We start from the raw sequence: 57756 nt of genomic DNA, 5'->3' as shown, positions 1-57756 counted from the left end.
ACAGGTCGGGTTCGGGTCAAAAAGTCGGGATTTCGCGTTTTAAGTTATATTTAAGCTTGGGGTAAGTTATATTTAAGCTTGGGGTTTATTTCCCTAACACTCCTAGTCACGAAAAATTACCCTAAAGTCAGGAAGAACAAGTCCCAAGCCTCAAGAACCCTACAAGGTAAGTTTTATCATGATTCTAGGTTGAATTCAAGTCCCTAATCTCTTTCTAACTTAAGTAAACCCTTCTAATCATTCCAAGTCAATTCTAATATATATATATATATATATATATCTTGTAATCTAAGCAAGAAATCATTGTTCATAAACTAGGGATTTCAAGAAAACCCATCTCAAGGTTCAAGAATTCAAGATTTTGGAAATCTTCTTCAAAGCTCCAGTCTTTAATTCAAGTTTTGGAGCGACTAAGGTATGTAGAGTTACTAAGTACGTGTGGGAACATCATTGTTCTTCCCCACGCCTCCTAATCCATAAAGTATGAAACTTTACAAAACTAGGGTTTCTATTCTATACTATGCTCATGATAACCCTAGGTCTATGTCCATGATTATATTATGTATGAATTGTTATAGTTCCATCATTGAGTTCTTAATATTTCTTTATGATTATTAAGAATCTATCTGTAATCTATGAAAAACCCATATATCTCATTCCATGGGTTCATGCATACTAGTTTATGATATATTATGCTATTTTCAAGAAAATACTATACATGTTTTACAAGTTCATGCAAGCAAGCTATAATTCATGATATCTATGTACAAGCAAGTTATATTCATGAAAAACATGGGCAGCAAGTGCCACTTATTTTACATGTTCAAGTTTTTTGGAGTTGCTTTAATTACCGAGGAAGGCTTCAGATAGCCTGAAACTACGTAGCCACGGTAGGATGAGGATCGATCTACCCATGTTCCGGACGATCTCTCATAATGACTGGATCCTTTCATATTTTATTAAATCTCATATTCCCTGGCAAGGACTGAGTGTTCTGCTGGCGGGACGCAAGCACCAGACCATGGATCGATTATAAGTTATTGCTCTCCCTACTTATGATATTTTTATCATGTTTTATATATATATATATATGTATGTATTCATGTTCATGACCAAGTTTCAGTTCTTATCATGTTATTCCATGTCCCATGTTATTTCTTTCAGTTGCTTTACATACCAGTACATTCAATGTGCTGACGTCCCCTTTCTCTTGCTCGGGGGCCTGGATTTCACGATGCAGGTACTGATATACAGGACGACACATCTGCTCAGTAGGACAGCATTCGTATCAGCTTATTGGTGAGCCCCATCTCATTCGGGGTTTAGTCAACTTTTGTTTTATGATTAGTTATGCATCTAAGGTATGCTGGAGGCCTTGTCCCAGTAAGTATGTTTTCCAGTCAGACTCATGATAGAGGTTTCATAGACTAGACAAGTCAGTTATGTTATGTCAGACATTCGGAGTAGTATAGCCATTTTGGCTCATTCATGTTATTTCCGCACTCATGTTTAAACAAGTATTTTTATTAAGTATTATGACTTACTACGTTTTATAAAGGCTCATCATGCATGCACGTTATATTCCGCTCATGTTATGTCTCATGATGATTCAGCAAGCTATGTGGTTCGCTCGGTCACATGCAGTAAGGCACCGAGTGCTGTGTTTCGCCCAGGCCATGGTTCGGGGCGTACAGCATCCCAAAAATTGTAATTCATATCATCTCTTCATATTAATATCGTAATTTGCAACTTTTTTCTTGTCTTAAATACTTTAAACATGAAATTTTTGTGCACATCAGGTAAAATAATAATAATAATATTAATAATAATAATAATAAATTGAATTTCTTAATATATTAGATTTTCAGACAATCCCATGTCATATATATTAATACAAACTGTTTAATTTCACATCAAAGAGTTCCCAATTTTCATTTTTTTTAAAAAAAAAAAAAAACTAAAACCACCTTAGTGATTGGTGGGATTATTAAAAGCAAAAAGAGTCTTACAGTTAGGAAAATACAGCAACACCAAGCAGAACTAAAAGCAGAAAACTAAAACATGCAGTTTAAGCTAAAAAAAAAACCTCATTTTTTTTGCACGGATTGGCCTTCAAAGGCGTTGGTCTTTAATTTTTGCCCCTCAAATTGCTGGTCTTTAATTTTTTTCTCTTCGCTTTAAAAAGTAGCCTAAAATACCCCGAGGTTCTGGGTTCGAACCCCCGGTCAATTAAAAAAAAATTGTAAGGCAAGGCTTCGCGAAAATTCTGCCTGATAAGGCTTTTAAGACAGAATTTTTATTAAGGCAAAAGTTTATCTTGCGAAATTTTGTAAGACAACTTTTTTTTTTCACTCTGCTGGAATAAGGCCTGACTTTTGCCCAAATAAACCTAATTTTACTACGAAATTCTGCCTTGTGATTTTTTTTCTTTGATTGAACTGTGATTCGAACCCAGATCCTCGGGATGTTTTAGGTGAAGGGCAAAAATTAAAGACTAACAATTTGAGGGGCAAAAAAATAAAGACCACCCCCGAATAGGACAATCGTGCAGATTGCCCAAAAATCCCAATGTCTTGAATTGCTTCCATCTTTCACACCTCCAAGCTCTCACCAGAACAGGTGGTATGGAACAAAGGCAGTTGAATTTCCTTCAGGCTTCCAGGATTGCAGCATCAGCTCAGTTTAATTTTTAGCTCCAGTTTCCGATTTTCATTTCATTTTACTGCAAACAGCAAATAAGTAAGCTTGCAATACTGCATTAATTTCATTAAAATTACAACTATTTCCATGTACATTAAGCAAAAATAATTTCAAATGATGAAATATATTTTTAAAATTTACAGCATTATATGTTGTACTCATTGTCTATTTTCACATGATGATTGACAGAAATGAGATGGCCATGAAACTTTACTGTGTTTAACATGTGATCTTTTTTTGTTAATTGAACTAAGTAGGCGTTTGGCCATCAATTTTGAAATCATGGTTTCAAACCAGCGTTTGGCTATCAATTTTTAGTCGTGGTTTGAAACCTGGTTTGAAATGATGGTTTGAACCCAAATCATCCAAAAAAAATGGTTTGAGTTTGAAACCATGGTTTCAACTTTTTTAAATACAAAATTTAATCCATAAGTTAATATTTTGTAAAAAAAAAACCATAAGTTAGTAAATACTTTTAACAATTACCCCCATCAATCATTTACCAATCTCATTAACTTCCACCAACTTTTATTTATGTCTATCAATCTTTAATTTATGTAAGAAGATTATATTAAATAGTAGTTAAATTACTATTCATGTTAAATTTTCGATTTTATTAAAGTAAAGTTTGATTAATTGATGTTGCATTTTTTAGAAAAGCCTTCTAGTAGTGTACTAATTTTGTTATAAACTATGATTTGCTCATTTGGTAAGATTATATAAGAATTGAGAATGTTTCGATAGTTTTCACAATTTGTGGGGTTTTTATGTCTATAAGAGAAAATACAACTTAAAATATTCAAATTGTATGTCCAGACATGGTTTGAAACCAGGTTTCAAACGGGGCCTAACTAAAGGTCACAAAAATCGCATTTCAGAGACAAGAATTCTCATGACTTGATTTTCCTCCACCCACCCCACAAACAGAGGTGGATGGAGTACATATTGGGAAACTAACACTGTATGTCAATTAGGATAAAATAATTACCCATTTTAGTCCATAATTTTTTTATTACCCGAGCTAGCCCCCTATCAAACTGCTAGATGCTCCTATTTTCCCGTTCTCCTTCCAATTTTGCATGTTTATATGATATGAATTTTCTACCTATTTGTTCCTTGTATGTGGTTAATTGTAACTAACACAGGTAATGTATTTTTTTTGACGTTGCTTCTTTATTTTTTCAGTTTCCTCTTTTTTTGTTTACACTTTTATATGGTATGGTACAACACAATAACAACATACCTAGTGAAATCCCATAATGTGGGGTCTGGGGAGGGTAAAGTGTATGCAGACCTTACCCCTATCTCGAAAGATAGGGAGATTGTTTTCGGAAGACCCTCGACTCAAGAGAAAATATAAGAAAAGGTCAAATAAGCACAAGCAGTTCAAAGCAAAATGAAAATGAAACTAAAGAAAGCAAACAAGTCATGATAGAGCAGTCTGAGAAAAGGAAGCAGTAGCTACCACAGATAAATAAGATAATTGAAGTACAAGAAACAACACATAATAGCAAGTATCAAACGACAATAGACTATATATCCAAACTGCGACTACCTACTAGCTTTCTACCTTAATCTGAGTCCTCCATAACCTCCTATCTAAGGTCATGTCCTCGGTAAGTTGGAACTGCGCCATGTCCTGTCTAAGCATCTCTCTCCAATACTTCTTCGGCCTACCTCTACCTCTTCTAAAACCATCCATAGCTAACTTCTCACACCTCCGCACTGGGGCATATGTGTCTCTCCTCCTCACATGCCCAAACCATCTCAGTCTCGCTTCCCGCGTCTTGTCCTCCACTGATGCCATTCCCACCTTATCTCGGATATCTTTATACGGTATAGTATAGAAGTGTATATAAAAACCTCTTATACATTATGTATAAGTCCCTCTTATGTATAAACACCTCTTGTATAAGTTCGTATAATATTATATACTAGTGTAAAAGTAAAAATAAATACCTCTTATATACTTTATACAAGGTTTATACATTGTCTACAGTAAGTGTATAAAGTTGTATATTGTTATATAATGTTGTATATCGTCAAAAAGTGGCTATGCGGGTTGTAATTTAAAAATATGGCTACACAAATGTAATTTTGTATGCTGGATTGTACATTATTGAAATTTCCCATATAAATATTGGATTCAGCTGAATTCAATATTTTCGAAGATTGAATCAATCAAATTTTAATGTATTTTGAATCTGCCTCTGCTCCCAAATATATATTTTGCCAAAGATTTGCGTTTTTCTTTACTTATATTTGAGGATGAATGACAATACGCCAAAAAAAAAGGGGAAGAAACTCCCCAAATATTTATTTATCTAATAAGAGTTTAAGTTTTATACATTGTTAATATAAGAATTATTTTATTATTGGTTCACTTTTATCTACTGTTGCAAAGTAAACGTGTTTTATTTTCAAACTTATAAATTATCCATTTTCAGGTTATACAACTGATATTTACAGTAAACCTTCTTAAAACGTGAATTTGAAAATATTATAAAACATGTTACCTATTACAATAAGTAAAGATAGCAGGATAGTGTAAAACTAACTTACACTAACCGTATATAAATACTTAAACTTAATTGACAATATCTTAAAAACCAAATGAATTTTCTTGGTTGATTCTGATTGATTTACAAGCATCGTACTAAATGATATTTTAAAGCAAAGATTCCGCTCTTGCTCAATTAAACAGAACATAGATATACAATTGAAGCAACACTCTTACTTTTGAACCTTTTTATCAAAATCTTTTCAGAAAACTAATATTATATTTTTCTTGTTTAAACAACCTGTTTAATCTTTATATTTTATCCACCAAAGAAGAATTCACTTTGAGTCAATAGGATACCCACTAGCCTAGTTTGATATTCCGCCAAAGGTTGGATCAAAGCGAACAATATCAAAAAATTAATTATAAAAATTTGTCTCAATACACAATATTATAAAGAAATACTCCATCTATTTCATTTTGTGTAGGAATTTTTTCTTAGCCCTTTCTTCAATGATATAAGGTTTTTCTATTTTTAAAATTCTTTAACTTTAAGCTTTTTACTTTTTAAAATAACATACTTTCATAATCACAGAAAATCATAATATATTTAAAATTATAACTATAAAAGCATTTTCTTAAAATTTCATAAAAGATAGGAAAGGAGTGATTTCGGAAACAACCTCCCTACTCCATAAAGGTAAGGGTAAGGCATGTGTATATCAGTGTTCATGAGTCAGTTGGAGTCAGTTTTGGGGTAAAACAAAAATCAAATCAATCTAGTCGGTTTTAAAATTATAAAAATCAAACCAAAAATAACGGAAAAGGGTCAAATATGCCCCTGTACTATCAGAAAAGGGTTAAATATACCCCTCGTTATACTTTGGGTCCAAATATACCCTTCCCGTTATATTTTGGGTTCAAATATACCCTTCTTTTATACTTCGAGTTCAAATATACCCTTCCTTCGTTAAAATTGTCTAAAGTGGACATGAGATATGACATGACACTGACAACTCGGTGAGGTGGACATCACGTGGCATGCCACCTCACCACCTCAACCCATTTACCCTCTTTTTCCCTTCTTCTTCCACTACTACCATCTCCTTCCCTCCCGGGGCGGAGCTAGCCCTTTGGGTGTGGGTTCGGCCGAACCCAGTAGCTTTTGTCCGAAACATATATTTGTATTAAAACTTTTGTCAAATATGTACAAATTATTAATTAAGAACCCAGTAACTTTAAAGAATTAGAACCCCGAACCCACAAGCTTCGAATCCTGGCTCCGTCTCTGCTTCCCTCCACACCCTTTACAACCATTAGCACCATCACACCACCACTTTTTAAGGTCCTAATTAGGAGAACCGTTAAAACGTGATGAGCTTTGCCCTGTGATATGTTAACCAAACATTAAAGCCTAATCTTGTGAACAAAAGATTGCCTTGTTCTCTGCTTCTTTCTATTTGCTTCTTTTTTCCCTTTTTATTTTTGACTTAAATCTGCAAAAGTTTATATAGCCAATTCATGGGGCTATTTTATTTATTTCCATACTAGTCAAAAGTTTTACTGAGAAAATCCATTTGACAGCTTGGTGCAAAGAGAAAATTCACTTGTAATGATGCAGCGAATTATCTCCTACCATCAATAAAATTCTTAAGACAAAAAATTTATTTTGAAAAAAGGACAAGTAAAAGGTAGAAGTTCTGTTAATTTTTAAATCATTGAATATGTTAGTAGATTAAACCAAAAAAGTTAAATTCAGAGATTGAGACACTGCACGTTGATTACTTTATCTTATTGAGAAAATAATTGTTAATATCAAGCTAATCAAGAGTTTTATCCTCCTCCCCACGTGTAGCAATTCATTGGTGGTTATCAAAATCCCAGAGGAAGTTCATTTAAACTCCCTCCGGAAGTATAATAAAATCATTTCATTGCTAATGGTTGCAAAGGTTGTGGAGGGGAGGAGATAGTAGTGGTGGAAGAAAGGTAAGAGAAGGGTAAATGGGTTGAGGTGGTGAGCTGAAGTTATCAGTGTCACGTCATATCTCATGTCCACTTTGGACAATTTTAACGGAGAAAGGGTATATTTGGACTCGAAGTATAAAATAAGGGTATATTTGAACCCAAAGTATAACGGGAAGGGTATACTTGAACCCAAAGTATAACGAGGGGTATATTTAACCCTTTTCTAATAGTACAGGGGTATATTTGACCCTTTTCCGCAAATATAATTCATATCCATCGGTTTGGTTCGATTTTTAAGAAAACTAACAATATTTAATTTTCAATCCTTTTCTAGATTATAATTCGTTATTAATTACCTTTTTATTGTGATAGCTACAGTTTTTGTGGACTACGAAGAAATTGTCTTAGGATTCTTAAGTGTTAATTAAGTGAATAAAGTTTATAAGAAATACAAAAAATAAATCCAAGTAAATTTCATAGTTATTTTTTTTTTAATAAATGAATTTGAATTTCATGAATGTCTTTTTTAAAATAGACTTAAAAGCATAAAGTTCGTTAGCCTATTAAAGATGGATAAAATTTTGCTTAAAAAGCATGCAAATTAACAGCGTACCAAATGTCCGATTCTCACAGCTCATAATTCGGATCCAGACGCTATCTATGTCTCTTCATGTTTCCAATTGCCACTCTATAAAGGAAAAAAGTACAAATTACTCCCGTTTTTAAACATATCACGTAAAATATTAAAATTAAAGAGTTAGCAAAAAAAATAAAAAAAATAGACATTCTTTTTAGTAGGCGTTTGAACATGTGATTTAAAATCATGGTTTGAAATCATGAGATGATATCAACATTTGGACATGCGATTTCATCTCATGGTTTCATGTCATGAGATGAAATCCCAAATCATCCAAAAAGATATGATTTGGGATTTCAAACCATGATTTCAAATCATATTCAAACGGCTCTTTAAAGGGTTGAAAAGGAAAGTAAGACAAATAAATTGAAATAAAAGAAATATTAATTATTATTCACTTTTAAGGATCAACAACAATCATTGAAGAAACTTTTTGAAGCTTGCCTCAAATTTTTCGGGTATGAGTATGAGTCTTTTCATTAGATATCGTGTAACGATTTGGATCTTAATTAATTAGGGGATAGTTAAAATAGATCAATAAGATCATGACACATGTCCTTCATTAAAATAATTGGTATATCCATTCTAAAAAATAATGGCAAGGGTATATCTAGACTGAATATATAACAAGAGGTGCATTTAAATCGTTTCTCATAGTGCAGGGGTACATTTTGGCCCTTTTATGTTTTGTATTTCTCAATTGTCACCGTCAAATACTTTAATATAAAAAGGGGAAAGTAAGATAAAAAATAAAAAGTAAAAATGATCTCATATGTTTGAGCGTAAGTTAAAAATAGTCCCTTAAGTATGCACTGAACAATTTTGATCCTTTAAGTTTGTCAAAAGTTAATATTTTTAATCTCCATTAACATTTAACAATCTATATTCGTTAGATTTGTCAAAAACATTAGGAAAAAAAAGATGTAACCATAAATACCATAAAAGTCTAATCAAATACTAAAATCAACACAAAAACTCCACTAATCCTCAAAAACTTTAAAAGAAATAGCAGAAATTATACCTCAAAAAGTTATACCAGACTCTAGAAATAAATAAAAAACAACAAAGACTTCAAAATTATACCTCTAAATGTGAGGTGAATCGATTAAATGACCCTCCACAAAATATAACATACCGCCTCTGTATGCATAGGGGTCATATAAGGATCATTTACCTTTATTCATTTTTATCAAATTTCCCTAGTACCCTGTAATTTTCGTCAAATCTAACGGACAGAGTTTGGTAAATATTTAACCGAGAATAATTTTTTTTTTTATCCTTTTCTCAAAATAAAAAACAGGACAAAAAGTTCTCTCTCTATAATAATACCTTTACCTTGTTTATACAACCTCTTATTATTCATTTTTCACACACAGTAAGTAGTATGTGTGATTTGTGATCGTAGAAAATTATGAGTGGAGCTGAGAGTTTAACAGAACCGAAATTGGAAAATTCAATTTCACAAACCCTAGCTTCTACTACTACTACTACTACTACTGATGCGCACCAACTTTCTGGTACTGTTGTTCAATGTCATGTAATTCGTTTTTTTTTTTTTTTTTTTTTTTTTGTGTGTGTGAAAATTGAGTGTGTTTGTTATCTCATGTTTATTGAATGATCAATTGTTATACATTTGAATTATTATTTGCTTGTTTATGAATTTATAAACGTAGAATTTTCACTCTCGTGTGTACAAATTGAGATCAATTGTTATACAGTTAGACTTCTCTATAACATCATCCTTATATATATATAGCAGCACTTCACTATATATAACAGCCATGTTTTTCCAGTCTCTTTGTATTTTTTTTTTTTTTTTTGGGTGAAAATTGAGTGTTCATTAGCTCACGTTTCCTTTTTATGATAAAAAAAATGTCGTATATATATATATATATATATTTTTTTTTTTAAATGAAAAATGAGTGTGTTTTTTGGCTCATGTTTTTTTTATGATCAAGTGTTATACATTTTGAGTACTTATTTCCTTTTTTTATGCGTATATAAACGTAGCTCTAGTGTCGACTCGTTCGTACAAATTGAGAGTGATGAGCGATCAAAATTAGATACTGAATCGTCTGTGTAATTTGTTCTATTTGTTTTTCCAGTTTCGTTGTTTTTTTTTTTTTTTTTGTTGGTGAAAATTGAGTGTGTTTGTTAGCTCATGTTTCATTTTTTTATGATCAATTGTTATACATTTGAATTTGAGTTAGTGGTAAAAAAATATACCTGAACTATTACTTTTTCGCGATCAGTTGTTCCTTTTTTCCTGCCTAAACTATTGCCGTCTATGTATTAAAACACACGTCGAAGCTGATTAGGGTGTAATTGATTCTATTTGTTCTTTTGGTTGTTAAAATTGTGTGTGTTCGTTAGTTGATGTTTCATTTTTATGATCAATTGTTTTGTTCTATTTGTTTTTTTTTTTTGATTTTTTTTTTTTGTGAAAATTGAGTGTGTTCATTAGCTCATGTTTCGTCTTTATGATTAATTGTTATACAGTCAGACCTCTCTATAACAACATCCTTATAGACATGTTTTTGATGGAACCGATCTTTCATGTTATGTTATATTTATATGTTCTCTATAACAGCATTTCGCTATAGCAGCCAAAAAATATTGGAACAAATGACTTTGTTATATAGAGGTTTGACTGTACATTTGAATTTTTATTCCTTTTTTTATGCATATATGAACGTAGAATTTTAACTCTCTTTAGCTTTTTGTTGGTAAAACTGAGTGTGTTCTTCATTAGCTCATGTTTTGTTTTTATGATCAATTTTTGTATGTTTGAATTTCATTTCCTTTTTATGCATATATAAACATAGAATTTTCGCTCTCTTTACTCTTTTTTTTTTCTTTTTTTGGGTGAAACTGAGTGTGTTCATTAGCTCATGTTTCGTTTTTATGATATATTGTTATACGTTTGAATTTTATTTCCTTTTTTATACGTATATAACCATAGAATGTATGTCCTTTTCTTTATGTGTGTGTGTGATTATGAGCATGAGTTGTATATATATGCTTTTTTGTCTATGAGAATTCTTTAATTATTGTGTTGAATAATCTGACAGAAGTACCAGTGGAATATGAACTGCCTCCGTTTGAATTGCCGGAAAAAATCAAGGTATGCAATTTCTCGCCTTTACTTGATATTTAAGTTTGAAATTACAGTTATCCAGAATTTCAAGATGTCCAAGATGTTTGAGTGGATTCGCTGGCATAGCATGTTTTTTTGTTTGAGTGGATTCGCTGGCGTAGCATGTTTTTTTTTAGTTTTTCAGTTATCTTGTTATAATCATAGGTGTGCAGTGTATCTGAATTGTCAATCACTGAGATCTCTTGAGGTTAATGTGGTAAATAATGCATGATCATCGGTTCTACAAGATCCTTTGCACATTCCATGATTGCATATACAGAGAAGCAGAGTAGTTTTGCCTTAAAGATCAAGTTAGGTAGGAATTGAAAACGGAGTAGAGTGGCTACTTTTCTTGATGGTTGATATTGGGAAGTGTTAGTAGGTGATGGGAAGCCAGTAGTCCAAGAAAGTGAATCGGTGGAAAAGTGGAAAAATATAAGTAGGCTGCTCTATCGATCATCCACTCTGTACTTTTCCGTTTCGGGTTGTTATTGTGGTTTTTTCGGGAGTTAATGAAGACTGAGAAAAGTAAGCAAATGTTAATACACTTTAAGCAGGCTAATTACCTCCTCCCGCTTTGAATTTCCCTGTCCATGGCCACAGATCCTCCCTGGCAAAATCACTGCAATCAATCATCTGCCTTTGGAATATATGTTTTGTGAAGAAAAAAATTTAAAATTTGATGCTTTAATGTTGCTTTCGTTGCAAAGGGAGAAACTTTAAATATACAGCGCACGTCCTTTTCTGAATCGTGTGAAGGCTGTAAATCCGAACTAGTTGGAATTGAAAAATAGTTGATTCTTTGATTGTGAATGGTGGGAAGATTATACAAGAAACTGTTGGTCTCAAGACAAAATTCAGAGCTCCATATTTTTATCATTGCCACAGGAAGAGGATGTGTTCCAAGCTACGGTAACACCTTAACTTATGGACCCGAAATGCTTTGACCATGGGCCTTCTGTAGTGCATACATCTTCCCTTGACTTTTGTGAAGGCTTAACCGAAGTAGCAGATGAAGACCAATTGTTTACCTTTAAACCAATAGGAATACTTTAAGCTGATGTGCAGCAGGAGCTTGAGATGTCACAGACACATCGATGGATATTCTAAGTGCAAATTTAGGCAATTTCTCTGAAAGAGCTATATAAGCGTCGGAATGGAAATGTTTGATGCATGGCCAAGGTTGGGTTGTAGCATACATATCTATGATAATTGCCAGTTTTTTCTGAGGCATTCGTCTGAGAGAGCTTGATGGTTTTTAGTCTTCGATGCTTTTGCGTTATGCATATTTATTAAGTATTTTATCTTTACGGTAGTTAACATGTGCTTGATTCAAGAAATTAGGCAATTGTGAACTGTGACTGCTTGTGCTCTCTTGGGAAGTGAATATTGAGAATTTTGAGATGTGACATTTGCTTCTAAATCTCTCTTTTCCTCTCTGTATGCAACATCTGTGTTGAAATGTGTGACTACCTTATTCCAAAGGTTAAGCTATTAGAGAGCTGGCACATTTATTTATTTTAGGTGTACAACACTCCCCTCTTGTGCAGCCTGATCTTTTTCCATGGACCAAGCATGTTGAGCTTCTTTTTCATAGAACTCAAAACATCTGCCTGTTCGGGGGTACAGTGTGAAAACTATGAATATCCAACTTAAAAGCTGAAGGTAATCTGGTAATGAGAGAAATGATAAAACACTTCTGTGAATATACCTTTGGATGTCCACTTAAAAAAGAAGCTTTGGATGTCCTTTAATACTTTATATATCCGATGTGGGATACTATATATTTCAATATCCTCCTGCAAATGTAATCCGATTCTAGGGACTTTAGAGCGGATTTATGAGTAGAGTTGTTCCTTCTTTGATGAAGGTCGGTTTTTACCTAAATAGCCGAATCAAGTCAACTGTGTATATTTTCTAAATATATAATCAAATCAAATCAAACCAAGCATATTACTCAATTTTTTGGTTTCAATTTGACTTTTTTTTGGGGGGGGGGGGGGGGGGGGGGGGTCAGATGAAATGCTAATCAAATGCATCATAAGCTTGTTATGTTTCTTAAACATATGACTTCAACTTACATTTTTCCCTTATTGCAATTTGAGGATGCCTAAGTGAAAAAGGGGAAAAGACAAAAAGAAAATTTAAAAAAAAACATTAAAATAGTTAGAATATCAAGGGAAAAGGCTCAATATGCCACTGAACTTAAGGAAATGGCTCACATATGCCTCTCGTTAATAGTTGGTCTTGAATATGCCCCAGCAGTTACCATCTTGGACTATACGTGCCATTACCCACTAATGAAACCCCACTTGTCTAATTAGTACCATAATTGCCACGTGGCATTATCTAAACCCTCTATTACTTACCACTCCCCTTCCCCACTCATCTCCTTTTACGAGTGGTATATGTGAGCCATTTCATTAAGTTCAGTGACGTATTTGAGATTTTTCCCAAGTCACCACCATGTCCCATCCGTTGTAACACCCCAAATCCCACCATGAACACACCCGATAACATAAGGTAAGAAACCTTAACATGCGTGATATGGTGACTATCACATGGCCTTTGCAGGTGCTTTCGGTTGCATTTGTGATCAGAGATCATAATAGTTTGTTCTTATTTGGTTGTTGACTGTTGGATTTTTCAACTGATTAGAGTAGGGAGTTAATGGTTAAAACAGGTCTTGTGATTGAGACATCCAGTATAATTGCAGTAAAATTATCCAGGATAAGAAAAATTATAAAGTGGGCTTATAATTTGTAGACTTTGTTATAGCTAAGTTGTAAGTTTATCATGATTCAAGCTTGCCTTGTGTGGTGGCTAGGAACGTCAAATAATAAAGGCTGCTTTCTAGTTTTTTGGAACTTGGGCTGGCAATCTAAATTATTTGAATGACCGGGAGCAGATGTACTTGAGAAATTCCAAATCTGACCAACTCAATTCTATTCATAATATCTCAAATTGCAACAGTATTTGTGACATGATGCTATAAATGAGTAATAGTCGGATTACTTTTTTGTAGGTTAATATATTTAGCTTTTCCAGAATATCTGGTTTCTATTTTTCTTTTTATAATGTTATACTTTTTATTGAAAAGTTAATTCTGGCAATTGTTGGAACTGGATATGTATTTTTGTGGGACAGGTTACAACAAATGAGTCATTTCATGCTGTATGCAGGATAGAATCAGTGTTACCAGGCCTGAAACTTTGAATGCTCAAGCAGGGACAGAACATCAGCAACGCGTGCCTGATGAAGCATCCTCATTGGAGCTGTCATCTACATCTGTTGCCCGGTCCATTTCATCAGTACTGAGCCCAACTCTAGCAGAAAGACGATCATCAGCAGTAGTAAAGTGTAGCACAGGAGAAGTGGCTAAGCAGAGTTCCGATGCCAAGGTTCTACCTGTTCTGCCAGTCCTAAAGACACCAACCAGGGATGGGTACAATTGGCGGAAGTACGGTCAAAAGCAAGTTAAAAGTCCTCAAGGTTCTCGAAGCTATTACCGATGTACTTATTCCGAGTGTTGTGCCAAGAAGATTGAGTGCTCTGATCACACTAATAGTGTAATGGAGATTATTTATAGAAGTCAACACAATCATGATCCACCCCCGCGAGTAAATTGCTTAAGGGAAAGCAAGTCTGCAGTATTGCCTGCACCTGCCAATGACAAAAGTATAATAGCTCATCCAAATAGAAATTCTAATGAGACTGTGGCATCCTCTGTAAAAGAAAGTTTACCAATCGCTGAGACAGCAAATCAGGATTCCTGTGGGTCTGACACCGATACTGAAATCACTATTAAAGAGGAGCATGGTGATGAACCTGAAATAAAAAAGAGGCAAGTTCTCTCTTGTATTTAGTTTAGTTATTTAAATTTTTTGCTTTTCATTGTTCAAAACCATTGGATTGATCAAAATCCTCACCTATGATTTCCAGGTCGAGGAAAAGTGACGCAAGTTGTTCTGAATCTGCTTCTAAACCTGGAAAGAAACCCAAACTGGTGGTTCATGCTGCTTGTGATGTAGGAATATCAAGTGATGGCTACAGGTGGCGCAAGTATGGACAAAAAATGGTGAAAGGAAATCCCCATCCAAGGTACTGTATTACTGTAAGCCGTACACTTGAGAATCGGTTGATTGTTCTGCCTGCTTTTGGCTGAAATGCTAAGAGCCACATTAAATGCATTTCTTTACTCATACTGGGGTATTTGCTAATTTCTTCCCATCGTTTCCTTTTGTATGGATTGTGTTGAACTGTTATGGATGAGAGTGTGCTAGTTTCCATGCACCTTCTGTTCTATGAAAGGCTATGGATGAGAGTGCCATTCATCTTACACCCTATTCTGTTTTGTTAGAGTTTTAGGTATTCTTCAGGTAAAAAATTCCTGCAAGTTTTCCGTTTCAAGTTAAATTTTTTTTTTATTTTTTTTGGATTCAACATCAACATGCATGAATGTAAAAGGAAGTGGATGTAAAAGGAAGTGGAAAACTGGAAATGCCAAGCCTGGTGTCAAAATAACTTGTGAAATGACATATTCTAGCTTGAATAGCCTCTCTCCGGGCAGTCAATTAAGGAGATTTCACTTTCATTCATTTGTAAACCTAAAAAGAACAACTGGGCTTATTCCTATATCTAGGTTTGTTCCAATATTTGAAAATTGACAATTGTTTCTCACGTATTACTTGTTGTTATCTGACTTCACATTGAACTCTTTATCTTGGTCAGAAGTATACTTCATTTTGCTGCTTTGATTCTCCTGTTTTATTCTAAGTTGTTTCCTGGATAACCTTTAGGAACTACTATCGATGTACATCAGCTGGATGTCCTGTTCGAAAGCACATTGAGAGGGCTACAGATGGCACAAGTGCACTGACAATAACATATAAGGGAGTACACGATCATGACATGCCCGTACCAAAAAAGCATCATGGTCCACCTAGTGCACCTCTTGTTGCTGCTGCAGCCCCTGCTTCCTTAACCAGTCCGCCCGCTAAGAAACCTGAACTGCTACAGCAACAAAAATTGACCACACAATGGTCCGTGGATAAAGAAGGTGAGTTGACAGGTGAGAAATTGGACCTTGGAGGAGAAAAGACAATGGAATCGGCTCGAACTCTACTGAGTATTGGATTTGAAATAAAGCCTTGCTGAAATTGTTCAGCTGCTATGATTTTTTTCGCCTTAATTTTCTTTCATTTATTTAGTTTTCCTTCATAGAGCTTTCTTGTAGAAATTTAGAAGTGTACCCTTGTCGTACTCCTACAGTTATTACAAGTTTGTGTAAAATGATTGTAGTCGTCCAATAAAGATAGATATAGACTCAGTTATGTACATTATTGCGGATCAAAATAATTAACATAGAACTTAGAGGAACATATTGTGATGTTTGTCAATTTGCTTCTGTTTCTAGCATTTACTAGCAAGTTTTAGGAGAACTTAGGTTGGCAAGCATCTTCTGTGCAATACTTTGGACATGAATTAGTTTAGCATATAAACTGTTGACATACATGTACACAATCAAATCGAATTAGAAGATCAAGCATGAATCTCTGTAAGATTGTGACATATCAGATACCTATAGTTGGTTGAAGAATTTCACTGCCTAGCTGTGATGTGTTCAAACTCAGAAAAGTTGATATAGGTTGAATTTGTATTATCAGATAGACTTGGTATTGGACACACGTCACAGGTTCGAATCCTGTCACAGCCAAGAGCCAAGAATTTAAGTGGGGAAGGGTAGAAAGGCGAACTAATTATTCAGAGTTTTGAACTGCTGTAGTATCATCTGATAAGCGCCTAGAATTTAAGTGGAGAAAAATAGAAGAATGAGCTAATTATCAATGGAGTTTTGAACTGCTTAGTCACAGACCTTACCAATTATCTAAAGAGTTCCTAAACACACACCACTACCTTGGGCGAACTCTCGATTATAAAATAAATAAATAATTAAATAAAGTCAGCATTGAGTTTTCTTTAGACCTTATGCCATTTACTCCTGCAACCAAATACACTGAAGTTGTTCAGTTTTTGGTACTTACATGCAGCAACTAAAAAAGTTGGATCGGTTACGCAGTTGAAACATGGTGCAATGCCATATGAAACATGGTACACAACAGGTGACGCAACAGGTGATGAGGGAATTTTCGCGAACAGTGATACTCCCTCAGTTCCAGTTTAAGTGTCTTATTTTCCATATTTAGTAACTCCTTAATTCCAACATTTCACAGCGCATGTTAAAACCACAAGATTAAAGGAACCCAAAGTGCACAAGCATTTTAAATGATGCAATCGAGTCTGAATAGCTGTTAGATAGCAATCGTTTTATCCACAAAATCTTTTGCATCCGTTCATGAAAGACCAACAGAAAATACACGAGGTTTAAGAAGCCGCAGATGAATACTTCTTCATATCCAGTTGACAAACTCATCATAAGATCCGGAAATTGCATCTGCAGATGACAACAGATTACAAGTTAATGATATTATAAGAACGTTAAGATGATGCAAATGAAGGAAAGAAAATAAAGCAAGAAACAAGGATTCTTCTGCTCATTGACTAAACAAGGAAAAATAAACATACCCTAGCAGGCCGCAGCCCTGCCAAGCTCTTGGAGTCACTTTCACGTTAGTCATAGCACCTTGCCTCATGACCGTCATGGATACCGCACACCCCTGGTTCGACTGTGATTCAGCAGCAAGGCGCTGTAGAATATTCTCACCTGACTGGACATTCCCGAATCTCACAACCTGATCTCCAAGCTGTAAACCGTCCTCTGCTGCCGGAGATGCCTCAGATATTTCATCAATCACCGCAAAGGGTCTGCTGAAAACTACATCCACATCCATGGCACTTGTAGCAGCTGTCGCAATATTGACAGCAGATCCTTGAACACCCAAACCAGCAGCGTCATCTTTGGAAGAAAGGAAAAAAATATATAGTCAGGAGAACTTCCACAAGAAAATGCTCCATCAACTATATACTCCCTTCGTTTCATTTTATACAAAGGTGCTTGATTCTCTGGAGGATAGGAACGAAAGAAAGACTTTGGGCGCATACCTAAAGTACCCTTAGAACTTGTGGTCTTAATCATATGCCATGACATTTCTATACAGCATATCATTAACAGTGAATTTTAAAGTTAAAGAGTTCTGGAATATAAAAAGATGCCGTTCTTTTTAAAGACTAATAGCCTGTTTGGCCAAGCTTTTGGAAGCCAAAAGTACTTATTTTTAGAAAGTTGAGGTGTTTGGCGTAGCTTTTACGGAAAAAACCAAGTGCTTTTGACTAGTAGCAGAAGTTGTTTTGCAGAAACTAAAAAAAGTAGCTTTTCCCCGGAAGCACTTCTGGAACATTGGCCAAGCACAAAGTACTGCTCTAATATTGTCAAGAGTGCTTTTCAAATTGATTAGCCAAAAACAAAATGATACTCCCCAAAATTACTTTTTCGAAAAGCACTTCTAACAAAAAATACTTTTCGAAATAAGCGGATTTTGGAAGCTTGGCCAAACAGGCTATAAAAAGGAAAAAGTGAAACAAAACATGGAACTGATGGAGTAGCATTTTCAGTGAACTTTAGAATAGCTTATACCAATACTGGACAAGAAGATCAATATCCTACATCAACTACAACTTGTAGAAAATGGTTCGAAGTAACCTTATGTGAAGTGATGCGCTTGGCATGCACATGGATTTTTGGTAAGAATTTGGAAGTAGTATACCTTGAGCAAGTAACTTTAAAATAAACCAAATAGCAGAATGAATGAGAATTTACAAGCAACCACAGGATTTGATTGCAGCAGCATACACAAAACGTTTGATGGTTAAGCATGAAACATGCAAAACAGCTGGTGGATCAACACATAAAACCAACTGATGCATAAGGAAAGGTTTACTATTGCACATGCACCGGCCCTCCCACTTCCAGCACGCTAATGTATTACTATTGCGCTGAAAAAGATTTACCGACCTTCTCTAACAAAACTATAGAATCCTTTAAGCAGCAGTATGAAAATGAATTATCAAAACGTTGTTTGTTACGATCCACCAGTGTCACATACCTGAATCTTTGACAGAAGAAGGTGTAGAAGCAAGCCGTGCTGAATGCAGAACTTGAATATTTTGGTCTATCTTTTCTGTCATAATCTTGTGATCGTTACGTAGCTCTGCAGTGTGGAAACACAGTGCAGTTTAGAGATGAGAAGAAAAAATTAGTATTTTGGTGCTGAAACATGAGTAGTTCTGGAACAATTACAACAAAGTATACAACATTACAGAATACGATGTGCAAAACATGGCATGCTATCGAATAATGATTATTAAAAGTAAACAGCAGTGCTTCTTCCTCAATCTATGTGTAAGGATGGTATATAGATGACAAGTAAATACCTCGCACTGAGCAAACATGTTTGAAGGCACAGAACCAAGAATTTAGAAAATAAAATTATGAGTTTATTGAAGGCACAAAACCAAGAATTTAGACAATAAAATTATGAGTTTACAACTTTAGTTTCAATTGTACTTCCTGCACCCAAGGGGCTGGCAACTACAAGCTATTTGCTTGGGCTCTCCAAAAATATTGTCGTACGCGTGTCAAATCCTCCAAAAATGCACTATTCTTAGAGGACCTGACATGCACCATTTGCCATTTTTGAAGATTCTAAGCAAGATAACCCGGGTTGGCTGGTGGACAAAGTTCATCATTCAAAAATTTTGAGGACAAAGTTACCGGATAACTTTTGCTGGTGGACAAAGTTCATCATCCAAATATTTTGAGTACAGAGTTACCGGATACTTTTGCTGGTGGGATATAGAAGGTACAGAATGGAATAGACGAGGTTCATTCAAGCTGGCCCCCGTGACCACAGCTATAAATAAAATTGAAGTTCCTAAAAACACACTACAAGGATATCATTCAGAACTTCCACTAAGTTATGACACTCAAACTCATGTCCAAAACAACTTCACCGACTAAAGCTTCAGTGAAAAAACAGACAGATTATTATAAAACTACAAACCCCAGCAAGTCCAACATGCAGAAACAACTAATAATAAAACAGGCGTTTATGAGCATTACCAGCAAGCCTATGCCGATCAGCACACACAGTTGGAATATCAATATCAGTTCTTGGGAACCCCTGTAATTACCCACATCAAATCACAAAGCCAAAAGAAAAAAAGATCAACAGCTCACATGAAAAAAACCAAATCAATACAGACTTCGGAGTTAGGATTTGAAGCATTTGGGTTTTGAATTCTAACCTTTCTAAGTTATTGGGTTCTAATAGGACCTTTTGGCCATGAAAATTTGAAAAACGGCTTGCAACCTATTTTCCAACTCCATCTTCATAATTCCAAATAAAATGCTCTTTTCTCTCCTTTGCAAAAACTATAAACAAACACAACCCCATCTTCATAAATTCCAAACAAAGTGAAATCTACGGCCAAACGCCTACTAATAATTCATACATATCCAATTGAATTTTTAAAAGAGTTAATAATGGTCAAAAACACAACTGAACTATGGTTTTTTCGTGAGTTTCCTACCTGAACTATCGTTTTTTCATGAGTTTCCTACCTGAACTATGAGGTATGTGAGTTTCCTACCTAAACTATCACCAACTATTTATCAAAACATACCTCAACTATTAGTTAGTTCACTTTTCCTATTATCTCTTTTTCAAAACAAACGGTTTAGCCAAACTCAATAACCATTAACCAACACTATACCTCCGCCCCTGATTATTTATTCAAACAGTTCTTTCAAGATTAACAACACCAACATAAGATCACAAGAAAATCCAAAAATTTAACATAAAATCTAAAAGGATATAAAAAAAAAGACCCATTAAATGGAAAAATAAAAAAGACCTCAGAATCAACAAGAAAATAATTTTAAAAAAAAATCACTTCTTTTTTTTCAAGATAACATTTTCCATCATACCAAACACACCCTTTAACCTAAAATCTAAAAGGGTAAGTAAAAAAAGACCCAATAAATGGAAAAGTAAAAGAATTACCTCGGAATCAACAAGGTTACCTGAAAGTTTGTTTGTCTAAATTATATACAAATGCTTTTCGGACAATGTTTTCTACTTATTTATCAAACACAAGAAAATAAGTAAAAGAAATCATTCTTTTTTTTTTTTTCAAGAAAACATTTTCCATCATACCAAACACACCCTTTAACATAAAATCTAACAGGATAAGTAAAAAAGACTCAAAAAAAAGTAAAAGTAAAAAAGAATTACTACCTCAGAATCAACAAGGTTGCCTGAAAGTCCAGGTCCACCAGGTTGGCTAAGTCTCTGAATAATAACATCCATTTCAGTTTCTTTATTTGCTCTTTCATCCATTAATTTCATTGTTTCTGCTTTCAAATTTGTACCCACCATTTTTGTTACTTGCTTTTTTTTGGTTTCTCTCAAATTTTCTTCACAAATTTCACTAGGGTTTATGGAATTGAATAGGCTGAATTTGCTTGGAAGGAAAAAGAATTGCAGTTAGGGTCCTTGCATTGTTTTAAGAAGTACAATTAGGTCCAGCTATAAATCTTACCAGTACTGTTTAGTATACAACAACAACCCACTGTAATGGATAGAGCTTACAAAGGCTTTACTCCTAACTTGTGAAGGTCGAGAAGTTGTTATTTTTTGTCAGTAAGGGACTAAGGAGTTGTTTTGGTAGAGTATATAAAAATAGTACTGAATAAGGTGTATTAGTAATGATGAGATTAGTAATGCTAAAATTTGTTATGTTGGGTTATAATTCTTATCGACTGTTTGAATTTGGTGTATTAGGGGCAATTCTGTTTTTAATCATGCTTATTCATGTATTAATAACTCTTATATTGCCAATATCAAATTTTTCATGCATAGAATAGTACTAAATAATGCGTATAACTAATAGAACATGTATTAGTCCAGTGCCACTAGGTTGGCAAAGTCGCTGAATTATACTCCCTTCGGATCAAAATGAGTGTCTACTTAACTATTTGTACAGTCCTTAAGAAAATACTAATTCCTACATAAAAATAGGTAATTTGACTAAACTGCCCCTAATTAAATAAGTATTGAATTTGATCATCTAACACTTAATAGGGAAAAATATAGAAAAATAAGATTAATTATTTCTTGATTTGCTAAGTGAATATTCTTTTTGACACAAAAAAAAAATTAAGTGGACACTTTTTTCAACTTCTTTAATTAGCTCTTTCATCCATTAATTTCATAGTTTCTGCTTTCAAATTTGTACCCACCATATTCTTTTTAAATTTGTTTTCTTCATTTTTTTTTTCTTTTTTGGGGTTTCTCTTAAATTTTCTTTTCAATTTCCACTAGGGTTTATGCTGAAATAATAGGATAGTGCAATGGAATAGAATTGGTGAGATTGCTTGGGCAAAGGGTTGTGCTATCCACGTGCCATGTTTGTGAAGGAAGAGCAAATTGCAGGAGGGTCCTTGCATGTTTCAAGAAGTACAATCTAGTCCAGCTGTAAATCTTACCAATGAGCCTGCACGTCTAGCTGAGCGAGCCGGATCAAATTGGATCCGAGTCTTATCGAGTCAAGATTTGACTGAACTTTAACAGAATAGAATCGAGTTGAGTTAAATTTTGACCGACGCCAAATTGGACTGAGCTAAAATTTAGGCACATGAAAAAAAAAACAATTAAAATTTGTTTGCTTTCACTACGATTTGAAGCTAAGATCTCACGATATATAATGAAAATTTATACTCCCTCCGTTGACGTTTACTTGTCTATGCTTGCCTTGACATGCTTCTTAACATAGGTGGATTCAGGATTTAAATTTTATGAGTTTAATCTTAAGAATTTTAGTATTGAAGCCATTATATTTTAAAGTTATAGGTTCATGTCTGCTATATATTATAACTTTAATAATTTTTTTCCCATATATTTATACTCTGCGTCAAAAGTTAGGGGTTCAATTGAACCCCCAATTATAAGGCTGCATATGTCACTGTCTCTTAAGAAGCAATAAATAAAATGATAATTTTACTATATCACTCCTAATTATTATAAGTCGTCAATTTTGGGAAATGACTTGGAGTACTTTATAATAAGGATAAAAGAGGTATAAACCGGTAAATTATCTCTTTTTTTTTTATATAAACTGGATAAATAAAAATGGATATATATTTTTAGTATAGTAGACAAGTAAAAGTGGAAGTGCGAGTATTGAACTATTTTTATATTAAACATTATATGATCTTCAGAAATTAGCTCGCCCCTTGTAGGGAGGGAAGTGATGAAATACTTTAATTACATCAAATTGACATCTTGACAAACTATCAACAACTTCCACAATGGATAATCTAAAATTTACCCACCTAACCATGTTAATTTAATTCATGATAATACACGAAAGACTTTGATAAATTCAAAGCCTTATCAAGACACAATGTCCTCATAATTCTCTGTTTCCAGCTTTTGCTCTTTAGCTTCTTTCTTATAGGAATATTTTATTATTTGTTCGTCATTTCCTTGCTTAATTTGATATTTGCATCTTTGTAAGTATTAAGAAGAATTCAACCTTTTATCACCGTAGATCTTCTATTAGAATAAAAGGAGAGTCCACAATGGAGGCTGGCCAACCCTCACTAACTACGACTGTTCCAAAAATCAATCCTAATCCATTACAATATTCAGATCTGTTCAAACCAAAAACCTTGAATGATTCATTACATAGTCAGGTCCAATCACTGTCCCAAATTCAAATGAAACCAGTAACTTTCCTACATGGGGTGTCATACATTAAATACACTGAAGCAGAAGTTGATCAGATGAATATCATTGAAAATCTTCAGTATGCTGTGGTAGGGAAGTTCTCATATGGCCAGCCAGATATTGAACAACTTCGTTTGATAATCCCTGCACAATGTGAAATAAAAGGTGAGTGTAGAACAGGTTTTCTAAGAAATCGCCATGTGCTTATCAGATTAAGTCTTTTTGAAGACTTTGTGAATTTCACATCAAAGCCTGTATACTACATTCAAGATAGAGAGGGATACTCGTACCAAATGAGACCACTGATCTATGATTCGAACTTCAAGGTTGATGAAGAAGCATCAAAGACAATGGCATGGATTTCCTTCCCAAAGTTATTGCCTACATACTTTGTGAAGGAAACTCTTTTTTCAATTGCATCGGCAGAGGGTATTCCTATACAATTGGATACGGCTACGATCAACAAGACTAGACCTAGTTGTGCTAGGGTCAAGGTTTTAGTAGATTTGTTAGCGGATTTACCCAAAACAGTGAGGATGGATATTGAAAATGAAAAAACAGGAGCAATAAGGACTGTTAATGTTCAGATTCATTATGATTACCTTCCTAAGTATTGCAAGGAATGTAAATTACAGGGACATGAACTAGAGGTTCATTTTTTTTTTTTTTTCTTTTTTTACATATATAGATTTAGGATCCCCTGAACACAAAACTAGAGGTTGACTTAGTGGTTCAAACTTCACCTTGATTCCAAGTTAAGATCGTTTGTTAAAATTTTTGTTTAACCTCTTGGTGTTGTCTATTTCTCGAGTCCTTCGAGTATACTAATTTAAGTGATATAATTTGAAGTCAAGGGGAAGGAACAATTAGCTATTCTAGAAGATCAATAGGCCGTTTCAAAAATAATTAGTGGGTGGCTTGACGAAAGTATAGAAGCTTAGTGGCTAGTTGAGCTATTTACTCTTAACAAGAAATGTCCTAAGATAAATATAAAACAGAAATCAATTAAAAGAAAAGGCTCTTATTTTTTTTCTTTCTTTTATAACATTCTTATGATGAGCTTCATAATTAAAAGAGTATATATCAAGAAATAATCTAGCATGATAATGTGTTTTTCTCCTTTCTTTGTGTTTTCCCTTTCTCAAGTATGCATTTCTTATACCACTAAATATTATCGTGAGACGGATAGGAGCCTTGCATCCTTAATTAATAAGGAGTTCGGGTAAATGGAAAAATTTATGGTTAAGAATGCTTCACCTTCAATGAGCGTTACGCAATGCGAATTTGAAGAAGTCGAAATCCTAAAGTGGGTACCGAACATTGGATGAAAACAAAAGTATTGATTCTTTATTTTGTGGCAATTCTTCCTTCAACTCACCAGTACTCTAGCTCTCCACAGCTCTGCCAATGTTGCATCTAACAAATCCTAATTATAACTTTGAAAATTTCAAACCTGAAGCAATTTGGTATATATTTTTCATTGGGGACAAATAAATATCCATGCCACTTGTTTCATACTAAAAGCTTGCTAATTAATTTAATTTGTAAACCAGTAGAAATATCCATACTTTTGTAGGAGCCTTTTCATTTTTACAAATAGCAAATACAAAAGTATTCTTGATTTCTTTTATTATTTATTTTTGTATAATATTGGCCTGAGATGAATTTAAGTTGAGTAACATGGTCAGTGAGCATTCATATATTCCCGACTGTAACTTGAATTTGGAATCGAGACACAGTTATTTATTCTTGCTAGTTTCTCGACACGTGTGTCGACTAGCAGTCTAAGTAATACAATTATACAACTATTTTAATTAGCTTGACTGTGTTTTCTAATAACCATTATCAGTCGTCCTGTTATATTTTCAAATTAACCATGATTTATTAATCAAAGAATTAGTGATATCTACGTACCATGAAGTACACTTTGAATCGTGCAACTTCCTAGTAATTATTTTTTGACTTTATTTACAGTAGTAGCAATCTTGTTACTTTCATGGTGATGTATGACGAAAATGAAAACTTTGATCAGTTCAATACTTTATCATGACTAAGTACTCCTCCCTTTCTTTTTTTCTTACAATGTTTATCTAGTTGATTTCTTTAACCATCAACCTGGATTATAGTGGGGCAGATAAGATCTCTCCACCTTTAATCAAAAGTCTAATATTCGAGTTTTGAATGAAAAAAATCCTTACTTACGTGGCGAAATCTAAATTAGTCAGGACCTCAATGCGGATATCGGACACTAGGTAGAACACCACAAAAAGTATTTAGTTAATTGATTTATTTGACATTTTCCTTATTTTGTGTTTAAGGTTAACACTTTCCCCTTAAATGGGCTTTATGCGAATTAGATTAGTTGGGGCCTTAATAAGAGAACCGGACACCGATTGAAAAACAAAAAATAATCTAGATGATTTCTTTGACATTTTCCTTTTCTTGTGTTAGGTCAATTTATACATTATTTAGAGGAAAAAAATTAAAAAAAAATGTTCTTGGATCACTATAAATACACCCTTTGATATCCTCCAGTTTCACAATTAATTAAAGTATTTCAAAGAGATCTTAGAAATGGCTAGCAAAATAACTTTCTGTGCTGTGCTCTTTTGCTTTCTTCTCATGTTTGCTTCTGGTGAGTGATTCTTTAATATCTGTTTATTATTTCTTAATTATTTACTTTTGTGTTTTTTTTGTTACTAAGACCTATTCCATAGAATAAACATTATAAGTTCAATGTTTTTGGTACGTACAATGGAAAGTACAAACGTTATAAGTTCATTCTGAGTTTCATTTTGTGGTACTTTAGTATGACGGAAAACATTTATCATGAAAGTTACTTTCTGGTGCTTAGTTATAGAAAAATATGTTTTTTTCATCAGAAGAAAAACGTGGCGTTCCTATGGGCGGAAATTATTTTCCTTAACAAATATATCTACCCTCTCCATCAACTTACTCTAACTAACGGTTATACATATTGTTATTATTATGAATGAATCCACTTTACCCCCTAACATTTAAGGGTTGAAAACAATACCCCCTCACATATTGAATGAGAACGATAACCCTCTTATCCAATATTTTCCGGTGAGAATAAATAATTAATTTCAAAAAAATAATAAAAAGTCACTAAACTAGCCATTGAAACGAGATTTAATCTTTGTTAAATCTTACCTATATTTTTCTCTATATGTCCAAGTTTTGAATCTTTTGTCTATATATATATATATTAACAATTAAAATTAAAACACAAAATTTGGTGGACTGGAAACCAAAGAGAAGATAATTCAATTGCTTATGTAAAATAGTGTTAAGTAGTAATTATTAAATTTATCAATATATCTTACGACAAGTAACAAGAGAAAGTTTCTATTTATATTTTGGACGAATTCAAAATCACGACTAAAATCATATATGATATTATTTTGATTAAACGTAAGATACTAAATGAAAAAGAAAATAATTAAAATATCATAGTAAGAAAAACAGAATGAGAAAAGGGTTAGAGAAATGTGTGTGTGTGTGTATACACACACATATTCATTATGATCTAGAGATTAAATCAAATAATATTTAAAAACATTTAATTTGTTTCCTTTAATTTCACAGAAATAACGTTAATTTGAGTATATTATATTGAAAATTAGATGATACTTGACATTTTGTTATAATACAATGCACTCAAACAAGCGACATCACAATGTAACATAGATTAGTGTCTTTTAATATCATCCGCTCGCGTGGGTACTAATACTAGGTTGTATTTAGATTGTTGAATAATTAAGATCTTGGCCCTCTAGTCCCACAAACCAAATAAAATAAATAAATAAATAAATAATAATAATAATGAAGGAAATATAGCTTGAAATTTATTAATAGAATTTTTCAAGTAATTGTTATACATTATTTTCAGAAGAATAGGTGAATGAGACAATAACAAGTCTGATATATTGTATTTAATTCTAGAAAAAAAAAAGATCTTTATTAAAAACAAAAGATTCTCACCGGAAAATATTGAATAGGGGGGTTATCGTTTCCATTCAATATGTGAAGGGGGTATCTTTTCCTAACCCTTAAATGTTAGGGGTAAAGTGAAATTCACTCTATTATTATCATAGATTGCCTTTCAATTTGGCCCGGCTTGTACAATCGAAATGGAAAATATTCTCCATGAAAAAGTCATATTTTGGTGCTTGGTTGTCAAGAAATTATATTTCCCGAGGAAAATATTTTCACCAAAAAAGAAAAAATGACTTTCCTATTACTTACGAGCGTAACTCATTTTTTGTTAGAACTATCTCAGTTCTTAATAACAACCAACAAAATTTCATCAAAACACTAACCAAACTGCTAATATAATCATTAATCTTGATTATATACTTTCAAAAAATATATAGCATTATTTTTTCACTCACCAACCAAATATCAAGATATATTTTCCTCGAGAAACATTTTCGTCAAACCAAATAATGGCATGCTTCATTTTTTATTATTTCCTAAGATTTCTTTTTGTCTATTGTTTAATGCAGAAATGCAGACAACAGAAGCAAAATACTGTGGGAAACCTAGCAAAGGCTGGCATGGGAAATGTTTTCCCAAAAAATGTGACCATTGGTGCAAGACTAAGGAACATGGAGCCTATTATGGGAGTTGTTACAAGGGATATTGCTACTGTTACTACAAATGTTGAAAAATAAATGGATCACAATATATGGCCATATACAGGCCTATCTTATGGCACAGTGTGTCTTAAACAATATGTGGTTGAATAAATGCTGCTATCAATTTCATGGTTGATTGCAGCAAGATCATATTTTTTATGGTCTTAATGTTTGTAACTTGATGTTTTTATATATGAAATATATGGTATTATTGTGTATACGTTGGAAATATGCTTCTGTGCACATTCTTCTTTTCTACTCTTAACATAGTAATTTCGCGACATAGACATAATAGGACTTGGCAAGGGCGGAATTACAGTTGGTGTTGTCTTCACAACGGGGCAATAATCCTGATTTTGCCAATTGAGGCCGTGAGCTGAGACAATTTTTTTTTTCTGGGGCCACTGAGATCCGCTTTCACGAATTAAATCTTTTAAAATCAGAATAGCTTATATAATCATTATCCAATTTAACTCCATATTTTCAACCTTTAATTTCTTCTTTATGTGAAAATAACAAGAAGTGTGTTATAGGATTTGGGTATCAACTTACTAACAACATTACTAACAACATGTATTTATAGGGACAATAAATTTGGGTATATATCAACATTCAACAATATATCATAGAATTAGCTGATTCAAGAAGCATAATGCTTGGTATCATCTGTATAATATCACCATGTAACAACAAACTATACTCTGATAAATACTCCCTTCGTCCCAAAAAGATTGTCGTAGTTTGATTTGGTACGGAGTTTAAGAAATAAAAGAAGATTTTTGAAATATGTGGTTCAAAATAATTCTTAGTTATTTGTGTGGTTGTAAATCATCTCATAATTAAAGTTAAATTATTTCTAAATATAGAAATGTGTCAATTTTTTTATCACAATTTAATAAGGAAAATAAGACAATCTTTTTGGGACAGAGGGAGTAAGAGATTAATTAACTCATGACGCTATTGTTTTTTTCCTTTAACCTTTTTTTAATTAGTGGACTTTTCTTTGTGTTGGTATTAGTTGTATATTCAGTATATACCATTAATATTTTGTCAGCTTCGACAATCTTACCCCGATCAGATTTTGCAAGTATCAATTCCAAGCATACATAAAAGTCAAAAACCCGAACATAAACGAAAAAACATGCAGCTTAATTACCTGTAAAATATAGCGTAGGTCAAGTACAAGAATTTAAGTTAAATGAGTTTAAGTTACCTGCGCTGACAGTACAGAAAATATCAACACAATAAGAATCCCTTCATAAATATTGACAATAATCTAATAAAATAGTAGTAGTAGTTATAGCTAACATGCTATCATATGTCAAAATTCATTGATAGTCGTAAAAAAATCTTTACACTGCCAGCCTATATAATTTAAATCCAAAATATGAATGTCGAATATAGCTTTATTGGCTCCTTTTAGCTTAAAGGAATCAAGATTAATTCATTATTTTGAGACAGAAAACTACAAATAGAACAAGGATGAAACAGCTCAAACGACTTTTTTTCGATGTTTTTAATGCTTAGATACCAAGAACATTGCTTCTAACTTTGAATTTACTAAGAATCCAATTCCTATAAATATCTACTATTTATTACAATTTTCATATAACTCTTTGCAATTTGATATAATTAAAGAGACGTTTGAATATGTATGGCAGAATCTCATGTTTGCTTCTCTAAGTTTCTAGTAATACTTTTTTGCCTACTTCTCATTGTGTCAAATGGTGAGTTTCAAAAAAAGGTTGAAAGCAAATGCTTTGTATGATTCCTTCACTTTAAAGAAAGTGGTAGAATTACGTGACCGGCTCAAATGCATAAATTGTTAGAGATGGTGCACATATAAAATTTGTGCCTATGTCTACAATATGTCTTTTCATGTGTGTGCCTGATTCTTTTTTTATAAATAGTGACTAAATGCATAAATTCTTTTTGATAATGTGTATCAGTGCGACTTGAAAACCCCGTCTCAATTTGCTTTTTTTAATGTATGTTTAATTGTGTGGCTATTTCATCTAAAGTGATACTATCAAAATCTCTTATCTATGATGAAATCCGCTGGAATTTTATTCGTCGGCAACGTTTCCAACAGATCCACTACTGACGAGCTAAATTTCGACGACGTGTCCGTTAGAAATTAGTGATTTTTCTAGTAGTGAAATTTAAACTATTAGAAAGTGTGAATATTTATTTCTTTATCACAACAAATATTGGAGTACTTTGGGTGTGAACCACAAGTTCCAAAAGTAAGTTTTTTTTTCGTTTAATCACCGTGTTCAATAAAATTATGTATTCAACTATTAAATTGAGACGGAGGGAATAATAAATTTCATTCTGCTTTTTAATTCTTCCCTTTTTTTTGGAAAAGTTACGAATATGTATTCCGCCAACTAATTTAACAACATGGTCGAAATAAACAAAACATATACACTATTTATATATATGTTGTGTATAGGTATGTATAGTTTGTGTATATTTTAGTATAATTATACACAATCTATACATGCTTTATATATTTTGTAGACTAGATCACTAACAGATACTGGGCTGTAATTCCACCCCTCCCCCCCCCCCCCCCCCCCCAACCTTCCTTTTTTTTTTTTTTTTTTTTTTTTTTGTATGTGTATGCAGATATTGAAGCTGTGGAGGATGGTATTTGCAAGCAGTTTAGTTCAACATTTAGTGGGCAATGCTATGTGTCCGCTCATTGTGAGGAAAATTACGTTAAAGAGGGATCTTCCTCAGGAGAGTGTGAATGGAAAGGAATTCACTGGGGTTATGTTTGCATGTGTGAATATTTTTGCTAAGTGAAATCATCAAATACTCACATCTAAGAAAATATAATATAATTAGAAGCTTGTCCTTGTTATATATAATAAGATAAGAGAGTTGTAATGGAGATGAACAAATGTTATTGAGTGCAAAATAAGATAAGAGAGTGTAAGTGTTCCCAATGTTACTTTTGTATTTCTACTCATGAAGAGAGCAACGATATTGAAAAGAAATTTTTGAAAGTATAAAATACATCTTTAGTTTCATCTACTTTGTGGTTTTGCTATTTGTTAAAGAGTGTGGTCATCTCACTTAAGAGTTTAAATTGTTGGAGAAAGCATACTTGTATTTACTTAATTATGTCTTCAATACGTCCCCTCACGTGAGGAATTGATTCTTCCCGTGAATCAAGCACTTGAAAATTAATTTTTTTAATAATAGGTGGCGGTGCGACTCAAACCTATCATGCTGTATTGTGTTCTCGTCTCATCTAAAAACTTAAACTGTTAGATAATACACACATTAATGAATTTAATTATATCTTCAATATTGCCCCTCGCGTGCGAGCATGATTATTTTTCTTGTGCTGAGTACATGAAAATTCTTTTTTGAAAATGGGTTCGAATCCTAAACTTTTCTGTCTGCTCTGATATCATGTTAAAGTGTGTGGCCATTGTTGACACCTAATTTTCACCTCATAAGATGCGTATTTTAATTTTTAAAATTCTTGAGTCAAAGATGGAGCAAAGATGCACAAAATTTCAAAATCTCGAGAAAATTGCAAAAAATTGTCATTTAATTATTATTTTGTAAAAATTGACAATCACGAGAAAATTACGAGTTATTTACTTTCATAAATATAATTCAAAAGAAAATACGTATCCTGCTCCGTCTAACTTGAAAAAATTGTTAATTAAGACGACGCATGAATTACGGCTCATTTTTTACCGCATTTTTCACATTTTTAAATATTCCCCGGAACTATATCAATATTAGGCTTGTTTTAAAGCTAATATTTTAAATTTACAAGTTTTAAATTTTAATTAGCCTGAATAATTATTTTTTATTTAGTTATATGTGTGTTTATAATACCTAGCCTTTATTTAATTTAAATTAGGGAAGGAGGGGGTTAATTTAAACGATTTTAAAAACTAAGAGGGGGAGATTTATAAAAAATAAAGGGGTGGAAGTTTATTAAAATACACACCACCCCCACTCTTTATTTTTCCCTTACCTGACCACCCTCTCCTCTTCTCATCCGATACTAGGGTTTCATTCGTTTGGGCCAATCCATGGGCAATTTCTCAAAAAAAAAAAAATGTACAATTTGAGTACCATTTTAAGGTTTTCTATCCTATTTGTACAATCTATACGTTGGATGTGCTAGTTTTTTGTCCTATTGATGACTAAGTGTTCTATCCTAGTATTTTGCTGATTCTCTTGATTTTTATTTGGATTTTAGGATATAGATTTGTTATATTGTGTGATATGTGCTATTTTTTGATTGGTAATAGTACAATTAGTACAAATTCGTTGAGGAATTTGATGAGTTGTTACTGAAATTGGAATTTTTTCGAATTAGGTTTCAAATGAGTGGGAAAATCTGTTGTGGATTTGGTTTTTTCCATGGTTTGTCCCTAAAACCTATTTTGCTACTCCTATAAATAGAAAGAGATGGCCATTCGAAAGGGGCTTCTTTTTTTGGCTAGACAGAAAAGTCCTAAGCATTGAAGAATCATATATATCTCTCATTCCTTATATACTGCTAGATATACCACCTATATACTAAAAACCCTGCTAATATATCACTACTATAAAAAGAAGAACATTACAAATTCAAACTCCATATATACTAATTTAGATATACTGATATTATAGAAGAAATTAAATAAAAACAAGGGTAATTTCCGAAGGTTTAAGTGTTGGTATTTGAGGTGTTGATCCCATTCCTTCCATTTGATCTTTAGGTTGCCCCTATAAGAGGTAAACCCTTTCCTTCAATCTTATCTCTACTTTCAGTTTTAAGCATTTACTATTTTAGCTTGCTTATTGTTTAGAATGTGATAAATAGTCAGTTTTTACTTTATGATGATGATTTTGCCTTTGTTTTGATCATTTAAAGTTGCAAAATTGATTAAATGTTAGTTTATGTCATACTAAGTAAATATTATAACTTGTTAGGTTAAAAAAAAATGAGAATAAATAACTAAAAAGGGGAAGGGTTTAAGGTTCTTAAGTTTTCTGTTTGAGGTAGTTGCTTTAAATAGGTGTGATAAGAATTTTTTTGTTGAAAATGATCTACATTTAGGCTCTAATCTTTTACCCTTCTTAAGTTCTGTGTTTTGTGTGAAAAAATATGGCTTTGAGACTGTTTTTGACTTTGAAATGATTTTTAAAGATATAAAGTGATCTACCTTGGCTTATTTAGTCATTGGATAACTTCTAGTTGTTAAACTAGCTAAATGTTATTACTAGTAGTTGTTCAAATTCATTTAAGGGTATTATAATTGCTTGATATATGAAAACTATTTTAGGTGAGTAAATTTCTCTTTTTAAATGAAGTTGTGGAATTATTTGATGGTCTTGAATGTCTTTATTTGAAAACTAGATACTCTGAGTTACTTTGGGTTTGTTGATCATGTTTTGTCATCCCTCTACTATCTAGATTGCTAAAATATGATACACAACTAGTGCTAAGTCCTTTACAACTTGGTTTATGAATAATGTATTTACAGTTCTTCGTGAAGATGGCCTTAAGTCATATTTGAAAGCTGATTTGTAATTTGAAATTTTGAAAAAGTAGGAACTAAATGAGTCTTATGACCTATCAAGCTTGACTGAGTATTCTAATAGGGTTGAAAATGACTTAGTATATAACTTGTAGGTCCTTGATATCATAAATTGTTAATATGGGAGTTAGTTAATAAAAATGGGGACCTGTTTTGTTAAAATGGAGCCTAATCAATTCTTAAACGCTTATGTGTGCTTAGTTGAAGTCTTAAGAGTTAGAGATAACAAAAAGATTAGAAATTCCCTTTTGTTTTGACACTTACTCCTGTTTTGAATCACTTAAGTCATATGGGGATTAAAATCAACCTTTTTTTGACCTTGAAGTGATAAATTGTGGATATGTGGTATCTTGTAACTTGGCACTGTCTTGAATCCATTTGGTTGTTCTAGAGAAAAACTGAGTTTGCTATTTGCTAAACAAGGCTCTTAAGACTAAAATTGTAAGAAACAAACCTATTTGACTTAAGAGTAGTAAATTGTGATTGGAGATTGTGCTATAACTTGCAATTTTGCTTATTTTCTCAAGTCTGAAAATTTGAAGTTGAGTAAAATTCATTCCTGTGTCAAGACTGTTCCTTATGATTCTTGTTAAGTGTTGTAATGCAACTTTAATTATCTACTGAAGTTGAAATTATGAATCTTGTTTTGCCTACCATTGATCACTAAGCTTACTTAATTAATAGACTACTAAAACTGTACAAGTAGAACTTTTAAACCTTTTTGTGAAATTGCGTGTTCTTTGGTTCTCTTGATTGCTTGTTTTGGACCCTATATTTAGATGAAGTTCCTTTAATAGTGATTAAGCCTTGTTTAGTAAAACTGGTTCTTGACAAAAAAAAAAAAAGTACTTGGCATAACATGTAGTGTTTAGGGAACTCTGTGAAGGTTCAACTTTTCATTTTTCATTTACTTAGATTTTTCCTTACATAAATCCATGAGGTATCTCTGTTTGCTTTAAAAAATGCATTACATTTGCTTTAGAAAACTTAAAACTGACTTGAAAAAGAAGAAGAAACTCTGTGTGAACTATTTAGACCATTTGTGTATTTACTTGCCTCACTTCTCCCTTGTTGACTTTTTTTTGTTTTGTTTTGTTTTTTTTGTTGTGACACTTAGAATCTGAGATTTTTTTTTTTTTTTTTACTGTAAACTTGTTGTTGTTCTGGAAAATTGATTGCAAGAGTTTGAAAAGAAAACTGTAAGCATTTTAGAAAGATGAAACTACCTTTGATTGTTTAGCTTGGCTGCTTCTCTCAGTTCTATCTAGTGTGTGATCTCACCTTTAAACCTCTATGATATTGTTTAGAACCCTCTTTGAATCTTGTTTGGACTATTGTATTTGAATAATTAAGAAAGCTAATAGGAAATAGCTTAATTCTGTCCCTTTCATTTTTATGGAAGCTGTTGTGCTATAAGAATACTTTCCCATGATCATCTAGATGTATCTTTCTGTTTGGAACTGCTATTTTCTTTCATTAGGTTTATACTTGAAAATAATTGAAATCTTTGTAAGTGTTTTCACTCGATCAACCTCTAAAACTATGTGTGTAGTTGATAATTGCGTTCATTAACTCCATAAGTTGTTGAAACAGATTGAGACTTGAAATTGCATTTTTTAGAATATGTGAATACCTTACAAAACTGGTCACTTTTGGTTTATTTTAGCTTGACTTAACCTGTGCCTAGAGACCCTGTGTACATTATTTTTGACCCACTAGTATCTCTGAATACATGAAAGACGGACTGGTAATTGAACTTATGCTATAAACGTTGCTTGTGACCTGGTAATTGTCTAAGCAAGATTACTAAAAACCTGTGATTACAAGTTTTTAAAAACTAGGGAGGAGAAAGTTTGTCAAAACTAGGGCTGGGCATAATATGGTTCAACCCGAAAAAACCGACCGAACCGAACCGAAGTTAACTTCGGTTTCGGTCTATTCGATCCAGTTCGATTTAAATTTATAAGATTTCAACAATTCGGTTCGGTTTTCGATTTATGCAAAATTTAATTCGTTTAAACCGAAAAACAGAATTTTAACAAGCCTTTTTTTCTTGAAACATATATTATACCTATATATTGGGCTTCTACCCAAAAATAATAAACTAAAAGGCTCAAATTCCAATCCCAATATAAAAATATCCAAGTCCAGCCCAATTATTGTACCGTATCCAACTATCCATCTAATATCATCTACCCAAACAAAACAAAACAAAACAAAAAAGTACTTCTATAATATGTGACTGTGGTCTGTGTGTTATTATAGTAGAGAAAATATGACAAATTTCTTGAAAATGTATAAAGCTTATACCGAGAGGAGAAACAAAGAGACCAAAACAGTTGATTGTCTAGCTGAAGTGTTGATTGCTTCTCACTATCAGGATGTCTTATTAATCCTCCATTTTGTTTCATCTATTATGAATGTTGAAACCATAAAGTCTAGATCCAATTGATTGTAGCTGGCTTTTGTGTATCAGCGCTAAAGATTAGATAGAGAGAAGATAATAGAATGGTTTTCATTTGATTTCTGTTAAATTGATGCTTAACTATGTCATCCATATCTAAAACGGAAAAACTGACCGAAAAAACCGAACCGAAATCGCAAAACTGAATAGAACCGAAGTTATTTCAGTTCGGTTTCGATTCCTATTTTTTGCAAACCGAAAAAATGAGCCGAATTTGTGAAACCGAACCGAACCGACAGAACGCCCAGCCCTAGTCAAAACTGGATTAATATTGTCCCACTCTAGTCTAAATTGATCATGCTCGTGAAATTACAATTTGACTTTAAAATTGCTCTTTGCATTAGCGTTGTTGACACCCAATTTTGTCCCACCTTTCCTCCGAAATATCTATTTACACTTCTAATATTTTTGGCAATTTAAGCAATAATTATTTATATTTTACTATAATTATTAACTTTTATTAATACTGGTGTTTCATTATCCTGTTGTAGTCACTACTGTTATTATCTTTTATTTTATTACCGTTACTACTACCACCATTATCATTATTATTATTATTATTATTATTATTATTATTATTATTATTATTATTGTTATTATTATTATTATTATTACTACTAATATTATTATAATTCGCATTTTTATCATTTCAACATTTTTACCATTCTATGCACACGCATCGCATTTATTTTGCGCAGTTAAATAATAGCATATTTACTGATATTATCGCACGACCATTACGACGTCATATAATTTTATTTTTTACCCGAACACTGATAAATGCATACTTTTATAATAGGTAATATGATTAATTAAAATAGGTCTTTTATTTAAATTTAGAAGCCCAAATTATTTCTTTCATTCGGCCCATTATTTTTAATTCATCAGCCCAATCCGTATGAGGCCAATTCATTACCCAGCCCACATTTTAATTCAATCGGCCCAATACCCGTTTTAAACCCACCCGACCAGCCCACGTCTTATCCAGTCCGCGACCCGTTTTAATGCACTGACCCGACCCGTCTGTTAACAAAAGAAAACATTAGGTTTTCATCTTTTCCTTCAAGCGCCGCACCCCCCCCCCCCTTTTCTCTCTCTTCCCGCTCCTCTCTCTCCTCACCCCCCCTCTCTTCGTCGATGAAAATAGCGAAATCACAGACCTTTTTCGCCTTCCCCAGACCGTGCATGGTCGATTTGGGACCCCCCCCCCCCTCCAGTGTTCGACTAGTGGCAAGTTGTCGTCTTCCCTTGTTGACTGTCGTTGATCTGAAACATCCTTAATGGATTTTGGCCATTTGTGAGCTGAAATTCGTCTTCATCAGTTCTCTTTTTTATTTTTCGGGTACGGAAATTTTAATGATTTTTGTCCACTTCTTTCTTTTTCTGACCAAGCATTTGAAATACAAACGTTTGATTTGGGGGTGGAACGTTGAACCAAATCCCGCCCAATTTTCAGTTTTCAAACCCTAGCAAACCCTAGAAATCCCCTATAAATAATCGTTTCTAGAAGTCATTAGAGGAGGTTTTTTGGAGTTGCCAAAATTCCCTAAAAAAGAAAAAAGTCTTTTAGTCGCCTAGAATCCCTTAGAAAAAATACCAGTTTTCAGCCAACCAAAATCCCCTAAGCAATATTAGTTCATCAGCCTTATTTCTGAATATCGAGTCAAAATACTAAGTCATTTTTTGGTTTTCGTTTGTCTTGGTGTCGCTTCGAATCCGAGCATCGCAAGCTCGGATTTGGTAGTCTTCGAGGTAGATTGGAAACCCCGCGCCTCACTTCGCTGCACCCGAAGAAGGTCAGTAAACTTCCCTCTTTTAGCATATTTTAGCCTTTTATTTGTGTTTTGTTTATATGTGTTAAGTTGATTAGCTATGACAATCGTTAGTATAAATTAGGCAGATATGTGTTAAGTGCTAGCCTTGTTTGGTTGTGTTGTCCTAATTGTTAATTTTAGTCATGTTTAAAGAGCAATTTAAATATCAGTTTAGGTCTTTGATTTAAGCATGCTAAATGATTAGTTTAATCAGTGTTAGGCCTGTTTTAGCTCACGTTCCATATGTTGATTAGTTTAAAAGTCTTGGTTAGCTGCATTTATTTATTGTTTTGCTCGATGAATCAACCCCTACTATGCAAAGAACATGGTATCAGTAGTTCTCTCGTTATTTTAGCATTTAGCTTCTCCTAATCTTATTGCTGCCTATTATGAGTTTATGCTAGTCTTGGAATATAAATGGGCTAAATCTTTAGTTTAATTAGGTTCTGCTTGATCTTGTTTTATTTTACCATTTTCCAGTTCCGTCGTTAGTGTATGTGTCTAGTTTGATTGTTGTTTGAATTAAGGGATTAGTTTACTCCTTCTTCATATGTTAGAAAATAGGGCTTGTATGGAAATTTATGATCCTGATTTAGTTTCATAAGGATTAAATTTAGATGACGTTGTGCTTGTTTCCCTGCTAGCTTCATTGTCTGCTTAAGTTGTGATGAAAGTATAAGGGTGCAAGTTTAGATGTTTATTTTCATTTCCTTTCTTATTTAGACTCCATTTATGTCATCATAGTTAGTCATTCTAAATAATCAACTTGTTTTCCAGCCTGCAACTTTTTTTTGTAAAACAAAAATGACTATTTAAATATCCTTTTCTGTATTTTGTTATTGTGCTTAAAGAGTCTAGTTGGTTTGTTGGTTTGAGTTTTCACTTTTCCGTCACAGTAGAAATCATGCGGGTTTGGGGTTGTTTTTCTCCTGTTCTTGTAGCATCAATTTCTGTTTTTTGACCTTCAAGCTGCTTTTTACTTTCTTCATGCTCACGTATGCAATCTTGAAGCTGATTGAATGCTTTATCCCGCATCATCTCCATCTCGTCGTTGTAGCATTGGATCATCTTCTCCTTGTGATTCATCACATTATCCATAAAAGCTTCTGTTCTGCTTATTTTCTTCTTCATCTCTAATGCATTTGTTAAGTTGCATAGAAGACTTGAATCTTTCCTCTTGTTCTCTTTTTGCATTTCAGAAACTGACTTTAGATCCTCATGTTTGCGGAGATGTTTACCAACAGGACCATTAGAGTAGTAATCTTCATTATTTGTCTCTTTGGTTTTCAATATTGATGCTGCTCAACATTTCATTTTATTCTATGGTTTTGTTTTCTGTTCATTTAAACTCATGCACGAAAAAGTTAAATTCTCGGGACTGTTCTTTTTCTAGCTTTGTCTGGTTTGGTAGTTTTATTATGGAAGACAATATGTGATATAGTTATTTATTCCCTTTCCTCTTATGGGAATTATAGGACTGTTTGGATTAAGTTCGTTAGTCCTAGTCAGCCACTTTGGTTAAAGATTTTAGTTCATTCCCATCTAAAATATGTTTTAGTCATGTCTGCTTTATTCTTTCATCGTTTTCTGCTGTTTGCTTTTTGCGATTGTCTTCTTTCGTTTCCTGATTGTCTAAGTATTTCCGCATTATGATATTTCAGTCGGACGTTTAGTTAATCAGCATGTGTTAGTTTTATTTTATAAATTAGTTATGTTTTGGTATCACATGTTGATTCAGCCAGCCAGTTGGTTCGCTCGGTCACATGCAGTCAGGCACCGGGTGCCGTGTTACGTCCAGGCCCAGGTTCGGGGCGTGACAATAACAAGCCTAATATTGATATAGTTCCGGGGAATATTTAAAAATGTGAAAAATGCGGTAAAAAATGAGCCGTAATTCATACGTCGTCTTAATTAACAATTTTTCCGAGTTAGACGGAGCAGGATACGTATTTTCTTTTGAATTATATTTATGAAAGTAAATAACTTGTAATTTTCTTGTGATTGTCAATTTTTACAAAATAATAATTAAATGTCAATTTTTTGAAATTTTCTCGAGATTTTGAAATTTTGTGCATCTTTGCTCCATCTTTGACTCAAGAATTTTAAAAATTAAAATACGCATCTTATGAGGTGAAAATTAGGTGTCAACAATGACCACACACTTTAACATGATATCGGAGCAGACAGAAAAGTTTAGGATTCGAACCCATTTTCAAAAAAGAATTTTCATGTACTCAACACAAGAAAAATAATCATGCTCGCACGCGAGGGGCAATATTGAAGATATAATTAAATTCATTAATGTGTGTATTATCTAACAGTTTAAGTTTTTAGATGAGACGAGAACACAATACATCATGATAGGTTTGAGTCTCATCGCCACCTATTATTAAAAAAATTAATTTTCACGTGCTTGATTCACGCGAAGAATCAATTCCTCACGTGAGGGGACGTATTGAAGACATAATTAAGTAAATACAAATATGCTTTCTCCAACAATTTAAACTCTTAAGTGAAAAGACATATTGTAGACCTAGGCACAAATTTCATATGTGCACCATCACTAACAATTTATGCAGTTGAGCCGGTCACGTAATTCTACCACTTTCTTTAAAGTGAAGGAATCATACAAAGCATTTGCTTTCAACCTTTTTTTGAAACTCACCATTTGACACAATGAGAAGTAGGCAAAAAAGTATTACTAGAAACTTAGAGAAGCAAACATGAGATTCTGCCATACATATTCAAACGTCTCTTTAATTATATCAAATTGCAAAGAGTTATATGAAAATTGTAAGAAATAGTAGATATTTATAGGAATTGGATTCTTAGTAAATTCAAAGTTAGAAGCAATGTTCTTGGTATCTAAGCATTAAAAACATCGAAAAAAAGTCGTTTGAGCTGTTTCATCCTTGTTCTATTTGTAGTTTTCTGTCTCAAAATAATGAATTAATCTTGATTCCTTTAAGCTAAAAGGAGCCAATAAAGCTGTATTCGACATTCAAATTTTGGATTTAAATTATATAGGCTAGCAGTGTAAAGATTTTTTTACGACTATCAATGAATTTTGACATATGATAGCATGTTAGCTATAACTACTACTACTATTTTATCAGATTATTGTCAATATTTATGAAGGGATTCTTATTGTGTTGATATTTTCTGTACTGTCAGCGCATGTAACTTAAACTCTTGTATTTGACCTACGCTATATTTTACAGGTAATTAAGCTGCATGTTTTTTTCGTTTATGTTTGGGTTTTTGACTTTTATGTATGCTTGGAATTGATACTTACAAAATCTGATCGGGGTAAGATTGTCGAAGCTGACAAAATATTAATGGTATATACTGAATATACAACTAATACCAACACAAAGAAAAGTCCACTAATTAAAAAAAGGTTAAAGGAAAAAAACAATAGCGTCATGAGTTAATTAATCTCTTACTCCCTCTGTCCCAAAAAGATTGTCTTACTTTCCTTATTAAATTGTGACAAAAAAATTGACATATTTATATATTTAGAAACTGTAGGAAATCAATTCCTTGATTAATGATAATGTACAGTAATCAATATATACAAAAGCTAGGTCGTTGCCTTTGGCGTAATGCTAGGCCGTTACATTGGTTATTGAGAGGGCAAAGTGAAACTTTGCGCCTGTGTCAGACATGGTGGCTTCGAAGAAGAAGAGAGGAAGAGTAAGGGAGGGAGAAGGTGAACGAAGGGAGGAGAAGAGTGGTGGCTGCTAGGTTGGTTGGAGAATTAAACCCTAGTCTGATACCATGTAGGAAATCAATTCCTTGATTAATGATAATGTACAGTAATCAATATATACTAAAGCTAGGCCGTTGCCTTTGGCGTAATGCTAGGCTATCAATGATATAATTACCTTATTCTAGGAGATATTCTAGATTCTAGGAGATATTCTAGCTGTACATAATAATGGCTAATTACAACGGTTATCAGAAACAATTTAACTTTAATTATGAGATGATTTACAACCACACAAATAACTAAGAATTATTTTGAACCACATATTTCAAAAGTCTTCTTTTATTTCTTAAACTCCGTACCAAATCAAACTACGACAATCTTTTTAGGACGAAGGGAGTATTTATCAAAGTATAGTTTGTTGTTACATGGTGATATTATATTGATGATACCAAGCATTATGCTTCTTGAATCAGCTAATTCTATGATATATTGTTGAATGTTGATATATACCCAAATTTATTGTCCCTATAAATACATGGTGTTAGTAATGTTGTTAGTAAGTTGATACCCAAATCCTATAACAAACTTCTTGTTATTTTCACATAAAGAAGAAATTAAAGGTTGAAACTATGGCTAAATCTTATGTTTGGTGCTCTAGGATTATTCTCGTGACACTTCTCAGCTTGCTTCTCATTGCTTCAAATGGTGAGTCAAGAAAAGGAAATTAGGTTTAGGGTGTGTTTGGTAATTGGTATGAAGGAAAATGTTTTTCATACAAAGCGTTTTTCTATATTCTAGTTTAATTTCTTACTTATTTTTTGATGTTTGATGAGCATACAGTATACATTGTCCCAAGAGCATTTATACATAATTTAGAATAATATTATGAGAGTGGAAGTGAGGTGAGGGGTGTGTGTGTGTTGTTTGGGGGGGGGGGGGGGGGGTGAGTTGGGGCCGGAATGGGTTACTGATGGTTTGGGGTGGGAGTAGGGGTGCTAGCTAGGAGTGGGATTGGGGTTGGGGTGCGCGGGGGAGAGGATGGGTGTGAAAGGTGCAGAGATAATTAATTAGAATGCTACTTATGGAACTTACTTTTTCTATTTTCACTAGAGAAGTCATTTTTCTGATTTTAATGAAATTTGTTATCACAGTGAAAATACTTTTCAAAACATTTTATCAATCAAACATGAGCAAACTGAATATTTTTTGAAAAGTATTTTTCTCCATAAAAGATACATCCTTTATATAGTGATAGTATGAAGAATTTTTATATTGTTAGTGAAATTTAATCTGTTATAGCAGGTTATTGCATATTTTTCTCGTTATCATGTCAGGTATGTTATTATGAAAAATTATTTATTATAGGACATAGGTAAACTTAATCTGATGATAACATATATATATTGTCAATGTAAAAAATGAAAAATAAAAATATAAGCAGCAAATTAATTTGCTCCCAATTTTATATTTCACTTGATAATGAGCATGCCAATAACATTATCTCAGCTTTTTTTGTCAATCTTTTTTTTTTGGGGGCAGATATTGAAGTTGTGAAGGGTGCTAGTGCTGGTTTCTGTGACACGTGGAGTAAGTATTTTGAGGGGCAATGTTGGAGTGGAGACGAGTGTATTCATGTGTGTACGGTACGCAGTATGAGGGGTATATGTAAGGTGGGGAATGTGTGTGGAAAGGCATTTTTAGGGGAATGGCTTGCATGTGTGCCTATTCTTGTGACTGAAATTAATCATCAAATAAATTCCATCTCACTGACGATAAGAAAGAGTAAAAGTTTATCGGGACTCGATATTTACATCAAATTAAACATTTTACATGTAAATATCGAGTGTAAATAAGTATTTACCGTAAGAAAATTACTTTCGGTCGTTTGCTGTTACTTTATGTGTACTCGTCATCTGAGAAATAAAATAGAAAACAATAATTATAAATGGATACATATGAGATACATTTTTGTCATTTGGATCAGTAAGCTCAAACACCTTTTAGTCAATTCAAGACAGTTTATGTTCAACTAATCGTCTTTAACTCGCTCGACCTACTTTCTGCTCGAAAGAATAGCTCACCAGCTAATCAAACAAGAGTGTAGGCCCTATCTGGAGATATACTGAAAAGTAAACCATGTCTTTTGAATTGAACAAAATCTCCGTCCCCTCCTCCCCCCCCCCCCCCCCCCCTCCCCGCCCAAACTTACGACATTTATGCTAGTAACACTAGTGCTACTACCCTATGCTATTATGAATCGTTAAAATCTTCATATTCTCCGTTGACTCAATTAGATCCTAAAAATAAGGAATCAATCTAAATAGAGTTAAATTGGATAATTTATATAAGCTATTCTGATTTTAAAAGATTTAATTCGTGAAAGTGGATCTCAGTGGCCCCAGAAAAAAAAATTGTCTCAGCTCACGGCATCAATTGGCAAAATCAGGATTATTGCCCGTTGTGAAGACAACACCAACTGTAATTCCGCCCTTGCCAAGTCCTATTATGTCTATGTCGCGAAATTACTATGTTAAGAGTAGAAATGAAGAATGTGCACAGAAGCATATTTCCAACATATACACAATAATACCATATATTTCATATATAAAAACATCAAGTTACAAACAGTAAGACCATAAAAAATATGATCTTGCTGCAATCAACCATGAAATTGATAGCAGCATTTATTCAACCATATATTTTTTAAGACACACTGTGCCATAAGATAGGCCTATATATGGCCATATATTGTGATCCATTTATTTTTCAACATTTGTAGTAACAGTAGCAATATCCCTTGTAACAACTCCCATAATAGGCTCCATGTTCCTTAGTCTTGCACCAATGGTCACATTTTTTGGGAAAACATTTCCCATGCCAGCCTTTGCTAGGCTTCCCACAGTATTTTGCTTCTGTTGTCTGCATTTCTGCATTAAACAATAGACAAAAAGAAATCTTAGGAAATAATAAAAAATGACACATGCCATTGTTTGGTTTGATGAAAATGTTTCTCGAGGAAAATATATCTTGATATTTGGGGTGAGTGAAAAAATAATGCTATATATTTTTTGAAAGTATATAATCAAGATTAATGATTATATTAGCAGTTTGGTTAGTGTTTTGATGAAATTTTGTTGGTTGTTATTAAGAACTGAGATAGTTCTAACAGAAAATGAGTTACACTCGTAAGTAATAGGAAAGTCATTTTTTCTCTTTTGGTGAAAATATTTTCCTCGTGAAACATAATTTCTCGACAACCAAGCACCAAAATATGACTTTTTCATGGAGAATATTTTCCATTTCGATTGTACAAGCCGGGCCAGATTGAAAGGCAATCTATGAGAATATCATGTTGATTATATTTTGAGAAGTAGTTATTTGATAATAACAACAACAACAACAACAATATGTATAACCGGTCGTCAGAATAAGTGAGATGGAGAGGGTTGATATATTTGTTAAGGAAAATAATTTCCGCCCATAAGTAGGAACGCCACGTTTTTCTTCTGAGGAAAAAAACATATTTTTCTATAATTAAGCACCAGAAAATTACTTTCATGATAAATGTTTTCTGTCATACTAAAGTACCACAAAAATGAAGCTCAGAATGAACTTATAATGTTTATACTTTCCATTGTACCAAAAACATTAAACCTGTAATGTTTATTCTATGGAACAGGTCTCAGTAACAGAAAAAACACAAAAGTAAATAATAAACAAATATTAAAGAATCACTCACCAGAAGCAATCATGAGAAGAAAGCAAAATAGTACAGCACACAAAGTTATTTTGCTAGCCATTTCTAAGATCCTTTGAAATACTTTAATTAATTGTGAAACTGGAGGATATCAAAGGGTGTATTTATAGTGATCCAAGAACAATTTTTTAATTTTTTTCCCCTCTAAATGATGTATAAATTGACCTAACACAAGATAAGGAAAATGTCAAAGAAATCATCTAGATTATTTTTTGTTTTTCAACCGTTGTCCGGTACTCTTATTAAGGCCCCAACTAATCTTTTGTTTTGTGAGGATTCTCCTTCATTTGGGGGTGGTCTTTAATTTTTATCCTTAAAATTGGTGGTCTTTAAGTTTTGTCTTTCGGCTAATACCCTGAGGTTGTGGGTTCGAACCCCAACTCAGTAAAAAAAAAAAACGCAAGGCAGAATTTTGCAAATCTGGCCTTAAGGTAAAATTTGCATGGGCACAGGCAGAATTTCTGCCTGAAAGGCAAAATTTAAAGGCCACGCCACCCCAACGAAGGGCAATCCTGCAAATTGCCCCCAACTAATCTGATTCGCGCAAAGCCCATTTAAGGGGAAAATGGTAACCTTTAACACATTATAAGGAAAATGTCAAAGAAATCAACTAAATATTTTTTGTGGTGTTCTACCCAGTGTCCGATACCCGCATAGAGGTCCCGACTAATTTAGATTTCGCCATGTAAGGCCTATTTAATGAGGAAACACTCCCTACCAATTTTTCCATCCAAAACTCGAATCAGAGACTTTTGATTAAAGGTGGAGAGATCTTATCCATCCCACCATAATGCAGCTTGATGGTTAAAGAAATCAACTAGATAAACATTGTAAGAAAAAGAAAGAGAGGAGTACTTAGTCTTGATAAAGTATTGAACTGATCAAAGTTTTAATTTTCGTCATACATCACCATGAAAGTAACAAGATTGCTACTACTGTAAATAAAGTCAAAACATAATTACTTGGAAGTTGCACGATTCAAAGTGTACTTATTCACGGTAGATATAACTAATTCTTTGATTAATAAATCATGGTTAATTTGAAAATATAACAGGACGACTGATAATAGTTATTAGAAAACACAGGCAAGCTAATTAAAATAGTTGTATAATTGTATTACTTAGACTGCTAGTCGACATACGTGTCGAGAAACTAGCAAGAATAAATAGTGTCTCGATTCCAAATTCAAGCTACAGTCGGCAATATATGAATGCTCACTGACCATGTTACTCAACTTAAATTCATCTCAGGCCAATATTATACAAAAATAAATAATAAAAGAAATCAAGAATACTTTTGTATTTGCTATTTGTAAAAATGAAAAGGCTCCTACAAAAGTATGGATATTTCTACTGGTTTACAAATTAAATTAATTAGCAAGCTTTCAGTAGAAACAAGGGCATGGATATTTAATTGTCCACAAAAAATAATAAATACCAAATTGCTTCAGGTTTGAAATTTTCAAAGTTATAATTAGGATTTGTTAGATGCAAACATTGGCAGAGCTGTGGAGAGCTAGAGTACTGGTGGGTTGAAGGGAGAATTGAGAATTGACACAAATTAAAGAATCAATCCTTTTGTTTTCATCCAGCGTTCGGTACCCGCTAGCTTTAGTATCCTGACTTCTTCAAATTCTCATTGCGTAAGGCTCATTGAAGGTGAAGCGTTCTTAACCATAAATTTTTCCATCTACCTGAACTCCTTATTAATTAAGGATGCAAGGATCCTATCCGTCTCACGACAATATTTAGTGGTATAAGAAATGCATACTTGAGAAAGGGAAAACACAAGGAAAGGAGAATAACACATTCTCAGGCTAGATTATTTCTTGATATATACTCTTCTAATTATGAAGCTCATCATAAGAATGTTATAAAAGAAAAAGAAAAATAAGAGCCTTTTCTTTTAATTGAGTTTTTATTTATTTTTAGGACATCTCTTGTTAAGAGTAAATAGCTCAACTAGCCACTAAACTTCTATACCTTCGTCAAGTCACCCACTAATTATTTTCTAAACGGCCTATTGATCTTCTAGAATAGCTAATTGTTCCTTCCCATTGACTTCAAATTATATCACTTAAATTAGATTATATTAGTATTACTCGAAGGACTCGAGAAATAGACAACAACAAGAGGTTAAACAAAAAATTTAACAAACAATCTGAACTTGAAACTTCAAGGTGAATTTTGAACCCTTAAGTCAACTTCTAGTCTTGTGTTCAGGGAATATGAAATCTATATATGTACAGAAAAAATTAAAAAAATTATCTTATATATATCGTGTAATTTTTTACCGAGGGGTGAGGGTGCCTTCTAGATCCGCCCCTGATTGTACGTGCCAAAGGTAACTTAACATAGATGAAATTCGACAAAATGAGTTTGGAATCTAAGTGGTATACGCCTTGCACTATATATTTAGGTGATCAAAGGTTGAATTCTTCTTAATACTTACAAAGATGCAAATATCAAATTAAGCAAGGAAATGACGAACAAATAATAAAATATTCCTATAAGAAAGAAGCTAAAGAGCAAAAGCTGGAAACAGAGAATTATGAGGACATTGTGTCTTGATAAGGCTTTGAATTTATCAAAGTCTTAAATTAACGTGGTTAGGTGGGTAAATTTTAGATTATCCATTGTGGAAGTTGTTGTAATTTGTGTCAAACTGTCAAGTTCATGTAATTAAAGTATTTCATCACTTCCCTCCCTACAAGGGGCGACCTTCATTCATACAAAGCTCTGTATATTTTTAGAAAGAATGGTTGTATCAAAGAGCAACAAGATACTTTCTGAAGATCAAATAATGTTTAATATAAAAATAGTTCAATACTTACCTTTTCACTTTTACTTGTCCACTAACCACTGTACTAAAAATAGGTGTCAATTTTTATTTGTCTAGTTAAAAAAAAAAAAAAAAAAGAGGAGACAATTTACCGGTTTATACCTCTTTTACCCTTATTATAAAGTACTCTAAGTCGTTTCCCAAAATTGACGACTTGTAATAATTAGGAGTGATATAGTAAAATTATTATTTTATTTATTGCTTCTTAGAGGTGTGTCAAGTCAAACATAGACAAGTAAACATCAACGGAAGGAGTATAAATTTTCATTATATATCGTGAGATCTTAGGTTCAAATCGTAATGAAAGCAAACAAATTTTAATTGATTTTTTTTCTTCATGTGCCTAAATTTTAGCTCGGCCTAATTTGTTGTTGGTCAAAATTTAACTCAACTCGATTCTACTCTGTTAAAGTTCAGTCAAATCTTGACTCGATAAAGCTCGGATTCAGTTTTGCAAAAAGCTCGATTGACCTTGGCTCGCTCAGCTAGACGGGCAGGCCCGTTGGTAAGATTTATAGCCGGACTAGATTGTACTTCTTGAAACAATGCAAGGACCCTCCTGCAATTTACTCTTCCTTCACAAACATGGCACGTGGATAGCACAACCCTTTGCCCAAGCAATCTCACCTATTCTATTCGATTGCACTAGGCAGAATATAGCTTGGGACCCCCTGAACTTGTCGATTTTTATTCGGTATACGCCTAAACTATGTGTTGGCTTAATTACTCCCCTGAACTTGATATAATAGTCTCGACCCCCCTAAACGCTGACAACCTATCGACGTGTGACACACGCGCTGCCACATGAATTTTTTTGTGCATGTGGCATTTTTTAAGGATAAAATATATATTTTTCACCTTTTTAAGTTCACCAATTATTTAGATCATCTTTTTTGGACCAAATCTGTAAAAAAAGAACTTCAAACAATAATAGTTTGACCATACTTTTTTTTTATTTGGCTAAAGATAATGATATTCTAATCAAGTTACATTTATATATTTAGCTAGGAAAAGAAGAAATACACAGTTAAAGCAAATAATCATTGTATCTAAAAAGAAATAAATAAAATATCAACCAAATATTTTAAGAATTTGACCCGAAAAAAATAATGCAGAGTTGAAATAAATAGTAATTGCATGAAAAGAAAATACACAATTTTTTTTGTAGAAAATACACCATCTAAACTTCATTAATTTTGCTAAACCTTCTTTTTATTTGGCTAAAAAAAATAGAGTTTCAACTAAGTTATTTAGATTTGGATCCAAAAAAAGAAAAAAAAATACATAGTTGAAATAAATAATCATTATATCTAAAAAGAAAAAAAATACAATTGGGATAAAATATGCAATGAATATTAAGAAAAACCAAAAAGAAACACAATTGGAAAAAATAAATCATTATATTGATTATATGGCGATTAATAGTTGAAAAATACTCCACTTGAAAGCTGATTTTTCGATTTTTGACCCTTCCACGCGCCTAAAAGAGAGAGTGTTCACGCTCTTTGCCACATCAGCGTCTAGGAGGGTCGAGACTATCATATTACCAAGTTCAAGGGGGTAATTAAGCCAACACATAATTTAGATGTACACCGAATAAAAATCGACAAGTTCAGAGGGGTCCCAAGCTATTCTGCCATTGCACTATCCTACTATTTCAGCATAAAAACTAGTGGAAATTGTAAAGAAAATTTAAGAGAAACCCCCCCCCCCCCCCCCAAAAAAAAAAAAAAAAAAAAAAACGAAGAAAACAAATTTAAAAAGAAAATGGTGGGCACAAATTTGAAAGCAGAAACTATGAAATTAATGGATGAAAGAGCTAATATAGAAGTTGAAATGGATGTTACTCCCTCCGGATAAAAAAGAGAGTCCACTTAGCCTCTTTTTTTTAGTTAAAAAGAGTGTCCACTTATCAAATCAAGAAATAATTAACTTTATTTTTCTATATTTGTCCCTATTAAGTATTAAGTGATCAAATCCCAATAACTATTTAATTAGGGGCAGTTTAGTCAAATCACCTATTTTTGTCTTGAAATTAATATTTTCTTAAGGGGTGTACAAATAGTTAAGTGAACACTCTTTTTTATCCGAAAGGAGTATTATTGAGCGGCTTTGCCAACCTGGTGGCACTGGACTAATACATGTTCCATTAGTTATACGCTTTATTTAGTACTATTACAAACTTGATATTAGCAATATAAGAGTTATTAATACATGAATAAGCATGGTTAAAAACAGAATTGCCCTTAATACACCAAACCCAAATAATAGATAAGAATTAGCCCCATCATAACAAATTCTTTACTAATACAACCTATTCAGTACTATTTGTATATACTCTACCACAACAATCCCTTACTAACAAAAAATATTTTCTGTCATATTAAGCAACTTCTCTACCTTTACGAGTTAGGAGTAAGGCCTGCGTAAGCTCTACCCATTACAGTGGGTTGTTGTTGTATACTAAAGGCATAATACATAAATAGGCCCTCAAATTTGGCTTCAACTGACAAGTACGCCCTCCAACTTTGGATGTGTACAAGTAGGCACCTCAACTTGTATAAAGTTGAACAGCTAAATACAAATGTTGACGTGGAACTGACGTGGCACATAAAATTTGGAGGTGCCATGTCAGTGCCACATCAGTGCCATGTGAGCATTCGTGTTTATTTGTTCAACTTTATGCAAATTGAGGTCCCTACTTGTGTACATCTAAAGTTAGAGGACATACTTGCCAACTGAGGGCAAGTTTAAGGTCCTATTTATGTATTCTGCCTATACTAAACAGTACTGGTAAGACTTATAGCTGGACCTAATTGTACTTCTTAAAATAATGCAAGGACCCTCCTGCATTTTTTTTTTCCTTCCAAGCAAATTCACCCCATTCAATTCCATAAACCCTAGTGAAATTTGTGAAGAAAATTTGAGAGAAACCAAAAAAAGCAAGTAAAAAAAATGGTGGGTACAAATTTGAAAGCAGAAACAATGAAATTAATGGATGAAAGAGCAAATAAAGAAACTGAAATGGATGTTATTATTCAGAGACTTAGCCAACCTGGTGGACCTGGACTTTCAGGCAACCTTGTTGATTCTGAGGTAGTAATTTTTTTTTACTTTTACTTTTACTTTTTTTGAGTCTTTTTTAACTTACCCTTTTAGATTTTATGTTAAAGGGTGTGTTTGGTATGATGGAAAATGTTTTCTTGAAAAAAAGAAGTGATTTTTTTTACTTGTTTTCTTGTGTTTGATAAATAAGTAGAAAATATTGTCCGAAAAGCATTTGTATATAATTTAGACAAATAAACTTTCAGGCAACCTTGTTGATTCCGAGGTAATTCTTTTACTTTTCCATTTTTTGGGTCTTTTTTACTTGCCCTTTTAGATTTTATGTTAAATTTTTGGATTTTCTTGTGATCTTGTTTTGGTGTTGTTAATCTTGAAAGAACTGTTTAAATAAATAATCAGGGACGGAGGTATAGTGTTGGTTAATGGTTTTTGAGTTTGGCTAAACCGTTTGTTTTAAAAAAGAGATAATAGTCAAAATTACACTTGAATTATCACCATCGTTCAGGTAGGAAAAGTGAACAACTAATAGTTGAGGTATGTTTTGATAAATAGTTGGTGATAATTTAGGTAGGAAACTCGCACACCTCATAGTTCATGTAGGAAACTCACGAAAAAACGATAGTTTAGTTGTGTTTTTGACCATTATTAACTCTGTTAAAAATTCAATTGGATATGTATGAAGTTTTAGTAGGCGTTTGGCCATAGATTTCACTTTATTTGGAATTTATGAAGATGGGATTGTGTTTGTTTATAGTTTTTGCAAAGTAGAGAAAAGAGCATTTTATTTGGAATTATGAAGATGGAGTTGGAAAATAGGTTACAAGCCGTTTTTCAAATTTTCATTGCCAAACAGGTCCTATTAGAACCCAATAACTTAGAAAGGTTAGAATTCAAAACCCAAATGCTTCAAATCCTAACTCCGAAGTCTATCGTTTTGGTTTTTTTCATGTGAATTGTTGATCTTTTTTTATTTTTTCTTTTGGCTTTGTGATTTGATGTGGGTTTTGTATGTAAAGACTGAAATTTGAAGATAATTGCAGGGGTTTCCAAGAACTGATATTGATATTCCAACTGTGCGTGCTGACCGGCATAGGCTTGCTGGTAATGAACATAAACGCCTGTTTTATTAGTTCTTTCTGCATTTTTGATCTGCTGGGGTTTGTAATTTTATAAGAATCTGTCTGTTTTTCACCGAAGCTTTAGTTAGTGACGTTGCTTTGCACTCGAGTTTGATGTCACATCTTAGTGGAGATTCTGAATGATATCCTTGTAGTATGAAGTATAAGTTTTTTTTTATAACTGGTGTGACCCCAGCTTGAATGAACCTTTGACTATTTCATTGGGTACCTCATACCTCCGACCAACACTTGTATCAGTTAAATAGAAAAAAAATCACCTATCATTTTGTCTGGAACTTTGTTGTAAGCCTTTTCTAGGTTGATGAATACCATGTGTAAGTCCCTCTTGCTCTCCCTTTGTGTAAGTCCCTCTTGCTCTCCCTATGTGTAAGTCCCTCTTGCTTTTGTAGTTGAGCGTCCCGGCATGAATCCGAACTGGTTCTCTGAAATAGACACGCCTCTGCTCACGCTCATCTCCACTTCCCTTTCCCACACTTTCATAGTATGGCTTAACAGCTTGATACCTCTATAGTTGTTGCAACTCTGGATATCGCCCTTTTCTTGTATAAAGGTATAATTAAACTCGATCTCCATTTTTCGAGCATCCTTGCCGTCTTAAAGATGACATTAAACAACCTAGTCAACCACTCCAAACCTGCCGAGCCCGCGCTCTTCCAAAATTCCCTAGGAATCTCGTCAGGTTCGGTCGCTCTTCCCTTGCGCATCCTATGAACAACACCCTTAACCTCCTTAACCTTAATACTCCGGCAATAAAGAAAATTTTCATTTTATTTATTGCTTCTTAAGAGTTGTGTCAAGTCAAACATAGACAAGTAAACGTCAACGGAAGGAGTATAAATTTTCATTATATATCGCGAGATCTTAGCTTCAAATCGTAGTGAAAGCAAACAAATTTTGATCGAAATGTATAACAACATATCCAGTGAAATCTCACAAAATCATTTGATGAAAATACTTTGTTTAAAAAGTACTTTAATAATCGGACACTAAAAAGAATTATCGATAGAAAATACTTTCCGTTATACTAAATAATACCAATAAGGAGGCCTGGGCAACGAGTCGAGCCGGCTCGGGGCTCGACTCAGTTCCATTTTGGTCAAAATTTATCTCGACTCGACTCAATTTATTTAAGTTTGATTAAAGCTCGGCTTGATAAATCTCAAGTTCGATTCAGCTAGATATTGTAAAAAGCTCGGTTGAGCTCTGCTCGACGCACAGGCCTACTAGTAAGATTTATAGCTGGACTAGATTGTACTTCTTAAAATAATTCAAGGACCCTCCTGCAATTTACTCTTCCTTCACAAACATGACACGTGGATAGCACAACCCTTTCCCCAAGCAATCTCACCTATTCAATTCCATTAGAGCATAAACCCTATTGGAATTTGTGAAGAAAATTAAATTTTAGAGGAACCCAAAAATGGTGGGTACAAATTTGAAAGCAGAGACAATGAAATTAATGGATGAAAGAGCAAATAAAGAAACTGAAATGGATGTTATTATTCAGAGATTTAGCCAACCTGGTGGACCTGGAATTTCGGGAAACCTTGTTGATTCTGAGGTTAATTCTTTTTTACTTTTACTTTTTATGTTTTTTTTTAATTACCCTTTTTGATTTTATGTTAAAGGATGTGTTTGGTATGATGGAAAATGTTTTCTTGAAAAAGAAGTGATTTTTTTTACTTATTTTCTTGTGTTTGATAAATAAGTAGAAAATATTGTCAGAAAAGCATTTCTATATAATTTAGACAAACAAACTTTCAGGCAACCTTGTTGATTCTGAGGTAATTCTTTTACTTTTCCATTTAATGGGTCTTTTTTTACTTACCCTTTTAGATTATATGTTAAATTTTTGGATTTTCTTGTGATCTTATGTTGGTGTTATTAATCTTGAAAGAATTGTTTAAATAAATACTCAGTGGGGGAGGTATAGTGTTGGTTATTGAGTTTGGCTAAACCTTTTGTTTTAAAAAAGAGATAATAGTAAAAAACACACCTTAATTATCACCATCGTTGAGGTAGGAAAAGTGAACAACTAATAATTGAGGTATGTTTTGATAAATAGTTGGTGATAATTTAGGTAGGAAACCCGCACACCTCATAGTTCAGGTAGGAAACTCATGAAAAAACGATAGTTCAGTTGTGTTTTTGACCATTATTATCTCTTTTAAAAATTCAATTGGATTTGTATGAATTATTAGTAGGCGTTTGGCCGTAGATTTCACTTTGTTTGGAATTTATGAAGATGGGGTTGTGTTTGTTTATAGTTTTTGCAAAGGAGAGAAAAGAGCATTTTATTTGGAAATATGAAGATGGAGTTCGAAAATAGGTTACAACAACAACATATGCATCCCACAAAGTGGGGTCTGGGGATGGTAGAGTGTACGCAGACCTTACCTCTACCTTGCGAGGTAGAGAGGCTGTTTCTGGTAGACCCTTGGCATAAGAACAAGCAATTCAAAGCAATATAAGAAGTCAGGGCAAAATAATATAAAAAGCATGATAAAGCTATCGAGAGAAAAAATGTATTTGAACTACCACAAATGTTATCGAAGCACAAGAAAACAACAGATAGGCGCAGAAATCAAAGAACAAAAACTACAAGATTAATACTACAACTACTAGTACGAAGAATAAGTAGAACAACGCTACCTACCTACTAACCTTCGACCTTAATCTGTGTCCTCCATAACCTCCTATCTAAGGTCATGCCCTCGGTAAGCTGGACCTGTGCCATGTTCTGAATATCACCTCTCCCCAATGCTTCTTTGGCCTACGTCTACCCCTTCTGAAACCATCCATATCCAACTGCTCACACCTCCGTACTGGGGCATCCATGCATCTCCTCTGCACATGCCCCAACCATCTCAGCCGTTTTTCAATTGTTCATGTCCAAACGCTTATTTTCAAATAAACTGAAAAATTATCCCGAAAAAATTAATAATTCTCATAGCCAAACAGGTCCTGTTAGAACCCAATAACTTAGATAGGTTAGAATTCAAATCTTAACTCCGCAGTCTGTATTTATTTGGTTTTTTTTCATGTGAATTGTTGATCGTTTTTTATTTTGGGTTTGTTGATTTGATGTGGGTTTTGAATATAAAGACTGAAACTTGAAGGTAATTGCAGGTGTTCCCAAGAACTGATATTGATATTCCAACTGTGCGTGCTGATCGGCATAGGCTTGCTGGTAATGCTCATAAACGCCTGTTTTGTTATTACTATAGTTGTTTGTGCATTTTGGACTTGCTGGGGTTTGTAGTTTTATAAGAATCTGTCTATTTTTTCGCCGAAGCTTTAGTCGGTGAAGTTGTTTTGGACTTGAGTTTGAGTGTCATAACTTAGTGGAAGTTCTGAATGATATCCTTGTAGTGTGTTTTGAGGGATTACAATTTTATTTATAGCTGTGGTCATGGGGGCCAGCTTGAATGTACCTCGTCTATGACTCTATTCCATTCTGTACGTTCTATCTCGCACCAGCAAAATTATCCGGTAACTCTGTCCTCAAAATTTTTGGATGATGAACTTTGTCCACCAGCAAAAGCTATCCGGTAACTCTGTCCTCAAAATTTTTGAATGATGAACTTTGTCCACTAGCCAACCCGGGGTATCTTGCTCAGACTTTTCAAAAATGGCGAATGGTGCATGTCAGGTCCTCCAAAAGTAGTGCATTTTTGGAGAATTTGACATGGGTACGGCAATATTTTTGTAGAGTCCAAGCAAATAGCTTGTAGTTGCCAGCCCCTTGGGTGCAGGAAGTACAATTGAAACTAAAGTTGTAAACTCATAATTTTATTGTCTAAATTCTTGGTTTTGTGCCTTCAGACATGTTTGCTTAGTGCGAGGTATTTACTTGTCATCTATATGTCATCCTTACACATAGATTGAGGATGAAGCACTGCTGTTTTAATAATCATTATTCGGTAGCATGCCATGTTTTGCACATTGATTACTGCACATTGTATTCTGTAATGTTTTATATTTTGTTGTTATTGTTCCAGAACTACTCTTGTTTCAGCACCAAAATACTAATTTTTTCTTCTCATCTCTAAACTGCACTGTGTTTCCACACTGCAGAGCTACGTAACGATCACAAGATTATGACAGAAAAGATAGACCAAAATATTCAAGTTCTGCATTCAGCACGGCTTGCTTCTACACCTTCTTCTGTGAAGGATTCAGGTATGTGACATTGGTGGATCGTAAGAAACAACGTTTTGATAATTCATTTTCATACTGCTGCTTAAAGGATCTATAGTTTTGTTAGAGAAGGTCGGTAAATTTTTATCAGCGCAAGAGTAGTACATTAACGTGCTGGAAGTGGGAGGGGCGGGTGCATGTGCAATAATAAACCTTTCCTTATGCATCAGTTGGTTTTATGTGTTGATCCACCAGCTGTTTTGCATGTTTCATGCTTAACCATCATACGTTTTGTGTATGCTTCTGCAATCAAATCCTGTGGTTGCTTGTAAATTCTCATTCATCCTGCTATTTGGTTTATTTTAAAGTTACTTTTCTCAAGGTATACTACTTCCAAGTTCTTACCAAAAATCCATGTGCATGCCAAGCGCATCACTACACATAAGGGTACTTCGAACCATTTTCTAAAAGTTGTAGTTGATGTAGGATATTGATCTTCTTGTCTAGTATTGGTATAAGCTATTCTAAAGTTCACTGAAAATGCTACTCCATCAGTTCCATGTTATATTTCACTTTTTCCTTTTTATAGCCTGTTTGGCCAAGCTTCCAAAATCTGCTTATTTCGAAAAGTGTTTTTTGAAAAAGTACTTTTGGGGAGTATCATTTTGTTTTTGGCTAATCAATTTGAAAAACACTCTTGACAATATCAGAACAGTACTTTGTGCTTGACCAATGTTCCAGAAGTGTTTCTGGGGAAAAGCTATTTTTTTTTTTTTGGTTTCTGCAAAACAACTTTTGCTACTAGTCAAAAGCATTTGCTTTTTTTGTAAAAGCTGGGCCAAACACCTCAACTTTCTAAAAATAAGCACTTTTGGCTTCCCAAAAGCTTGGCCAAACAGTCTATTAGTTTTTAA

At 33.4% G+C, this 57756-nt stretch overlaps 3 protein-coding genes and 2 long non-coding RNA genes across 7 annotated transcripts in view; 3 read left to right on the top strand and 2 right to left on the bottom strand.

The window, feature by feature from the left end:
• Nucleotides 1-9111: 9111 nt before the first annotated feature.
• Nucleotides 9112-16319, top strand: LOC132602965 (probable WRKY transcription factor 32). Its single transcript, XM_060315794.1, has 5 exons — nt 9112-9319; nt 10874-10926; nt 14121-14782; nt 14881-15039; nt 15738-16319. The coding sequence occupies exons 1-5, from the start codon at nt 9214-9216 to the stop codon at nt 16093-16095; spliced, it is 1338 nt and encodes a 445-aa protein (XP_060171777.1). The 5' UTR covers nt 9112-9213; the 3' UTR covers nt 16096-16319.
• An 872-nt stretch (nt 16320-17191) lies between these two features.
• Nucleotides 17192-21526, bottom strand: LOC132602963 (uncharacterized). Its single transcript, XM_060315793.1, has 5 exons — nt 21195-21526; nt 20018-20078; nt 19002-19106; nt 17524-17854; nt 17192-17392 (listed from the first exon to the last, which is right to left on the bottom strand). The coding sequence occupies exons 1-5, from the start codon at nt 21333-21335 to the stop codon at nt 17371-17373; spliced, it is 660 nt and encodes a 219-aa protein (XP_060171776.1). The 5' UTR covers nt 21336-21526; the 3' UTR covers nt 17192-17370.
• A 4642-nt stretch (nt 21527-26168) lies between these two features.
• Nucleotides 26169-28566, top strand: LOC132602074 (uncharacterized). Its single transcript, XR_009567587.1, has 2 exons — nt 26169-26322; nt 28217-28566. It is a non-coding gene; the product is annotated as an uncharacterized LOC132602074 (long non-coding RNA).
• Nucleotides 28567-44476: 15910 nt separating this feature from the next.
• LOC132602073 (uncharacterized) lies at nt 44477-45786 on the bottom strand. The gene is made up of 2 exons (XR_009567586.1): nt 45639-45786; nt 44477-44826 (listed from the first exon to the last, which is right to left on the bottom strand). It is a non-coding gene; the product is annotated as an uncharacterized LOC132602073 (long non-coding RNA).
• Nucleotides 45787-51367: 5581 nt separating this feature from the next.
• The window catches only part of LOC132602962 (uncharacterized), a 7447-nt gene continuing 1058 nt past the window's right edge, over nt 51368-57756 (top strand). The window contains exons 1-4 of one of the 3 annotated variants that reach the window (XM_060315790.1): nt 51377-51593; nt 52604-52664; nt 55832-55892; nt 56780-56884. In XM_060315790.1, coding sequence (XP_060171773.1) covers nt 51496-51593; nt 52604-52664; nt 55832-55892; nt 56780-56884 — 325 coding nt within the window. In that variant the 5' untranslated portion in view covers nt 51377-51495. Of the gene's footprint in view, nt 51594-52603; nt 52665-54059; nt 54264-55831; nt 55893-56779; nt 56885-57756 lie in introns of those variants that run through there. The other 2 variants (XM_060315791.1, XM_060315792.1) reach the window with 2 other exon arrangements.

The sequence above is a fragment of the Lycium barbarum genome, chromosome 7 (assembly GCF_019175385.1).
Source record: "Lycium barbarum isolate Lr01 chromosome 7, ASM1917538v2, whole genome shotgun sequence".
Lineage (NCBI taxonomy): Eukaryota > Viridiplantae > Streptophyta > Magnoliopsida > Solanales > Solanaceae > Lycium > Lycium barbarum.
This window is presented reverse-complemented; position numbering and strand designations above follow the sequence as displayed.

Excerpts from the sequence above, each read along its gene's own strand:
- LOC132602965 (XM_060315794.1), top strand. The coding sequence starts at position 9,214 with ATGAGTGGAGCTGAGAGTTTAACAGAACCGAAATTGGAAAATTCAATT. Across the intron at positions 10,927-14,120 it reads AATTGCCGGAAAAAATCAAG|GATAGAATCAGTGTTACCAG; the intron begins GTATGCAATTTC and ends TGCTGTATGCAG. Across the intron at positions 15,040-15,737 it reads AAAGGAAATCCCCATCCAAG|GAACTACTATCGATGTACAT; the intron begins GTACTGTATTAC and ends GATAACCTTTAG.
- LOC132602963 (XM_060315793.1), bottom strand. The coding sequence starts at position 21,335 with ATGGTGGGTACAAATTTGAAAGCAGAAACAATGAAATTAATGGATGAA. Across the intron at positions 20,079-21,194 it reads GCAACCTTGTTGATTCTGAG|GGGTTCCCAAGAACTGATAT; the intron begins GTAGTAATTCTT and ends GGGTAATTACAG. Across the intron at positions 19,107-20,017 it reads TGATCGGCATAGGCTTGCTG|AGCTACGTAACGATCACAAG; the intron begins GTAATGCTCATA and ends TCCACACTGCAG.